The sequence below is a fragment of the Chelonia mydas genome, chromosome 2 (genome assembly GCF_015237465.2).
Source record: "Chelonia mydas isolate rCheMyd1 chromosome 2, rCheMyd1.pri.v2, whole genome shotgun sequence".
NCBI lineage: Eukaryota > Metazoa > Chordata > Testudines > Cheloniidae > Chelonia > Chelonia mydas.
In genome coordinates, this window is record NC_057850.1 from 121,609,851 (window position 1) to 121,681,939 (window position 72,089).

Sequence of the window (72,089 nt, forward strand, 5' to 3'; positions counted from 1 at the left end):
CGCGATAAATCAACCACCGAGCGCTCTCCCATTGGCTCTTGTACTCCACCAGGGTGAGAGGCGCAGGCGGAGTTGAAGGGAGAATGTCAGCCATCGACTTGCCTCAGTGAAGACACCACCGTAAGTAGATCTAAGTACATCGACTTCAGATACATTATTCACGTAGCTGAAGTTGTGTAACTTAGATTGATTCCCCCCCAGTGTAGACCAGGCCTCAGTGTGGGTATACAGACTTGCTCACAATGCTTGAGCTAGTACACTATAAAAAGTGGTATGGTTATGGTGACACGAGTGACAGCTTGTATAAACCGCCTGAATACAATGCCACCCGATCCCTGAGTAAGTCCTTGGGTGGCTAGTCTAAACCCCACCTGTGCTGCCATGGCCACGCTGATATTTTTTTTTAATGCAAAAGCTTGTGCAAAGTTAGTGCATGTTTGTCTACCCACGCTGGGAAGCACACTCCAAGCTGCTGTGTAGTCATATTCCTACTATCAGAAGAAAAGTAAATGGTATGCAATATCCTTTTGGTGTAACTTTTTTTTTTTTTTAAAAGATTAGAGGACAGAGTTCAGGTGAGAAATGTAAGGTTTAGAGCAAAAATTCATTGTAGACCAGGTCACCAAAACAACTGGTCTGAGAGATAAAGATAAGGCATTATCTACTCCTGGCAGAGGGTGCTATAGACTGAATATGCTCTCTGGCATTCTTCTACTACTGAGAAGCTGCAGAACATTTCTGCAGTAAATACTTGCTGCTGTTTAGACTCAATTTGCTCTGAATATTTGAAACATGCCTGTTTGGTTCCAAGAGGTGTCTATTGCTATTTAAATGGGGCTCAGTTTGAAAGACAAAACAGGTTTTAAATTTATGGCTATCATTTTATTGCCTTACTTAATGTGTGGGAAAATGTAGAGACATCATTGTTCACCATTCCTGTAACCATTCTAGGCACCTCTAATTTCCCTCCAGTTTACACCAAAACCTGCATCTATTGCTGTTGCCTTGTTTAGGGACTTATCCACCATTGTTGGTGTCCATACAACTCACATGAATGCCAATTAATGGGCACTGAGTGGAGAATAGTGTTTGCTAAGTGCTGTAGTGTGAAAAATGAAGGTTGTAAAGTCAATATTTTTATAAAGATATTACTAAGTTTCTGTTAAGAGTATGTTGACAAGAGAAGGCTGAGGTTCAGATCTGTCTAATTTTCTCTCTCTCTCTTTTTATTATTGAATACAGTAATATGCAATTTGTTAAGGATGGGAATATGGGGTGAAGTCAATGGGCTTCCTCATTGAGCCACAATTCAGTGAAATTGTGCTAGGTGTGAATTTGGTCCACTGCATTTGATGAAATGAAAAAGCCCCTTAAACTCTGTGGTTTTGGAATGTTCTCAGAGAAACGAGGTGGAATCTTGGCCTCACTGAAGTCAGTGGGAACTTTGAAGTCTATTGTAGTCAATAAAAAGAGAAATGGATAAGAATGATGGTTTCCTCTTGTAGATGATATCTTCCCACAATGAAAATCAGAGTCTGAATAAAGAAAGCTCCAGAAAGTATCAGCACTCAGCTAATACCATCAAACAAATGTTGCTTTCTGGCATGTTAAATTGTACATCCTGAACAGACAAGTTTAATCACCTCTCCTAATTGTGTCTGTAAAAATAATATCTCTCTCCATTTCTCAGATCAGTGGAACGTGAGGGTTAAGTTTTAAAAGACTTTCCTCCTCCAGGCCTCTGAACAAGTGGCTGGATTTATATTTGCACAAAGCTATTCTGAAATGTATTACAAGTTTCAGAACCAGAAATGGCTGTCACCGCATACTAAATAGCTGTCAGTCATGATGTATTACTCTTCTCCCCTCCCTCTGAAAATAAAACCAGATTAAAAGATTTTCAGATTCCATTTGGAGTATTTGCACAACATTTTTCTCACATCTCCAAGGTTAAACTGTACATTGACAATATACTCATCAATATAAAATACAATTAGTCATGATATGACTGAGTTAAAGGTGCTGGGAAAACAAATATTTTAACTTCCTGTCTTTGGGAATTAATATTCTCAATTTTAAAATGCCATTGGTATAGCATTTTTGTCTCCAAGGCTCTAACCTGAGCACTGAAAGCATTGGAACCAGGATTGACCCCTGATATGAATATACCTTAGAGTATAGTACAGTGAGATATGCACGTGTGTATCCCATTGTATAATAGAGTGTACAGAAAGCATGCACGTACACACAAGCTCGTCCTTTTTTCCCCCTCATGAAAATTTGACAAAGATTGAAAAAAAAAACCTGGTTTTCCTGAAATTCTCCACAGAAATCGTTGAATTTTCAGTGAAAACTCAGAAACCAAAAGATTTTGGCTAAAACCTTTTGACAAAATAACTAAATTCTGTGGAAAGAACTTTTCAGAGAAAAAAATGTCATGTAATCAAAAAGCCAAATTTTCTGTTTAAAAACATTTTCTACCGGAAATTTTCAACTAGGTCAACCATATTCAGTGTTTTTTGGATATTTTGGTGATCAAGAAGATGAGGCAAAGTACCAGTATTTTAATTACAATTCTTTGGAAAGAGTCAAAATCAGGAGTCAGTTCTAAAATTGAATTATATGGGAAAAGTGGAGAAAAAGAAAATGAGTACATTTTACTTGGTGTAGTCAAAAACAAAGGGATGGCGGCAGGGGGAATGATATCAACCATTACTAATGAGCGGCTTGAACAACACATCCAGTTTTATGGGTGGGATTTTTCTTTTTTCCTCTCCACAAAAGGCTTGTGTAAACAAGTCACGTTGTTGTTGGAGTTTCCCATCGTAGCTGACGGATGAGAGTCAGTTTGTTTCTGGTCACACAGACTCATTATTTGGCTCAAAAGCTTTGCTTAGGTAACATTACTGTGGGGAACCTGACTTACCCTATGGGTGCAGAAAAATTCAAAGATGAGCTTCTGATTCTAAGTACACCTTTCTCTAAAACTTACGTGGACATCACTGTTCTTTTTCTTCAGAGCGGAGGCTGAAAATCTAGACCGGCTTTAATTTACTCCACTCTGGGAGTGTGAGAGGAAGAATGGCACAATGCATGGGTCAATATAGAGTGTCAGCCCAGATTTTCAGCTTTTACTCAGGATTTCCATGCTTTTGTTGGTTGAAGTGAATGCGTTAGTGCTTCATACAATGCAGTTTCTGGTGGTCCAAGATCCTCTTTTAAAAATGATTGTATTTACAAAAGAAAGAAATAATTTTAGCTTTGGAAAAATAAAACAATGAAATGCAAATTATCCTTTGCAGCTATTGTGGTCTATTGTTTAAGTTGAAAACTATAGTCCTTAAAACAAAAAGAACAGGAGTACTTGTGGCACCTTAGAGACTAACACATTTATTTGAGCATAAGCTTTCATGGGCTACAGCCCACTTCTTTGGATGCATATAATGGAACATATAGTAAGAAGAGATATTTCTAAATACAGAGAACACGAAAAGGTGGAAGTAGCCATACCAACTGTAAGAGGCTAATTAATTAAGATGAGCTATTATTAGCAGGAGAAAAAAACTTTTGTAGTGATAATCAAGATGGCCCATTTAGATAGTTGATAAGAAGGTGTGAGGATACTTAACATGGGGAAATAGATTCAATATGTGTAATGACCCAGCCACTCCCAGTCTCTATTCAAACCCAAGTTAATGGTATCTAGTTTGCATATTAATTCAAGCTCAGCAGTTTCTCATTGGAGTCTGTTTTTGAAGCTTTTCTGTTGCAAAATTGCCACCTTTAAGTCTGTTATTGAGTGACCAGAGAGATTGAAGTGTTCTCCTACCGGTTTTTGAACATTAGGATTCCTGATGTCAGATTTGTGTCCATTTATTCTTTTACACAGAGACTGTCCAGTTTGGCCAATGTACATGGCAGAGGGGCATTGCTGGCGCATGATGCATATATCACATTGGTAGATGTGCAGGTGAACGAGCCCCTGATGGCGTGGCTGATGTGATTAGGCCCTATGATGGTGTCACTTGAATAAATATGTGGACAGAGTTGGCATCGGGCTTTGTTGCAAGGATAGGTTCCTGGGTTAGTGGTTCTGTTGTGTGGTGTGTGGTTGCTGGTGAGTATTTGCTTCAGGTTGAGGGGGCTGTCTGTAAGTGAGCACTGGTCTGTCTTCCAAGATCTGTGAGAGTGAGGGATGAAGACTAACACGGCTGCTACTCTGAAACCAGTCTTTAAAACAGTAATTATTTACTCCTTTTTATTCCTTTATAAACAGTTGTGCTATTAAATTATTATGGCCTTATTAAAAACTGGATGTTGTTGGCTACCAGCTTATAGTTGACAAAAAAAAAATGTGCAGTGTGTGAATTCATGCACTAATGGAGTATAATGATTCCTTTGCAAAACTACACAGAATATTTGTTTTGAATTAGTTTTAAATGTTTAAGTTCTGATTGGAATTATTGTGCATGAAAGTAAGGGACTAAAACAACACTGGCTTGAGGCACGCATAATACCTAAAATGGCCTTAGGTGAGCTTGTCTTCCTAGTTCTATCTGTGTAACTGAGTCCAAACTTTTTAGTCCCTGCTGATCCAGGCCTCTGCTACTTCTCAGTACAGACTGCCAATTGTACCAGGTGTGAACTGGGGTGAACTGTCACTCCACTGGGGTGAACTGTCGAACCAATGGAACTGTAACCGTTATATCAACTGAGAATCTGCATGAAAGACCTGTTCAGTGAATAAAAAATAAGAATGTATGAATTTATATTTAGCTTGGATTGATGTATTATCTATACATATTTCTAATTACTTACATCAGCCAGCAGGTCTTAGAACCATATTTTCACCCTCTTTGTCTTTCCTTCACTTTGATTCTTGCTAAATAACTTTTCCGTTTCTGAATTCTTATTTGTTTCAGTCATCTCCGTGTAAATATTTATTCTGGGAGATGCAGAAGTTATATTGCATTATACATGAAGGTGGTATGAAAAAAATGAATTTCATGAAAAAAAATGAATTTCTTTAAAAAAAACAATTTTAAAATAAAAGCAAAGATTAGCAATGTTGTTCCAGGCCATGTTGTAGAGCTCAAATTTTGCTTTTCATTGTTCCCCCACCCCCAATCATATTGTAAGGAAGAGGAAGGGATACTATAGTTTTCATTGAACCATAACTCATCCCCCCCTCCGAAAATAGTGTATCTTTTGATCTGAAAATTACTTTTTCTTAGAATGCAAATTTGTATTTAGAAATCCATAGTTTCTAGGTATTTGCTTTAAAATATGAGTATATTTTCACTCAAAATCAGTCTTATTTTGAGCCATACCAACAAAATGTTATGGGTTTTCATTGTAACATTTTCACAAAATCAAATGAATTACGAAAATGTCTAATTTCAAGGTTCAAAATTTCACTGCAAGCATTTGGCATGCTGATAATACTATCTCAGTTGTATTTCTGGAGCCTAACAACTTTATTTTATCCTTGTTTCAACTATTCAAGGAAGTGCATACAAGAGCCAGTTCTATCCTTCTTCCCAATTCATGCCAACTGGTAGACATTACTAGGTTGATTTTGAAATATCACAAATCATAGTTAGGGCACCTTGACTCGCACTGTTCTTTTACCACAATTTCCAGACTCTCTCACCTGCTCATATTTTTAGTACAAACCAACAGTTACAAACAACAGGAAAAAAAATCAGAAACTCTGATGTGAAATCCTGACCAAACTGAAATCAGTGCAAAGCTCTCATTACCTTCAATAGGGCCAGGATTTCACTCCTTGCATTTAATTTTCTATTTGAAAGCAAATTAAGAAGTTATTCATAATGACCCTTTTTAATAATAATCCTTATTTCACTATTACTCTATTTGGAAATATCATACAGTATTGTTACTCAAGGTGAAGAATAGGCACAGAGAAGTAATGACAGGTTTCAGAGTAGCAGCCGTGTTAGTCTGTATCCGCAAAAAGAAAAAGAGTACTTGCGGCACCTTAGCGACTAACCAATTTATTTGATTTATTTGGGGAGAAATCCGAAGTGAAGTGAGCTGTAGCTCCCCCACTGTATTTTCCACTGAAGGCATCCAATGAAGTGAGCTGTAGCTCATGAAAGCTTATGCTCAAATAAATTTGTTAGTCTCTAAGGTGCCACAAGTACTCCTTTTTTTTTTTTTTTTAAAGAGAAGTAATGGTTGGTTTCCATTATTCACCTGCGGAAGCTCTGACAGGGTGAGGTAAACAAATAAAGAATACTGGAAGCTCTCAAAAGGAAAAAAAAATACTGCTTGAATATAAAACTGAATGCTGAGGCTAAGGATCATAGAATCATAGAATATCAGGGTTGGAAGGGACCTCAGGAGGTCATCTAGTCCAACCCCCTGCTCAAAGCAGGACCAATCCCCAATTAAATCATCCCAGCCAGGGCTTTGTCAAGCCTGACCTTAAAAACTTCTAAGGAAGGAGATTCTACCACCTCACTAGGTAACGCATTCCAGTGTTTCACCACCCTCCTAGTGAAAAAGTTTTTCCTAATATCCAACCTAAACCTCCCCCACTGCAACTTGAGACCATTACTCCTTGTCCTGTTATCTTCTACCACTGAGAATAGTCTAGAACCATCCTCTTTGGAACCACCTCTCAGGTAGTTGAAAGCAGCTATCAAATCCCCCCTCATTCTTCTCTTCTGCAGACTAAACAATCCCAGTTCCCTCAGCCTCTCCTCCTAAGTCATGTGTTCCAGACCCCTAATCATTTTTGTTGCCCTTCGCTGGACTCTCTCCAATTCCTTCTTGTAGTGTGGGGCCCAAAACTGGACACACTACTCCAGATGAGGCCTCACCAATGTCGAGTAGAGGGGAATGGTCACGTCCCTCGATCTGCTGGGTATGCCCCTACTTATCCATCCCAAACTGCTGTTAGACTTCTTGGCAACAAGGGCACACTGTTGACTCATATCCAGCTTCTCGTCCACTGTCACCCCTAGGTCCCTTTCCGCAGAACTGCTGCCTAGCCATTCGGTCCCTAGTCTGTAGCGGTGCATTGGATTCTTCTGTCCTAAGTGCAGGACCCTGCAGTTATCCTTGTTGAACCTCATCAGATTTCTTTTGGCCCAATCCTCCAATTTGTCTAGGTCCCTCTGTATCCTATTCCTACCTGCCACCGTATCTACCACTCCTCCTAGTTTAGTATCATCCGCAAATTTGCTGAGAGTGCAATCCACACCATCCTCCAGATCATTTATGAAGATATTGAACAAAACCGGCCCCAGGACCGACCCTTGGGGCACTCCACTTGATACCGGCTGCCATCTAGACATGGAGCCATTGATCACTACCCGTTCAGCCTGACAATCTAGCCAACTTTCTACCCACCTTATAGTGCATTCATCCAGCCCATACTTCTTTAACTTGCTGACAAGAATACTGTGGAAGACCGTGTCAAAAGCTTTGCTAAAGTCAAGAAACAATACATCCACTGCTTTCCCTTCATCCACAGAACCAGTAATCTCATCATAGAAGGCGATTAGATTAGTCAGGCATGACCTTCCCTTGGTGAATCCATGCTGACTGTGATGATGAGCTGATGGCAATATGCAAGATAAATTTGGTGTCACCATAAGCAAGCGAATGGTTAACAAAATTGGCTAAATAAATAATAATAAAAAATAAATAAATAAAAAGCATTAGGGAAAGACCAAGCAGATATTATAAATAAGTTTACTTTCACACACTGTTCATAATTTGTTTCTTTGGCCTCTAGCCATTGACTTCTCATTTTAGATATGAAGGAAAGGAAGAGTGAGAATCAGGGCAAAAGCTGGATTGATGTCAGGGAGATGTTTCACAATATTATCTTCATGGATGAGACAACCACAGAGAGGGAAAGACACAACAAAATACACTTTTATCACTTGGATATTTGCCTATATAAGCCATGAACAAAGTACCCACTGAAGTTTTGTGTCTGGAGACCTATTAGCAGACAAAATGGATTGTGTACACGAAGATACATTTCTTCCCCTATGGATTTTTACTTTTTATACATATAAACAAAAAAAGTAACTATGATGCATTTTATTTGTTTTATTTATATTTCTAAAATTGAATTTTTTGGGGGGAAGGAGTTAGGGTTGAAGTGGTGAAGAAGGGGTTGTTAGAGTACACGAGAGAAATATAAAAAGGAGAGAGAAACCGAAAGGAAGGATATGACAAGAGGAAAAGAGATTGGTGGGGACACATCCATTTAAGGTATCTCATCCTCATTTTACAGATGGTGAAAACTGGGGCAAGGAATGTTAAGGCCAAAATTTTCAGTCCTGGAAAACTTAAGAGAAGCACCTGAATTCATGCTTAGGCCATTAAATAAAAGTAGCCTGATATTCAGGGATGCTCAGACCTTCCAGTAAAGTCAACAGGATTTGTAGGAGTATAAACAAGTATGGAAACAGAATCACAGCACTGTAGGGCTGGAAGGCCCCTGAGAGCTCACTTAGTCCATCCCCCCCCCACACACACATTGAAGCAGGACCAAGTATACTTAGACCATCCCTGACAGACGTTTGTCTAGCCTGTTCTTAAACACATCCAGTGATGATCAAAGACTTGTGACATGCTCAAAACCACAGAGGGATCCACTGCCCTCATTACTCCACCATCACCCTTCTTCTGTTTTCCCTTTAGTAGTGGTGACAACCTTGGAACAGTACAATGTTACAATAAAGGAATTTAACCCCTATTGACCACTCCATGTTTGCATACTTCTTTTAGTACCAGACACATTTTTGTCTTGCTATTGTCACTTCCTCCATTGACATATGGCTTTCAGGAAACCATGGTGAGTTTCCTTTCAACCACAGAGGTATTCAAAACAGTTAAATGAGGAAAAGCAGAAAATAGAGGAAAATGTGGATGTTTCAGGATTCAAATTAGGCATTTAAACAGCCCCCCCCCCATATTAATCTTCCTTCTGTGCAATTATAAAGAAAACCAAACCTTTAGGCATGCCCAGCTGAGGATATTAACTTTCCAAACCTTTTTCAGAGCTGACTGTTTCACTGCCTTTATAGAAAAGTGCATGGCATGCACTGCACAGTCCTGGTCTAATCAAAAATAATTTAATTAAAAAATTGCTGCATAGGTGTTTTTTTCCACTAGACTACACAAGCATTTTAAGTTATCTTTCACTTTTTCCCCTTTGGACTTTAATGCTTACAAATGGAGTTTCACGCTTCATGAAACAAAGATTAGCAGGCCACTTGGGCAAACAACTAGCAGGTAACATGATAATGCCAAACTCTGGATCTGTGGTGGGACCTGAGAGTCCAACGAAACTCATCTCAGGTGGAGAATATAGGGAAGGAGCTTCTTATGACACTCTGTAATCACTCTCGCTTTGGTCATCCCAGGTCAGTAATAACTAGCAGCTCTCACAATTTTATCACAAGTCTGATATTTGGTAATTTTTTTAAGCCACAGCTCCTAGAGTCATATTATTACACGAGAATCTCTACTTTCATTTAAAAAAATCCAGTTCTCCAGTGGAGAAAAGCTTGAACCCTAAAGACTAAAAAACCAAAAGGCAAATAAAAGTAATGCATCAATTTAAAAAAATCATGATTTTTGGAATGCTTGGACTTGGCAATACTGATAGCTCCAGAAAGCATATCCCACCCACCGTACACTGAAGAAGGTTCACTCTTTTGAGAAGGAAACAAAGAAGATGCTTAAGGATCCTATACCTAGAAACTTCCTCTTTCCTCCTCTTCCCCTTCTCCTTAAGCATTCACCACCGTGGAGTCTAGAGGCAAAGTGGCAGTGCGGACTGACACCAAAGCAAACACATTTGCGATGCCTTTGATGGAAGCTTCCCCCTGCCACACCAACCCCTTTAACTCCTTCCTCACACAGCCTCCCCCTCACACAATACACCCACCTGCTTCATTCCTTGCAGAATGACTTGTGAGTAGCAACTTGATCTTAATATTTTGTTTCCTGTGAACAAATCTCTCTACTATGTTTAGCAGAGGAGGAAAAGTCCCTCATTGTGGCTACAAAAAGTCTTTTGAATTTACATTATCCATACAATATGCAACTATGTATGTTCTACACTCACACACAGCCAGTGCTGCTGAATTGCTTAATACAGCCTTATGTGAGAGGAACACTATAGTGATACCTGAACACATGCACTTTTAAGCTCATAATGAACCACATTAGAGCAATGCTTTCAGGATAAAACAGTAATTACTTTAGTACCTGGAGTAATTAAAAATCACAGAATTGGATAATGTAAATAAGGTAACCATGCAAGTCAGAGTGAAAAACAACTACTAACCCAGATAGAAAGTACAAAGAAGAATGCATCTTGATAGGAGATATAAACAAAGATGAAGCTCACCAGGAGACACAGGTATGTGTCTGACATAACACAGGAATCACTGTATATATTAATGTGTAGGATTCCATAGAATGTATGTATCTAGTGTACCATGTTTCATAAGAATCTGTTAATTTAGTGCCTTGATACTTATAGTTCTCATCTGGACACTGTCTCTGGTATTTCTGGTTGGTGGCAATGCTGATAATGTGATGGCCCAATCACTGGCTAGTCTCTTCCCCACTGATATAACTACATTACCAGTACTTCTCTGGTTCACACGCCATCACCAGACCATTTATCTTTTCTCTCTCAAAAGGATAATTATTTATTTTTATAGCACCAACAACACGACTAGGCTAAACTATATCATTATATCTGTCCAAGCCCATGACACCAGCTTACATCCTCCCTCCCCGCACTGTCCCTTTGCTAACAAAGATTGGCCCTAGCCATTTTCCTTGGCCCGGGCAGAAAACATTTCACTGGTGGTCTCCTGCCCATGAGCACCAACAAATAGCCCCACCATGGTGTGGCGGCATCCCCTGGAAGTTGCCATGCAGTGCAACCATTTTGCCCACCCCCAGAACGAGCCCTAATGCTAACTTCTTGAAGGTCCTCTACACTGTTCTATTCAGACATGATGAAAATTGCTTTTCATCCATAGCCCTGATCAAATTCCCCTTATTTCCCATATTTCACTTAGTTCATCCAGGCAAGACATCATCTCCCTCTTCAGAGTTAATTAGTTGCCCTCAGGCTGACACAATTAAAGCTATTTATAGCTTCTCCTTTGCCCATGGAGACACATTTTCAAACTGGATGGAAGAGTCAAACCACACTCATAGTCTTGCTATTCAAGTAGTTTATTCTTCATAGCAGTGCAATCCAAGAATATCAATGTGACACAAAGACCCCTTAGCAAATGGTCCCCTGTTCTTTGCAAACAACTCGTGTCTCAGTCCTGACAATCTCACTACACCAAACACATGTCCTGAAGAGGTAACATGTAAGGTATCTTCAGAAAGCTTATAGCTTATCAAGACTCATTATCACTGTGAGATGTATGTACGGGAATATTTAAGGAATAATGTGACTATACTGAAAGTATGCATTGAGGTCCTCGAGCAAAAAAGTTAGTCACCCGGGGGAAATATATCTCAGTGATGGCCCATTGAAGTAGAAGCAAGATGTCAGCCCTTCTTGGTTAGCCAGTGATGCACTGCAAAACTCAGTTGTATAGCCATTCCAAGAATATCAATGGAAAACTATTGAAACCACGTGGAAGTAAGAAAGGAACAATAGGCAGGAGATTGTCCTGTCTATAAATAGAGACAAAAGATTGTTTCAGTATAACAGAGTGGGGAGAGGCACTCTATATCCATTCACTGAGGAAACATCTTGTGCAGCAGGAGTATTTCCATTAAAGTTTGGATCCTGTAAAACAGTCAGCTCTCCAATGGACTAAACTTTGTGGGGAAACCTACTTTATAAGATAGGAAAGGTAATTATTAATAAGTATAGGCCCTAGTTCACATGTCATGATGCTATTTGTTTCCATTGCACTTCCTCGTTTTTAGTTGAATCTCCATTCTTTCTTAAATAAATCTTCTCTTGTTCAATTACAAGTGCTATGTGATACACAGGAACAGTGATTTAAGGTAAAACTGGATACTCTGCTCCTTTGAGGGCAGAGGATATGGGATTTCTGTGAGTAGCCACTGTCAGGGGCTGGATATCACAGGGGAATATTTCAAGTGGACTTGGGGATTAGGTGCACCTCCTGTCAACCTGCAAGGCAAAGACATGCATGGCATAGCCCAGAGGAGAGTGCTTGAATGGCTAATAACAGACTTGGGGTGTTAGGAAGCTAGGCACCACAGGCAAAGCTACCTGTCGCTAGAGGCAGGAGGGGTAACAAGGTAACAATCCTTGGTATCCTGAGACCATTACAATCAGAATGCTCTGTTTCCCAGAATTCTGCAGCATTCTATCAGAGTGAGCACATTCCAGGTGTCTAGCCTGATTCTAGGTGTCAGTGCCTGATCTAAAGTCCATTGAGTCAACGAAAAGATTCCAGATGACTTGGACGGTTGTGTGGTATTCTCTGGAACAACCAAAGTATTTTCAACAGGAAACAAAACTACAGCTGGGTGAAATTTTTCTTCCAAATCTTTTTCCTGTAAAAAATGCAGATTTGGTGACATTAAAACATTTCACAACTTCATGCTGGTTTTGCCAAATTGTTTTGGTTGGGGAAAAACAAAACAAAAGAATCAGAAAATAATTGAAATGTTTCATTTTGATATTTTTGAAATGAAATGTTCTGATTTTTCAGTTTGAAAAGAATGTATATTTCAAATTTCCTTCAATTTTATTGAAAACACGAAAGGCCTAAAATACAAATAAAACCTTTCATTTCCAGTCAATGAAACATTTTATTCTATCCAAACTGATTTTTTAAAACTTTTTGATTCACTGAAAAATTCAAGAAAATTCTGTTTCTGGTCACCCCAACCTGAAATAATTCCAGCAAAACCGAGGGGAGGGGGAGGGGAGAATTGTCAACAAACTGAAAAATCCATTATTTGCACCACTCCAACCAAATCCCTTTGCATTACACCTTCAGTTCTTTTCCCAATGTATACTTCTCTCCCTCCCTCACTAAACAATGTTTTCTCCATATTCACTAGATCGTTTTGAAACAATAGAGAGGAGTCTTTGCTAATCATAAACATTAATTTTAAATCCTTAAAGACAAGTTTGCTTAAAATGACTGCTATAAAAATATAAATATTAACCTGTGCAAGAAGAGCAATTAGGAACATACTATGCATTCCAGGACATCTTTAATTGTTTTCTTAATACTCTTAGTCTGAATTTTCCTATCTTTGTTTTGTTTTCTGATATTCTCTTTGGATTTACCAAGAAGATTGCATTCATATCAAAACCCAATAAGACTGCCAATTATTAAGGGTACTACATGTATGTTCAAATACAGTAATAATAGGCAAAAAACAGTTAATACACTGTTTATGCCCCTGAAAAGAGAACTGAAAGGTACAAGGAATCCAGAAGCTGGAATGCCACATCAGCAGAGTGTTCAATTCAGTATGACAATGCCAGCAACTTAAACTGCTGAGTGTTCAGGGGAAATGTAAAACATTTATGTTCTAATATGGCAGCAGGACAGTGCAGCAAATATTTGTCATTATTTTCTTTATTCTTCCATCCAGTTCAGATTCTCCGACTCTCCCTACTCCAGTCATCATGAATACCAGGCAAAGGGCTATCATTCATCTAAATATGGTTAGGGTATGTTTTGATAGCACAAGGGGTGCAAACCTGAGTAACTCTGGATTTAGATTTTGGTCAAGGTTGAAACATTTGTCAAACTAATAGCACCTTCATCCAAGTTCCCAATTCTACCCAGGTTCTGGAGTTTGGCTTTTGCATTGCAAGGTTCTTCTTGAATAGCTGTTTTTCATGGCTTTGTCTTGACTAGAAAAGTGAATTTAGTTCAGTCTTAGCTGACACATGCTAGCTAAATCCAACCTTTTTTTTTTTTTTTTTACTGTAGATTCAGGGTAATGACTGTAGCTCAATTTCATTTGATTGAATTCGAGCCTCAGCAGGAATCTATCCAACAGAGTGACCCACTAGGTTTTACCTTGAAGTGCTAGGTTTTACCTTGAAACTACACTAGGAAAAAGGTTGAGTGGAGGTTAGGCTTAGAGAGCATATCAGGTAAACCCAACCTAAACTGTATCATTTGACCTAATCAAGACAAAGACCATGTGAACAACCACCTGTACTCAAGGATCAAGCTTCTAGAAGGCAGGGTCTTCTGAGCCACCATAGAAAGGGTCATAGAATATCAGGGTTGGAAGGGACCTCAGGAGGTCATCTAGTCCAACCCCCTGCTCAAAGCAGGACCAATCCCCAATTTTTGCCCCAGATCCCTAAATGGCCCCCTCAAGGATTGAACTCTCAACCCGGGTTTAGCGGGCCAAAGCTCAAACCACTGAGCTATGGTGTCTGTGTATGAAGATTGTTTCTTTGGGTGATGCAGGGCTCATCTAGACTTATTGCTTTTCCACACAGCTGGGCTTTCCTGCTAAATATACTTCAAGAATGAGCTCTTAGCAAATGGGCTTATCTGGGCCAATCGTAGCACATGGCGTAACACTGCTTTGTCTGTTGAAGTGGACTCACAATATAGGTATGTCTGCATTAAAGATTTAACCCTCTGTGTCTGAGCACTTGGTTAGCGTAGCCACACTGCAAAGACACTATATATCCAAGTTAGAAGCCACTCTCTTAATGCTTTCCCAGTGAATTGTGGGAGAACTTCTCTGTCCCTCTGGGCACACAGGAGGAACTGTGGGATGGTGTTGGAGGACTACTGACACTCAAGAGATTTAGCCTTCACCCTTATTGCAAATTGGGCAGGTTACCAGCCCAAGTGAAAGTAGCACTCATAGCTCCAGAGGGCCAGCTAGCTTGGATAGAAAACACCACTAAACTCAAGAGAGGGGTTTGTGTGGATGGTTGGGGCAACACCCGGATAAGTAGCTGGGCTAACTTTGCCGTGAAGATGTACCCTTAAATGGGTTTGATCAGTTATCTGGGTCATAGTGAGATGGCCTCGGAAGTTTTGGATTTCTACCTAAAACTTTCATCCAGTCTTTGTTGTAACAAAAATTAATCCTATGTAAGGAATAATGTTGAGCAGAAGAACCCACAAACATTAACAGATGGAAGCCTTCTGTCCTTTAAAAGAAATAGGAGGGGAAGAGGAGGGTGGGGATGTCTTAGATACTGGAACCAGGTAGCCAAGAAAGTTAGCTGTATGGCAGGTTAAACCCAGAGGTTTGGATAGTCTTCAGTATAGATTAGAAGCTAAGATCTGCAGTCTTTCTGGACATTGCACAGCCTTTTGTGAAATGGAAAGTGGCAGTTAATTTTCTATCACATACAGGCAGAGGAAGTAGTACTACTAAAATATTATCATGAATGTTGTGATCCAGGCACTAAGCTTTCACTTTGCAAATATTACAATAATCAAATTCAATAATGTGTTAACATTTTAACATTAGCATTGTTATCTATACAGGATTATCTCTCTATTCAACAGCAAATTTCGTAAGTCTACTACAATCTCTTTGTTCCGATGATCCTCGACACCAGAATCCTCTACATAATGAGATGAATACATTTTAATTAAAAATCTGCAGAAGATTACTGCATGCTATAATTGTTGTTGATCTGGTCGTCTTAGGCCAAGGTTGGGGAAGGATGTTGTCATATTGGGTATTATTGTTTTTCATTCAGCATGTTGTAGTTCCTACAAATTTGGACCTTTTGCGTGCATAATGAAAACTTGAACTTTGTAACTAATTAAAAAGTCTTTTATTTCTTTCTCTTCCATAAATCCTGTAAAATATGCAGCTTAATATTCTCCTTTAGTATATAGCCCCATTTATTTCTGAAATAAGCTTTCCTATATGGTTCCTTGAGGTTTAAAAACAGTGTTCTATTTTCTGTATGCCATTTTGCACCTACTAATAATTCTGGATACAATTTTGCAGTTGGAAATGATGGCAGTTAGATCTCCATGATTGTTAGCAAAGGAGGGATCTAGTAGAGCTGGTCCAAAACAAAAAATATTTAATATAAAATTTTCCCATCAGAAAATGTGGTTTTGTTGAAATTTTCGATGGTCAATGCTGACTGATTTTTTTCCTATTTTCTGTTGGGAATTGACATTTTGAATTGACATTCTGAAAAATAGTAAAAAACAAAACAAAACAAAACTTTCATTTCACTTAATGTTTCATTTCAGTTTTTGGAAAATGGAATTTTTGGTGTTCCATTTTCAGTTTTTGGATTTGAGGTTTTATTTTCCCCCTTCCCTCTTCTCCCCGCTCCCACTGTAATAAATTAGAAAACAGTAAAAACTGGAAAACCAGGCTCCCACTAGAATGTTTAAGCTTTCCTCCTTTTCTCTCCCCCAACTTTTTCAAGGTGGAAAATAGTAACTATGAAAAGTGGATTTTTCAGACTTGCCTCTCTGTCCCACATCATTCCAAGCTCCGTGGTAACAATAACCCATTACACTCAAATCATTCCAGCAGACTAGTGAAAACCAAAGTATGTCCCATGGACTGCGGCAATGTGACCACTAATTTCTTATAACAGTTTTTTAAATAATACAAGGCTTGGGGAGGAATAGCATCTATGAGAACACATCAGACCTATAGTCATGGTGAAAAGGTGCCTCAATGCTAAGAGTTAAAGTTGTGGGGCAGATCCACAGTTTTTGTAAATTATCATATACCCACTGAACTCAATTCATTTGCCTCTGAGGATTTGCCTCTTATTAGCGCTATTTGTTGTGGCAGTGCCTAAGACCCAACCATAAATGGAGCCCCATTGTGCTAGCCAGTGTACAAATAGATTAGCAGAGAGTCCTTGCCCTGAAAAGCTTACAATCTAAATAAACCTAAGAACAGCCATACTGGGTCACAACAATGGCCATCTAGCCCAGTATCCTGTCTTCTGACAATGGCCAGTGCCAGATGCTTCAGAGGGAATGTACAGAACAGAACAATTATAGAGTGATCCATTCCGTCTTCAAGACAGGAGAGTCATAGGGTGGGAGTAGGTGTAGAACACACAAACAGAGAGAACAATGGGATAGTAGGAAATGTGTAATTACCACAATTTTTTGGGTGAAAGTAGGTGTCAGCTACATGGAATGAAAAGGGAAGGGAAAGAGGATGAATGGAACAAAGCAGGTGGGAAGAAGGTTAACAGCAGCAGGTTGTAGGCAATTAGTTCATTTCATCATCCATTTATCATTGTGTTAGGTGGTGTTATCGTCAATTCATATGCTATTTCATAGATAATCAATGTATGTTAAATGGATTTAAGTTGTAGGATTATAGAAGGATAAGATTGACAAGTATTTAGGAGTGATGATTGTGTATTTAGGTAGATAAATAAAGCAGGTCTGAAACGCCAGACCTACAGGCTGAGACCTGTAAGATTTTAGCTTAGCCAGATGAGGCCATAGACTTAAGAATGCTCAACATGAGTGGGTGACTTAGGAATAATCCTTTGTCAGTATGGTCACAAAATTACTGTAAAGATGTCCCAGTAGGTGACGTTACAGAAAAGTGGATCTCAATAGACAGCAATGTATTGTCCAAGACCACTAGACATTTGATTGTAATATCTTTGAATATCTGATCCTGACTGCAGAGTACATCTTGTGCTAATGAGATTAAGTAGTAAGAAAAACTTATGAAAAATGGGGTACTTCAATATTCATGGGGTGAGGCAGTATAGATAAGGAAAAGAGGGTTGACACCTTCATGCATATGCATAAGGTGTTAGGTGTGGTCAGAATTACAGTATAAAAGAGGGTTCCATGGCTGGGTAAAAGTGGGAAGACCCAAGGATCAACCTCATGGGAAACCCCAGCAGGAACCATTCCTCTAGAAATCATCATCTATTGAGCAATCTAGCAGATCCTAGAATGTCTTTGAGGATGTATGACTACAGTTATAATTATTTGCATGGGTTTTTGCAGGATTTCTATATGCATGGTTAATTGTAACTTTACTTGTTGGTTTAACAAACCTGTAGCATAGACAAGACTTTGTACTTGTGATTGTGTCTGTGGGCACGATCCTTGGACTTTGTGTATTTCTAGGGTCTCAAAATTTGAGAAAAGCACCAGAAGCAATTTTCACTTTGTGGAGCCTAAAACTGTAGCAACCAGAGCTGAACTCTTGGTGGTGTAATACAACATCACTAAGTTCACTTTAAATAAAATAAAAGGCAACAAAGTATGGAGTGATGGTGAAATGAAGACACTGAAGGAAGCGGAAGGAGAGGCTTGGAGCAAACTGCCAATCAGTACGGGGCAGAGAAAGCCCTGTCAACACTGAATGTCTAAAGGTCCTTGCTTTGGCTGCTTCTGCAGCTGCTCCTCACAGCTAGAGTATCTGCCTGGTTCCTCTCTGCAGTTTGTCCCCAAGGTCTTGTGGGGGCGGGGGCAGAGAAGGCACCACCTGGGGCCTTGTGTCTCCCAAGTGGTGGGGAGTCTCATCTGCAAATCCTTGGTCCAGGAGAACATTGTGGGGAAGGGTGGCCCTGGTTGGGCCCCATTTTACCTATTCTCTCCAACTGCAGCTTTGCCTGCTGCTCCTACTGACTGGAGTCTCCATGTGTGCAAGGCCTATGCAGAAATATAGAAAGATAAAGTTCCTGCCCAAAATGGTTTACAGTATGAAATTTAATATATATATAAATTAGAAAAGAGGGTAGGTGAACAGGATTCAGCCGCAGACTACTGAAAGTAATGGGTGACTAGGACATCCATTGTTACCTTCCACATTATGTATACAAAATAAAATTTAAAAATAAATTTAATCTATACTTGAGCCTGGCATTTCTCCTACAGATAAACTATTCCTCATTGGGAGTTCTGTGTCTTTGGCAGTGCAGAAGCCCCGTATACAACAAGAAATTCAAAAGTTCTCTCTTGGTTCTCTCATTTTGCATTTTCTTCTCTTCAATCAGCAACAGCCCTTGCCAAGATAAGTTACCTCTGTCTCTCAGCCTTCATGTTTCTGAAAGCAGTTTAGGAAACTGACAGTATCCAAGAGTGAACTTCAGATGAGTAGCCTTCAGTAGAGAATGCAATATTGGTTTGATCTGTGCATATTCTTATTCATCTGTCCACGCAATCTCTATGAAACACAGACAAAAAAATGTATGTATATAAAACAATTACAAATCCGTGATCGCCTAGGACTTCATAGTAAATGATAATGCTGGTTGAACAGAAAAATAATGTAACTATAATTTCACAAATATAAACTCCAAGATAGAAGTAGGGGACCACAGGATTCATTATTCCCTAATTTTAGAACAAACAATTAGTTTGAAATTATCTGTGAATCCTGCAATTATCACCAGTTTAGCACCATATTATGCTAAACACATGCTAGAAGTTTGTATTTTTGTTATTTGAGCGTTTATAAAGGAGTTTCAATCAGGGAACAGAAACAATACCATGAGTCTTAAGCAACTGGTCGTACAACATAACTAATGAATATTAAGGAGTCTAGTTTGTGTACAACCCAGGAGCTGAAGATATTCACGGAATACATCTGGAGATTACGTAAGAAAATAAACACATATATTTGTAGAAAGCTAGAAAGATTTGTGAAGTTGCAACAAGTCAAAAGAGGGAGTATATTCATAACCAATCTTCTAAATTGTTCAACCAGTTATATTTACCAGTACACTGTATATTATGACCACTTTAAATGTCATTGTACTGTAGTAATGGGGCATAGAATTCATATGCTTCTGCTACAAGAACACAGCCTCTCTCTACCACTTGAGACAAAAAAGAATCTGCTGGCTACTACCAATAAAGGACGTATGACACACAGCTCAGAAGTTCTGATACTATCCAGCAGAGGGCAATGGTCCATAGTAGTTAGAGAAAAGGCTGATGCACCAAGGGTATGTCTACATAGCAAAGAAAAATCCACAGCTGTCCCGTGCCAGCTGACCTGAGCTCAGGTGCAGGGCTGTTTCATTGCTATGTAGACTTCAGACTTGGGCTGGAACCCAGGTTCTCGGACCCTGTAGGGTGGGAGGGTCCCAGCCCGGGCTCCAGCCTGAGCCTGGAAGTCTACGCAGCAATGAAACAGCCCCACAGCCTGAGTCGGCTGGCATGGGCCAGCCATGGGTTTTTCTTTGTTGTGTAGACATACCACAAGAGAATCAAGGGGTTCTAATTTAAATCGAGCCATTGACTCATTTTTTTCTTAGTTTCTTAAACTTCTGTGCCTCAGTTAGGACCTTTATTGCAAACCAAAAGCTAAATCTGAACTGTTCTACCCTCAGTGTACAGTATATTGAAAGATACACAGTAGAACGTTTTTACAGTGAAATGATTATTTTCACAGATTATCATCGCTGCAGGCTTGCCCATGCAAAGTACTGAGGCCTTCCAAGAGGAGCTGAGTACTCTTAGCTTCCATAAACTTCAGTGTCAATCAAGAGTACTCAGCATCTTGTAGGATCAATCCCTACAAGACAAGGTTCCTCCTAAATGGAACTGCACTTGCAATGCACTGAGACAAAGGGAGGCAGCTCTGCCTTAAGACCTGGCTTTTATTACTGCCACTGACACTTGTGTCTACACTGCGAAAAAGCCCGCCAAACAACAAACAACAAAAAAAAACCCTGTGGCTGCAAGTCTCAGAGTCCAGTCAGCTGACTCAGGCTTACTGGACAGGGCTAAAAATAGAAGGGTATACTTTCCCATTTGGGCTGGAGTTCGGGCTCTCCCCCCTTGCCAGTTTCCAGAGCCTGGGCTCCACCCCAAGTGAGAACAACTACACCGATATGGTCCTATTGCCTGAGCCTGAGTAAGCTGACACAGACTCTAAGAGTCGTTGCTGCAGGGTTTTTTTAATTATTGTTTTGCGGTGTAGACATGTGCCTCCTCGATAAGTCACTTAACCTTTCTAGGCTTCATTTCCCCTTTATTTAAAAGGATGATAATAATAGTTCCCAATCTTACTGAAGCACTTTAAGATCCATGGCTGAAAAATTCTGTATAAGTGCAAAACATTCATTAATTATTGTTATTAATTTGGAAGTTTTGTTCTACTTAACACAAGTGAAGTAACACTATATCTGTGTTCCACTGTATCTTTCTCTGACAGAGTAATATCCTAGAATAACTAATGGCCTTGGGAAATGCTTATTTGCCACAGCTGTGGGGTCTGCAGAGGTGCTTGAGCTGGAGCCTGAACTGGAACTCATGCCCCCACTACTGTGGTCCAAAAGAGCCCAAACACTTTGATCTTCGGAGCATGCAAAGCACATCTCTTTTCCCAGCTTTCAGGACAGGCTACTGTTTGTAACTGGGGTGAGTTACATATTTTTTCCCTGCTGGTTTTGGAGAAGCTTCTGAGTTTGTTTTTGTTAATACGAGCACAATTACATTTTTAACATATGGCAACGGACTTTGCCTCTACTGTGTAAATCTAAATTAATAAATAACTCCTCTTTGCTTTTCCTATCACTGCAGAAATCATAGTCAGTCATACCTTGTTTGGCATGTGTCACTGAAATGTTTCTGAACTGTAACTTTTATGCTTACTTGAATTTCTCTCCCGCTTGCAACTGCTGTTAACAGATTCCATAGGGGCCTCAGAATGGACCTTAAAAGCCTGGAGGTAGCAGAATCAACAGCAGAAGGTAATGAGAAGGGCTGCACCCTGAGCATTGCTCTGTGTGCGCAATGTGCAACAGATGCTTTTGTAACAGCTGGGAGGAAACAATTAGCATATCAAAGAGACATGTTGTAGTGTCACATTGCATAGTCTTCAGCAACCGAGACCTTAGGCTTGAAATATCCAAACAATGAAATATATTGAAAGGGATGCTGGCAACCTGAAATCTAATCAATTACAAAAAATGAAAAAGAAAAAAAAAAAGTAAAAGTAGTTTCAGAGACTGTACCAGCCACCAAGTCCCCAGACAATTTTGCTTTTCATTCGACTTGCCAGCTCACATACTTTTTGGGCCATAAAAGGGCATAACTGGTAGAAGAATCAAAGTGAAACACAAGACACTGAATAGACACAATTCCCTGTTTGCCTTATTTAGCTGATGATATTATGTGCTCTGTGAATCAGAGTTACAGGGAACATGAAATGAAACAGCACTAGGTAAGTGATCACTTGTATGTCATTTAGCGAGTAAACATAGACTTTCCATTGGCTTCAATCAGCTTTGGATGAGGCCTCCATTTTTGTTTTGCTTTTAGCAACTTTTCTTTTAGCCATCCATCACCTAAACAGGGTTCTCCTGCAATACTACTGTTGGACAGAAAGCAGTGGAGGTATATTTCATTTTCATAATCTTGCATTTCTTGTATTTGGTAACTTCACTTAACCAATGCTATTCTTGGTTGTCTACTATTCTCAGCAACAAGGGCTATGCTTGGAGGCTCAGCAGATGTTTTTCCAGTAGTCCAATGAGACAAATATCCTTCTTTAAATGAATGATCATTTTATTTTTCTTGTTGCACTGATCCAATTAAAATAACCAATAAATGAACAAATACAACTAGCACAATCAAAAGAGGTTTACAAACTACACCCAGTCATTTTATTCTTTGATTCTAGCTCCAGATATAACTACTACCGACAAGCAAGCTGCCTGAACTCTGCCTCACAGAATGCTGCAGAATGTGAAGCTGCAGAAACCACATGCAGAATAGCTACAGCTCTTAAAACTCCTTACTCCACAATTACCAGCTGTCAACACAAGGTATGGAAAAAATCCCAAGATTTAGAATTAAGTAAGTGATTCATGTTAGGGTGACAGTTGCAGATAAACCAAGTTATACCTTTACATTTTCAAAAGCTGAGAGCAGCAGAGCCCAGTGAAGGGTCCCCTTTTTTCCAAGGAAATAGGTTACTCCATAGGATGTAAGAATGGGGAAAGAGCTGCTTTTTCTTATTGTGAAGTCAAAACATTGATAGAGCGGGTGGAGTCACCTTTCCCAGAGATGGGAGGTAAAGACACCTCAAGAAGGACCTGCCATTGCAGGTAAGTGGCAGATCATGGGATGGAGTAAAGGCCCCATGCTTATGCAAACTTTAAAGAATCATCACAAATTGTTGCTTCAGGTTCAGTCTGAAGGACAATAAAAAGTTTGTTGGGAAATCTTATCTTAAGTGAACCACTTTGCTCATCCCTACTCTAGTTAACTCCACTTTTCTCAGTGAAATTCCCCATACTTTTGCTCTGAAATTAACAATGATCCAGAAGAGAGATCACATATATTATTAATGGAACAATGTGTACCTTGCTGACCATGATTTAAAGGCTAGCGTAGAGGAAATCCCTAAAGCCATCTGAAGCTGCAAGTAGAAAAGGCAATTGGGATAGCATACAAATCAAAACACACACATATATATTTGTTTATATTAAGCTGTATCTATGCATTGTCTAAGTTGCCATATTTGGTTTTGTTTCCATACCAAAACCATTACTCTAGTGGAGAGCGCAGAAGGCAAAACAGATGGGAGAGTTCAGGTTTTCAGAATATTTGTTATTAGAAAAAACAGTTTAAATTTATTCCCTTTGGAAAAAAAGAAGACTTTGAGGTGACCTATTTAGCTTAAGTGGTCTTTGTTACTTGACAATATATGAAATAAGATGGCAAACAGAATAAATGTGTTTAAGACTTTTTTTAAAACAAACAAAGGGGTTTAAATGACATAGTTACAAAGCAGGGAGGTGAGGTTAAAATAAATCTAAAGGACAATCTTACAGAAACGTGCCCTTTTCCTGACCAGCAATCCTTTATATCATTATGATAGTTTTATTAATTGAAATAAAAGAGAACATTTTACATGTGCTAGCTCCTGCAGAAGTGTGTAGCATACAAATGAGGTGGTAGGGCTGGAAGGGAGAAAAATTAATCCTATGCGAACAATTTGCTCAGAATTTTTGCAAATTTTGCTTGCAGGTGTACCCTAATGGTTTCCATGGATTTCTAAGGCTGCTCTGAATATCTGAGGACAGAAGTGTCCCAGACTATTTGATTCCCCCTACCCTACCCAATTCTCCATTGCATGCAAACATTTCTAGCATTTTCCCAGAAATTTTATTGTTGGAAAGAGCAGTTTTCAGAATGAAAAAAGTCAAAGAAAGCTGAGTGGAAGATTTTCAAAGACACAAGAGACAGCTAAGTGCCCAGTCCTCACTGACTACCAATGGTATCTAGGCACCTAACATTAGCTACCATTTGTACATTTCAAAATCTTCCCCTAAATCTTAAAAAAATGCATCAAAGGGAACTAATCCTTTCCTTCCTTGGTGTGAGACTGACTTGAATCTCCGGGTATATTATGTAAGCAATTCTTTCAAAATCCTTCATGTAGGAGTGCTGAGATGGGAGGAAGAGTGGAAGGAATGCTGGAGGTACAAAACTTCACTTTAGTGTTAGTGGACACTGCAGTGAAATCCTGTCCCTCTGCAGACTATAAGGTAAAATTACACTAACCTAACACCGAGGCCAGGAAGGACTTTGGGGTTCTGCCTCTGGAAATTCATGACAGAGGATGATATCTAAGAACAGATGGTAAACCCAGCAAGTCCTAGCCCTTGCTTACGATTTAAGGACATAATTTGGCTACAAGCCAGTAAGTTTCCTTACCCCTTATGTAAGCAGTGTCAGGACAAGCTCCACCCTGACATCTGGTGGTGAGGTGTGGCAAGTTGTGGAAAAGAACTTCAGGGGCCGATCTCATTTGCATAGGCACACCCATCCCGCCTAGAATGAGGCCATAGCTGCCCAAATGGTCACTTTGGCTGCTGTGGGATCCCCAATGTCTCTGTTATTGGGGCAGGAAGAATAAATTGTTATTACCCTGATTATGGGAACTGTGCTTGGAACTGTACTTGGCTTTTTGTTATGAGGGAGGGACTCACCATCAACTAAGTAGCACTCGCTAGGCAAGGGTCATGGGTTCCAAAACTCTGTGAATTGAGAGAGGTTGGGGACAAGTATTAATACTTGGTGGCATAAGCCAGTAAGTTTCCTTACCCCTTATATTCACTGAAAACTGTTACATAGAATCCTAGGGTGACCAGAGAGCAAGTGTGAAAAATCGGGCCACTTTTTTTTCCAGGGTGGGGGGGAGGCTTGACCCCTGGCATCTCTTTAATTACAAATTAAGCACTGCGTCTGGGTCACCCTATAATACCCCCACTACAGATCCTAAGAGAACATAAGAATGACCATAATGGGTAAGACCAAAGGTCCATCTAGCCCAGTATCCTGTCTTCTGACAGTGACCAATGTCATGTGCTCCAGAGGGAATGAACAGAACCGGTAATCATCAAGTGATCATAGAATCAGAAGAGACCTCAGGAGGTCATCTAGTCCAACCCCCTGTTCAAAGCAGGACCAACACCAACTAAATCATCCCAGGCAAGGCTTTGTCAAGCCAGGCCTTAAAAACCTCTAAGGATGGAGATTCCACCACCGCCCTAGGTAACCCATTCCAGTGCTTCACCACCCTCCTAGTGAAATAGTGTTTCCTAATATCCAGCCTAGACCTCCCGCACTGCAACTTGAGACCATTGCTCCTTGTTCTGTCATCTGCCACCACTAAGAACAGCTGAGCTCCATCCTCTTTGGAATCCCCCTTCAGGTAGTTGAAGGCTGCTTTCAAGTTCCCCCTCACTCTTCTCTTCTGCAGACTAAACAATCCCAGTTCCCTCAGCTGCTCCTCATAAGTCATGTGCCCCAGCCCCCTGATAATTTGTGTTGCCCTCCGCTGGACTCTCTCCAATTTGTCCACATCCTTTCTATAGTGGGGGGCCCAAAACTGGATGCAGTACTCCAGATGTGGCTTCATCACTGCCGATCCATCCCCTTTCACCCATTCCCAGCTTCTGGCAAATAGAGGGGACACCATTCCTACCCATCCTGGCAAATAGCCATTGATGGACCTGTCCTCCATGAACTTATCTAAAAAGGGTCCCAGTGAGCAGGAGTTCAGATAGGGAGGATACATTCCTGGTGGTGTTTGGAGGGGGCTAAATCTCAGAAGAGCGTAAGTCCTGGGACTCAATAGAATTTCATCCAGACCCAAATTTCCATAGAAAATGGAGTTGAAACAGCAAAATATTTTGCTTTCCTCAGAAACAACTTGAGAAGTTTTCACTTGCCATGAAAACATCTCACCAATCTACTCCAGATTATAGGTGGTGAATAGTTTGTAACAAAACCGAGTTCTTACATGTAATTATTAGTGTGTAGCAGGGAGAAGGGCTATTTCAAAACATAGTTTTTCCAATTTTGCAAGATCAAAATTGAAAATCCTCAGTGTTTTGACCTATTTTAAGTTAAATTCCATCTAATGAAAATGAATTTTTTGGATATTGGAAAAATATTTTTAGGAGAAAGTTTACATTTTTATTTTGATTTAAATCCTAGAGGTTTAACGTAGCTGTAATAAAGGATAATTATCCTGAAAAGTGATGCTGTAGATTTAGACTACAAGGATTTAAACAAGACAATCCATGGAGATGCTACAGTACTGAAATATATGCTACAGTACTGAAATATAATGTGCCTATAGAAAAATTAAATCACAAAGTTGATTTTGTATTGCTGTTTGCATCCAATCCATACCAGATTGCTTCAAACAGTCAAAAAAATCACAGGCCAAATTGCCACTGAGGAAAGCTTAATGAATAGAAGGAAATACTCTGTTGTCTTGCCACCAGGGAACAGAGAACTGGCAAATCATGACTGCTGTTTTATTGATCAACGATACAAATGACAGGAAGACTAAGGCAGCGTAATGGTCTTAATAAAGGAGAAAGAAACACATTTTAAGAGGTATAGGTAAATGTTGATTACACAAACCTTTATGATCCAAATTTCATATTATTCAGAATTTGGATACATCAACTCTTCCCCCAGCCTGAAACTCAGATAGAAATAAATTTTGTTTAATCTGAATTCCAATTATGTGAAACATGTGGATAATTGGGACCTATCTGTATGTAGCTGTGAGCTTATGAGAGTCTAAGGTATAAAACCAGTAACTTTCACTGAGAGAAGCATAATGCCACTTATCAATCAACATTGATGCTTATCTCCTAGATGCCCTGGTTTTTGGCCTATGAGGGTCCGTCTTCAAATCTCAGCTGTGTTAATATGATAGACACTTAGGGACAGATTTCTAACTAATATAAATCAATATAATTCCATTGATTTAATGGAGGTACACCAATTTAGACCAGCTACATCAGTTTACACCAGTGGAAAATCTGGCCCATATACATTAAGTACAGCCAGTAGTCTGGGGGAAGTCTCCATTATTTGGTTAAGTCCTCTCTAATGACTGATCAGCATTTGGCAGATAAAATCGGCAGGTTTTCGGACGTTTCTGAAATTGCCAATTTGTAATCTATCTACTATGATGTCAGTTAAAATCTGAACTGTTTCATTTAATTGGAATTCAAGTTAGGTATTTCTAGCATGCCATTTGTGATACATATCTTCCCTTTTAGCGTATGCACACAAGTCCCCAAGCATGATGGGATTTCTGATAAAAATGTAAAAAAAAGACAAAATGCTGAGACAGATCTTAAGACCCTTGAAGGGCAAATTTCTAGTTCAGTAGCAAAAAGCTATTGCAAGAATTGATACTGCTATGCTGAAAAACCTGACAGATATGACTCATGCTTCTCTATCTACTAAAGTATCTAAACTAAAATGTCAAGAACATATTATAATATGTGATGGTTAAATGTTTTCAACTTACACTTAGAAGTATATTCTCTAGCTTACAGTATTTATGATAAAACGTTAATTTATTGTTACCCCCAAAGCCTTCATTTACTGAGTACTAGGACTAAGATATGTCTTTGTTTGCACTGTAATGCGGGTGTGTATATAAATTATGCATGTCTATTCATAAACACACACACACACACACACACACACACACACACAGAAAAAAAATACTGTGGGGTATAAAGATTTCACTGCCCTGCATCTGGCTGCAAGTGACAAAGTGTTTTATTTGTGTTACTGAATTGGTTATTCTTATTGTCCTTCCCTCCAGACATTGTTTTAGGGTAGCAGTCCGGCTGCCACTGACTTCAGTGGTGCAAGTTCAATCATGAAATCAATACTATCAAAAAACTTGGTGTACTGTATCAGCAAAAATAGCACTCTCATGGGAATTTACTATATCCTGGCCTCACTACACCCCCATATTAATAGGAAACAGGAAGACCATTGGCTTCATATGCCATTTTAAATCGCAAGATCAGAGTAACTCTTTCTGCATGTGTGTGTGTGTGCGCACATATACATACACTTGTACATGCACCAGTTGTGGTCAATAAACTGATGATTTATGTTTTTGTGCTGTATGAATTTACAATTCAAGAAACATATGTGCAGAATGATCTATCACTAATTGTGGTCATAAATATAAGGAGAATTAATGGGATATTCCGTGATATAAATATATTTATAACATGTACCAAAGGAGAACTAATAATCCTAGTGATTTACCTATGGTACAAGGCCTGGAGCATCACTTTCCACTGCCTTTTTTAAAAAACAGGAACACAATGCTATTCAATAGAATTTAGCTTGCAGAGCAAAATTTCTCTTCTAGGACAGGAAAATGTAAGGCTCAAGTACTGTAGTAGCTGCTAATACTAACAATTCCAAAAATTACATGCAGTAAAACAGAATTTGATGATTTTTAATAGAAAATGAAAAGTGAATTGTCATCTGAAAGGGATTAATTTAAATCTTTAATTTCTACATTTAGCCATGTGGAAAATACCACCCAAATGGTTTCTTTAAAAAATGATGAGAAGCCATGGCAATATTTTCCCCCAAAGGTTTTTATTTTAGCCTGATGGTACCATTATCTTCTAATTGAAGATATTTAATCAGTATTTTTATGGTTCCGTTATCTTTTAATCCTAAATGTATTCACTTCTTTAACTCTTTTGGTATAGAGGAAAGGGACATACAAAGTCTTATTTTTGTAAGCCAAGTTTTAGAAGTGGTGGTGTTTTAGCTACATTTCCAGCACTTGCCACCATACTGAGAATAAATAAATCCCAAATGACCAGAGCCCTGCAGGCCCATCCTACAGAAAGGATTCTGAGTTGTATCCATTAATCAGATGAGTCCAATTCTGCTGCAGTTAGTCTGGCAAGTGCATGTCAGCACAGTAAAAAACATTTGGCTGAAAAGCTGCAGTTTAAATTACATGCTTTTTAAAAGCTTTTCCCTACAGTTTCACGATTTTCTGTTAAAAAAAAATCAGAATTTAATACCAGCAGCCAAAAGACATAGGTTATCCTGAACACAAATTAGTTTCATGGAACCTATCTACTCCATAGTGCAGAGGAGACCAGAACTTGGGACCAAAAAGGACAGAGGCCAAGAGCTTTTCAAATATCATCCCATAGCACTATGCAGTTGTCAGCCACATTGTGTCCCTCTACACTGACTGTGCATTAGAAAAGCTGCAGAGAGCAAAACTCTACACTAGTGGTTTCCTATGCAAAGCAACGTTAATACGACTACTAAAGTATTATTTATAACACAGTAGTGCAAAGCGGCCATAACTAAGATCTGGGACCCACTCTGCTACACACTATACAAATACATAGTGAAAGACAATCCCTGCCCCGAATTGGTTAAGGTCCAAAATTTTAGAGGAGGCAGTATAGTCCAGAGTCAGTACATTGGATTAAAAACCAGGAGAGCTAGGTTGTAATCCCGTTGTTGCCACTGAAGTGCTTTGTGACTTTGGGCAAGTAATTTCACCTCTCTGTGACTCAGTTTCTGTGAAATGGGGATACTGATACTGACTGGTATTTTGTGAAATGCTTTGAGAGCTATGGCTGAAAAAAGTTGAGTATGAGCAAATGTTTACTATTTAAAAGAAAAAAATAGTTAATCATGGAATAACAAAAATTTAGAGCTGGAAGGGACCTCAAGAAGCCATCTAGTCCTGCCCCGTGTGCTCATGAAGGACCAAGTAAACTTAGGCGATCCCTAACAGGTATTTGTCCAACCTTCCTTAAAAACCTCCAACAATGGGATTCCACAACATCCTTTAGCAGCCTATTCCAGAGTTTAATTACCCTTGTAGTTAGAATTGTTTTCCTGATATCTAACTGAATCTCCTTTGCTGCACATTAAGCCCATTTCTTCTTGGCCTAACTTCAGTGGCCAAGGAAAATAATTAATCACCATCCTCTTTATAACAGACCTTAACATATTTGAAGTCTGTTACCATCCCCTCCCTCCTCCGTCTTCTTTTCTCAAGACAAAATATGCCCATTGTTAAACTTTTCCTCATAGGTCAGGTTTTCTAAACCTCTTTATCATTTCTGTTGCTCTCCTCTAGACTCTCTCCACAGGGACCACATATTTCCTAAAGTGTGGTACCCAGAACTGGATATAGAGGCCTCATCAGTGCCAAGAAGAGCGGGATAATGACCTCCCATATCTTACATACAGTGCTCCTCTTAATACACCGGAGAATGATATTTGTGTTTTTTGCAACTGCATCATGTTGTTAACTCAGTCAATTTGTGATTCGCTATAACCCCCAGTTCCTTTTCAGCAGTACTACCACCCAGCCAGTTTCTTCCCATTCTGTACATGTGCATTTGAATTTTCCTTCCTAAGTAAAGTACTTTGCAGTTGTCTTTACTGAATTTAATCTTGCTGATTTCAAAGCAATTCTCCAATTTGTCAAAGTTGTTTTGAGTTCTAATCCTACTGTCCAAGTGCTAGCAATCCTTCCTAGCTTGTTATCTGCAAATTTTATAAGCATCCTCTGCATTCCATTAGCCATTTCATTAATTAATGAAAATATTGAACAGCATTGTACCCTGTGGGACACCAGTAGATATGCCCTCCCAGATAGATAGTGAATCATTGATAACTATTATTTGAGTAAGGTCTTTCAACCAATTGTGCACCCATCTTATAGTAATTTTATTTAGATCACATTTCCCTACTATGTTTATGAGATTGTTAGGTGGGACTATGTCAAAAGCTTTGCTAAAAATCAAGATATATCACATCCCCCCTATTTACGAGGCCAGTAATCCTGTCAAAGAAGGAAATTAGGATGGTTTAGCGACATTGGTTCTTGACAAGTCCATGCTGGCTATTCTGTAGGTACTTATAAACTCATGGTATAATAAATTGTTCCAGTAGCTTTCCAGGTATTGAAATTAGGCTGACTGGTCTATTGTGACCCCAGGCACCATTGTATTCACACCCAACACACGGCTGCAATAATATTTGTACAAAATATCCCTCATGAGGTATAATATGAAACCTAACAATATACTGGTTATTGATAGTATTGTAAAATGCATGTGTTCACATTATATATGAAGTTACAATTTTCCTCCCTATGATATTACTAGAACATGCTTAAGAACAGACAGCCTAGTTTAGGTAAAGAAGATAAACAGGTCTGTCCTAGACTACAGAATGTGGGTTTACCTCAGTTGATATATTACCGGAAAGCAAAGCTATCAAGCTCATCCACTGGGGTTAATCCTGATCCTGAGCTCAAGAGACACAGAATTAACTTGGCTCCTGCACTCCAGAGAGACACAAGAGACTGAATCCCCAGTAGGCCTTCCTGACTTGCCAGGCAAAGGCAATTTCTTTGGGGACATAAGGAACAGAGAGAGACTCCAGCTTTATTCTTCACTTTAAAGAGACAAACAAACCAAGCAATTTGATGTCTTTTATGTGTCCTGGCCAAGCTGGTAAGTACAAATCTTGGAAGGAGACTGTGGGTGAGAGAAACCATCTTGAATAAAGACTATCTTGCTAGATTAAGTTTTAGATTTTTAGATGCATGTATTCACTTTTATTTGCTTGTAACCATCTTGAAATTTATCACTTTTACTTATTTCAGTTCTGTTAATGTCACGTGCCCTTCTGTTTAATAAACTTCTTTTTTACTTGTATTATAAACCAGTTCATTGCTGTGTTTGAAGGGAAGGGTGTATTTACCCCAGTTACATTAATTAGCAGTGATGTACTTTTGTAATGTTAGTACCTCATACTACCTTATGGTCTCAAATCAGCATAAAGAAAAGGAGTACTTGTGGCACGTTAGAGACTAACATATTTACATAAGTAATTCAGGCAGAGGACGTTTGTTTTCATAATCAGTTAGAGATGGGCTTCAACCAAAAGTCTGAATCTGAATTCCCCTGAAATTTGGGATGTTTGGAATCTGGATCTGGATCTTAATTTTGCAGCTCACGCACATCTCCATAATTAATCAAACTGTCTGGTTCTACATGGAGTTAAGCATCATTCATTCAGTGCCATCTCTGTAAAGCCATTGTTTTCCCCTTTAGAGTACAATGCATACCCTTTTACAATAGCCTGCAGCTTTACATGTGGAAGCTCTCTTTGGTTTTCAAAGAATCCTACAAGAAGAGGACTAACAATATCCCATTCCTCTCAAGTGCTGCTGAATCTAGATAGCCCTGGTGATAGCTATGTCTAATCACGTTACTACCTCATCCAACAAGCTACCCTTATAAGTGCTTCATGCAGTAGCTTGGTTAATAATTGATATGTTAATTTTCCAATATTTTTCAAATTCGTAGCTAAAATTTCCTAAGCAGAAGTTTACTTGAGCAATCTTCCAATTTTAAATTCTCTAACTCTATTTATCTCACCATTTAGTATAATATCCCTCAAAGCCAGAAGGACTTGATCAAAAACCAATTGAAGTCAATGGAAAGGGTTACCTTGTCATTAACAGGCTTTGGATTAGCTCTGTAGATAAGAAATCTTCCTACTGGTCTTTATGTAGTTAGCCTGTTGAGTTTTACATTTCAATCTATATTGTCTTTCTCTGAAATTTGTCCAGAATTCCAGATTCCTAACCATCTGGTTATTTTGATACCACTACAACCCAAAGCTGTTTGGAAAAGTCAATTGATTTAAAAAAAAAATACAAAAAAGAAAATGAGAATTTTCGAAGAGCCATATTCTGCCATCCTTACAGTGACAAGTATTTGACCAGGAATGTTGTCCCACTGAAATCGGGACAATATCTTCAGTTAAAGTATTATTCAATGGGCCACATTCTGCTCTGTTACACTGCTTAAATCTAGAGTAACTCTGCTGATGTTAGGTGAGATACACTAGTTTTATACCAGTATAACACAATTTGGCCATACTTATAATCAAAGAAAAAATATACAATAAAAGGTAAGTTGCAGCTAGAGCTGTAACTCTGCTTTGTAACCTGCCTGTCTTTAGTCATTTTTTTAATCTAAATCCAAGAGCCAATCCAAGAGTTTTGGAAGCACATTGAAGGAGGCAAGGAAAACATAAATAAGAATTGAGGCATAATTATGGTGATTTGTGGTCATATGCAAAATATGAAATTTTCCAGGGCATATGGAAACTGACTTGGAGGAGAAAGTATTTCCACTTCATATAGAGTACTGAGCAGGGTTTAATTCATTAGTCTCAGGTGGTCGTATCCCATGCTATGTTCATTGTTATTGCAGGCACTGATGGATCTTCATCCCTCCCATCTTATTTTGCATGTTTCCACTGCAGCATTTTCATTATTTCATTCACAGTGTCATTTCATTATGTTAGCTGTCGGCATTTTAATGATGAACCCGATTTTTCAAGGGTTTATTATTATAACTCATCTTTAAATGTACATTGAGCTGGAATATAGTCAATGATATTTCATCCTGGAACCAATTTTTTGTACAGGTTTTAAGCGTGTCTTTCTGGCCATGTTTCATAGCAACTTATACTGTGAGTTGCAATGTGCACAAAAAAGGTCAAAGTAAAGCTTTCACTCTGAATATCGTTGTTTCAGTATGTTTTCTGCCAAAGAAAATCAGGTGTAGTTGAACTTGTTCTGCTCAATTTTGAAAGCACTTTAACAGTATGGATTCAGAATCTGAATTTGGCTATTGTTAGGCTGATGTTCCACTTACGAATAGTGGGGAGACAAGAGGGAGGAAAAGCTTGCTGAATAGAAAACAAATTCAATATGGGTAAGAGTCTGCCCTTGCTAATTTCAGTTGTGCTGGACAGTACAACAAGACCATGTTGTAGCTGGAGTTCCAGGAGGAGTTTTGGTCTCCGAGGAGACCCTGGGGTTGGACACCTATTATGCCTAATCTATAATACAGACTTAATTTTTGATGGAGAAACATTATTAATAATAATAAATCTAGAATCTTGTACTGTAGCTCAAGCAGTGCCTCATGCTTTTCAATCCAGAGATCCCAGGTTCAGTCTCTGGAGCTGACCCAACCATGAGCACTTCTGAGGTCACTTTAGAAGATCTAATCATCCCTCCTGGCCAGAAAATCTATTAATTTCTCTCAAGGGACAAACAGGGTTAAATTACAATGGGAGTGAGGTGGGATTTCCATATTTGAAATTAGTTTTGCGAACCCAAATAATCCATTGACAGGTTTAAAGCTCCCTGAACTCCTCATGGTTTGCCCATCTCTAATAAAAACACATAGCACTTTAAAAAGAAAATAAATGTGTACTTAGCTCGATATAAAACAGAAAAAAAATAGGTTACAATTTTCAGTGGATTACCACTCATCCCAAATTCAGAGGACAACAGTTTTGGCTCCTTGGAGGACTCTGCTATACTTGTGGAATTATGAAAACATTATAACTAAAAAGTAGAAGAGGCTGTGCCTCATAGGAAACTTATGGCTGGCAATTTTTCACAATAAAAAAGCCTCACATCTGAGAGATTTTGAAGCTTTGCAATTTAATATGTGAACCTGTCTCCGTCACTTCATCTACCTGTCAGAGTTGATGCTTGTTTTTCTTTTTTTAAAGCTTTTTTCTTTCCCTACATTTGTTTTTAAGTAAGTGTTTAGCAGTAAAGTGCACAGTCAACCATGGATCAATGTCACCATGCAAGGTCCTATTATACACAATATTACAAACTGTGCAGAACAGACAGTTGATAAGGAACATCATATGTATGGCTCCATCTTTACAAAACAGAAATGTGGGAACAAGGATGCTACTATACAGAAACAATTAACATTTTATGGGGAGCGGTTCTCACTGGAAAAAAATGTCACCCCCATATATGTATGGCAACTCCTGCTGCCATTACTCAGAAGGCCACTCTGCTGGACCACTGATTGCCTTACAAAGTGGCCTCTGCTGGAGTGGTAAAGCTTTCAATCTGCCATCACCATCTACACATACACATAAAGAGTCGTTTGTTGTGGTCTTCCCCCATTCTGCCCTGAGCCCTATTCCGGTGGTGGGCATGCCAGGCAACAACTCCCACCACAGTGAGATTTTAGTCCTTCACAGAGTACTTTGTAGAGGTTGGGAAATGTCACCAAAGATATTTTGAACAATGCCAGAAGCCAGAGATTTTTCTCCAAGGGGGGGAGAGGGAGCAATGGAATAGTACACTGGGGAGTTTGGAAGGGAATGGAAGTCTTCGCTAAAGCCCTCAGCTTAGTCTTTGCAAACTCTTTTTACTGCTGCTGGCACAAGGGACATACAACCAACCCTGCATGTTGCTTGACAGGACTTTGGGGGAAACACCAGACCAGAGACCAAAAGAAAAGATGCTCTTATCAGGTTAAAAGGACTGCCTGATCCTGTCCTGCTCAGAAGTGCCAGACTTCCAGTCAGGTGGAAGGAAACCATGAGTGATCTGGGTAACTTCTGGGAACAGTTTAATTTGGGTATATGCCACAGGCTACACTTTACACAGACTCCTTGGTTCCTCAGCAATTTCATAACCCTATCACTATTTTGTGAATCCCCACAAAAATTGACCCACCGTCTATAATCTGGTCAATAATCATGCATTTAAGACTGAGGGTTGTTTGGTTGGTTTTTTTAATTGAGCATGCAGCCCTAGATAACATGTAGTATGGACTTATGTATGGAATCATATTTCTTTCCATACTGTAGTTTGCCATGTTATCATTGTCATCGCTCCTTTCCTCTCACTCTGGCAAACTGTAGGCAGTGAAAGATTCTGGACTTGTTAAGCTTGTGCCTAGTGTACTAAGAAGTATTTCAGAGTAGCAGCCGTGTTAGTCTGTATTCGCAAAAAGAAAAGGAGTACTTGTGGCACCTTAGAGACTAACAAATTTATCTGAGCATAAGCTTTCATGAGATGCATCCGATGAAGTGAGCTGTAGCTCACGAAAGCTTATGCTCAAATAAATTTGTTAGTCTCTAAGGTGCCACAAGTACTCCTTTTCTTTTTAAGAAGTATTTGTCACTGCACTGATATAGCAAATATTGGGTTATTTGCTATCAGGCAGCAAGAAAACTGGCAAAGTGATCAAAATTCTACCTGCTGTTTACCCTGAGGATGTTCTTAGCAGGAGAAAAATGAAGATTTTGACCTGACCATTTGACTTACTTGCTTTGAGCAGGCTGCAATTACAAGCTACCTATCATTTCCCCATGCATGAAGATACAGAGTTGGAGCTCAAATGTAGCTAATGAGAGTTTAGAAGCAGATGTTGACTTTCCCAAGCTAATACAATGCTGGAGTAATTTTCACAGTCAGACTGCATAGCACTTGGTTTAATTTTAATGTATTTTGGAGGCATATATGCTAGGAGGGTAAAAGTAGTATTCAAAAGTTTATTTTTTATTTGAACGTATTAGTGTTGTGTCTGCCAGCCAGTGGCTAGGCACAAAGAGTGAAATTCTGAAGTCAATGGCAAAACTCGTTGACTTTAGTAGGCCCAGGATTTCACCCTAATCTGGCTTTTAAGAGGTAGTTGATTCCATTTTCCTATGTTTGTGTCCTGCATGTGTCCTTCATGTTATCATATTCGATCTTGGGAGCTGTATCAGGCTCGGGAGCCCCGCTGAAAGGGGACAGGAAGAGATTGAACTACAGCTTCCTCATGGCACTGGGGTGGCACATCCAAATAGAAATACTTCAGAGTAGCAACCGTGTTAGTCTGTATCCTCAAAAAGAAAAGGGGTACTTGTGGCACCTTAGAGACTAACAAATTTATTTGAGCATAAGCTTTCGTGAGCTCACAAAAGCTTATGGCTCAAATAGATTTGTTAGTCTCTAAGATGCCACAAGTACTCCTTTTCTTTTTCCAAATAGAAATATTTCAGCTCTTGGTTTTTTGATTAAAAATTGAAAAATTTTCCATGGAGAAAGATACTTTGTGAATATTTTAATTTAGTTTATAATTCAATTTTCCATTCAGAAAAAGGTTTCATTTGAAATTTTTTGACCAGCTGTCATGTTGAATGAGTCAGCCACTGATGGCATGCTGCTTTATTCCATATGACATTTTAAGATAAGTGAGCGAAGTCAGTCTCTGGGAATGTACACCTGATTCAGGACTCACATTCCAGTGCTTCTTAGTGAACAGATTCACAGTATGGAATTTATTTTTTTCTATTGATTTTCTTTAACAGAAGAAATTAGATTTTAAAAATCCACATTAAAAGAATATTAAGGTTGATAAGTCCTCACAAGTCAGGAAATGTCAAAATGAAGATGATGCATTCAGTCTTGATTCCTTCCATATTCCTTATGACAGCCTTTAATTACGTGATTACATGTTATTATTTCCACAGGACCCCACTGCCTCTTTCTATGAGTGAGCTGAACCAGTGGGGACAAATTACCTAGTTATGGAACACAGCTTAAAATGAATTCAGAAACATGTTACAAAGTACATCCAACATTCTTTATCGGAATAAAGAGCACAATTAGCCCCAAAGCAAGCTCAGGGGCCCATTTGAGTTACAAAAAATACATAGCTTAGTGCTGTTTACCTGGAATTCTTTTTTTTAAAACCCAAATCCCTGGTTCATTGAAGTTAATGGCAAAATTCCCACTGATATAAATGGCATCAACATTTGGCCTTCTCTATCTAAGATACAGGGATATAAAACAGCATCTGAGAAAGGACTAATTTATATTTCATACATGGCTATCGTGTATGGTAGCCAATATAGTTAGGGTACACATACACTGGAACAAGTAACGATAGCCTTACTTTGATCCTTCTGCATGGGCAGTTGCTAAACACGGCAAAAAATCAATATTCATGATCCTATTAATCCATTTTGCCCATTTGGTCTACACTTGACCTACAAAAATAATAAGCACACAAAATCATTATACCAGCAGAGAAGAAAGTATATATTAAACATAACGTCTATTAAGGGCTTCATATTTACTTAAAAATCTTTGATTGAATAAAATTCTATACCCTAGTCAAGACACAGAATGGTGTTTGTTGTAGTTTTCTATGGTAAAATTTTAACTTTATCTGGAAAAACAATGGAAATCTTTCTAAATATACCCAAATTCCATCATTACTATTCTATTTGTCTGTCTTATGGCTAGGACATGACATTATTATCTAGTCCAGAATAAAGGGCAGCATGTTATTGTGCTGTTCCTGGAGCAACCAGAGAAGGAGTCACTCCTTCCTCAGGATGAGGAGATTGCATACAGTGACAGGTCTATACGTGCCAGAGCATATGTTCCCTAATAGACCAATGTAGCTACTCTGCTAGGTGCACTAAGCTATGTATCTTGGGAAGGAAGGGTGGAAAAGTCAGGATCTGACCCTTTTTTGTCCTCACCTGTATGGGAGGAAGGCATAGCAGCTCTAGGGAACCAGTTACACCTGCATATAGTTCAGCAGACCAACCCAAGGAGTAATAGGCACCTAATATTGCCCCTTGCTCTGGTGTGCAGAATGGACTACGATCTGACTCTTAGGTATTTTAATAACAGTCACCAAATTATCAAAGTATTAAGTTCTTTCCGCTTCTCTGCCTCATTTCTAGCCCATTTACCCTCACATCTCCATCTTCTGCCTTCTTAATTTCATTTTCAAGAACTCTCTTCCTCTGGATTCCCTTTCTCAATGTGTGGATGAAAGAGTGGGGTGCACATGTAGGATTCACAGTAGGAAAACAAAGATGATCATTATTACTTCATGTCCCTGTACAAATTCATTCTTTCAAATGACAAGTCTATTGGAAATCGGTAACTTGTATTGAAAGTGAATACTTCACACAATAGGCAAAAGCTAGGGGAAACAACCACTTTAGCCATTATTAATGCAACTGAGCAAGAATGGTAGCTGATTCCATATTTACCTGGCAGTAGAGATTTATTGCATTTTCTTTTCTACAGACTTCCCTTTTCTCAATCCAACAATCACCAATGGTGTTAGGAACAAAATAAAATATACCATCTCAATCCAGGTTTTCATTTAAAAGATATTGTAAATGTACTAGATCCCTTATGTACAGAATTCATTTCCATTCCCAATCCCCTTTCCATTATGAGGTAGAATACACACAATTTATGCAGCTTCTTTGTCAACAATCACATTTCATATATTGGTCCAGAATTGTAGTATAGTAAGGTCATATAGAGTTTACAGAGATTCAGACGCCCCGGCAACTACACGTCATTATCTCCTTGTTCTAAAATGACAACTATCTCCCAATTTCAACACAAGATTGTGCCTGTTATGACCCATAAGGGACAATGCATGTGTGAAAATTCAGCATTTATGAACAATTACTCTATCAGAGTGCATAGCAAATTCAACGAACTTGGCGGTTTCCCAGATGATGAAAAATGAGCTTGGAAAGTCCAGCACAGTCATCGGAGAAGATGCAGATGCCATTACAAAACCAGAATGCTACAGATGACACCCTTGGCTATCTAATCAGACATTTCAAATAGAAATCAGTGGCCAGACAGCACCATGATGATACTGAACATAAACGTTTACAAGGTATTTTTCAGATGAGAACAAGAGTGGATCATGAAGCTTATTTTGAGAATTTGGCAAAAGAGGCAGAAGAGGGAGTAAGATCTAATAAATTACAACCTGCATTCAAAGCTATTCCATCATTTTGATCCAAAACTGGACTTTGCCTCGGGTTTATGCTGGCTAAATAAGGTGGATGGTAAAACATGCTCAATCCAAGAAGTCCTTTTAAAATGGAAAGAATATTATGAGACTACATTTAACCATCTTGAAGCAACTGCATGCCCAGATCTGGATCTTTGACCTTGAAACCTGTGTCGACTTATCTGCATTGGAAGAGGTCCATTCTACCATAAAAAAACTGAAGTGGGAATGCTGCTGAATCCAATGGCATAACACCCAAACTTCTCACATGCACCTTAGAGTGTAGCATTAAAGCAGATTTTTGTCTGGGCTTGGACTACTGGGAAGTACAAGTGGAGTAGAAAGAAGGGATCATCATCCCACTTTACAACAGTAAAAGTCCACGTAATGAATGCAACAGCTACAATAACTCTGTTTTATATTCCTGGAAAAGTTTTTACACATATCCTATTCACCCAACCCCAGCCTCTCCTCATGAAACACCTTTGCCCAGAGCAATTGGGCTTCACTGCTTGGCAATATACAATGGACACTATATTTGCTCTTCATCTTTTATCTGAGATTCATTTCAAATTCAATCATCCTGTGTCAGCAGCATATATAGACTGAAAGGGAGCCCTCATTTCTGTCAACAGAGCTGCCCTGTGGAAGGTTCTATAAGGCACTGGCATTCCCAACATCCTCCTGATTCCAATTCAAGATCTACACAATGACTCGGGAGCATGGCTGGGATGGCAGACCCATAGGGCTGACATGTTTTACACTAGATCTGGGTTGAAGGAGGGATGTGTCCTGGCCCCAGTGGATTGACTTCTTGAATGCGTTTCTGCAAATACTGGAATAACTATTGGTTCAACTTCTTTTACTTAGCTGGATTATGCAGATGTTGTCCTCTTTGGCCAGGATGCAAACCACCTTGAAGATACAATAGAGAGCTTGCAGTACTTGGCAGCTGCCCTTGGGCTAAGGATTTCTTGGGCAAAAACAAAAATCCAGAGCATCTGCACAAGAGCTGCGACTCAAGACAGCCATGCTGCTGGACAAATCGTGGAAGCAGTGGATGATTTCTAAGGACACAATGTCTAGCAGCCTCAACCATGAAGGACTTGCATAGAGTCTGGAAACCAAACAGGGTGACGTTGTATACAAAATCATGAATTTATCAAACCTGTGTACTTCTGATCTGAAACATGAGCGTTGCTTAAACAAGACATCAGGAGGCTGGAGGCCTTTCATCTGTGTTGCCAGTGGTGACTACTGGGCATAAGATGGTTTGATTTTATCAGGAATAGGGAAACATTGAGAAGTTGCCTCAAGTGGATTGGACTTATCATCAAACATTGTCAGCTGGCACTGTTTGATCATATAGCCCAGGTTGGAGATAATGTCCCCTCCCATCGAGCCCTGAAGATCAGACTTGAGATCCAGGGGGGACACTTCCTTGCCATGGACTGGTAGCAGCCACAGGTAGTCTTCAATTCACTTGGCTGCACCAGATCAGGAATCACCCTGTGGAGCATTTAGAAGCCTGGAATAAAACCGTACAATGTGGCCATGGACATTGGATGCTATGCTGTCATAGAATCATAGAATCATAGAATATCAGGGTTGGAAGGGACCCCAGAAGGTCATCTAGTCCAACCCCCTGCTCAAAGCAGGACCAAGTCCCAGTTAAATCATCCCAGCCAGGGCTTTGTCAAGCCTGACCTTAAAAACCTCTAAGGAAGGAGATTCTACCACCTCCCTAGGTAACGCATTCCAGTGTTTCACCACCCTCTTAGTGAAAAAGTTTTTCCTAATATCCAATCTAAACCTCCCCCATTGCAACTTGAGACCATTACTCCTCGTTCTGTCATCTGCTACCATTGAGAACAGTCTAGAGCCATCCTCTTTGGAACCCCCTTTCAGGTAGTTGAAAGCAGCTATCAAATCCCCCCTCATTCTTCTCTTCTGCAGACTAAACAATCCCAGCTCCCTCAGCCTCTCCTCATAAGTCATGTGCTCTAGACCCCTAATCATTTTTGTTGCCCTTCGCTGGACTCTTTCCAATTTATCCACATCCTTCTTGTAGTGTGGGGCCCAAAACTGGACACACTACTCCAGATGAGGCCTCACCAGTGTCGAATAGAGGGGAACGATCACGTCCCTCGATCTGCTCGCTATGCCCCTACTTATACATCCCAAAATGCCATTGGCCTTCTTGGCAACAAGGGCACACTGCTGACTCATATCCAGCTTCTCGTCTACTGTCACCCCTAGGTCCTTTTCCGCAGAACTGCTGCCTAGCCATTCGGTCCCTAGTCTGTAGCGGTGCATTGGATTCTTCCATCCTAAGTGCAGGACCCTGCACTTATCCTTATTGAACCTCATCAGATTTCTTTTGGCCCAATCCTCCAATTTGTCTAGGTCCTTCTGTATCCTATCCCTCCCCTCCAGCATATCTACCACTCCTCCCAGTTTAGTATCATCCGCAAATTTGCTGAGAGTGCAATCCACACCATCCTCCAGATCATTTATGAAGATATTGAACAAAACGGGCCCCAGGACCAACCCCTGGGGCACGCCACTTGACACCGGCTGCCAACTAGACATGGAGCCATTGATCACTACCCGTTGAGCCCGACAATCTAGCCAGCTTTCTACCCACCTTATAGTGCATTCGTCCAGCCCATACTTCCTTAACTTGCTGACAAGAATGCTGTGGGAGACCGTGTCAAAAGCTTTGCTAAAGTCAAGAAACAATACATCCACTGCTTTCCCTTCATCCACAGAACCAGTAATCTCATCATAAAAGGCGATTAGATTAGTCAGGCATGACCTTCCCTTGGTGAATCCATGCTGACTGTTCCTGATCACTTTCCTCTCCTCTAAGTGCTTCAGGATTGATTCTTTGAGGACCTGCTCCATGATTTTTCCAGGGACTGAGGTGAGGCTGACTGGCCTGTAGTTCCCAGGATCCTCCTTCTTCCCTTTTTTAAAGATGGGCACTACATTAGCCTTTTTCCAGTCATCCGGGACTTCCCCCGTTCGCCACGAGTTTTCAAAGATAATGGCCAAGGGCTCTGCAATCACAGCCGCCAATTCCTTCAGCACTCTCGGATGCAATTCGTCCGGCCCCATGGACTTGTGCACGTCCAGCTTTTCTAAGTAGTCCCTAACCACCTCTATCTCTACAGAGGGCTGGCCATCTCTTCCCCATTTTGTGATGCCCAGCACAGCAGTCTGGGAGCTGACCTTGTTAGTGAAAACAGAGGCAAAAAAAGCATTGAGTACATTAGCTTTTTCCACATCCTCTGTCACTAGGTTGCCTCCCTCATTCAGTAAGGGGCCCACACTTTCCTTGGCTTTCTTCTTGTTGTCAACATACCTGAAGAAACCCTTCTTGTTACTCTTGACATCTCTTGCTAGCTGCAGCTCCAGGTGCGATTTGGCCCTCCTGATATCTTTCCTACATGCCCGAGCAATATTTTTATACTCTTCCCTGGTCATATGTCCAACCTTCCACTTCTTGTAAGCTTCTTTTTTATGTTTAAGATCCGCTAGGATTTCACCATTAAGCCAAGCTGGTCGCCTGCCATATTTACTATTCTTTCGACTCATCGGGATGGTTTGTCCCTGTAACCTCAACAGGGATTCCTTGAAATACAGCCAGCTCTCCTGGACTCCCTTCCCCTTCATGTTAGTCCCCCAGGGGATCCTGGCCATCTGTTCCCTGAGGGAGTCAAAGTCTGCTTTCCTGAAGTCCAGGGTCCGTATCCTGCTGCTTACCTTTCTTCCCTGCGTAAGGATCCTGAACTCAACCAACTCATGGTCACTGCCTCCCAGATTCCCATCCACTTTTGCTTCCCCCACTAATTCTACCCGGTTTGTGAGCAGCAGGTCAAGAAAAGCGCCCCCCCTAGTTGGCTCCCCTAGCACTTGCACCAGGAAATTGTCCCCTACGCTTTCCAAAAACTTCCTGGATTGTCTATGCACCGCTGTATTGCTCTCCCAGCAGATATCAGGAAAATTAAAGTCACCCATGAGAATCAGGGCATGCGATCTAGTAGCTTCCGTGAGTTGCCGGAAGAAAGCCTCATCCACCTCATCCCCCTGGTCCGGTGGTCTATAGCAGACTCCCACCACTACATCACTCTTGTTGCACACACTTCTAAACTTAATCCAGAGACACTCAGGTTTTTCCACAGTTTCGTACCGGAGCTCTGAGCAGTCATACTGCTCCCTTACATACAGTGCTACTCCCCCACCTTTTCTGCCCTGCCTGTCCTTCCTGAACAGTTTATAACCATCCATGACTGTACTCCAGTCATGTGAGTTATCCCACCAAGTCTCTGTTATTCCAATCACGTCATAGTCAGTCTGAGTTCCTCTCATCCAAGTCATTAAAATTTATGTAGGTTCACTGAGCATTACCATCCAAATCACTATCGCAATTACATATCCCCCTGGCCATGTACCTGAGGACCTTTACATCTCTATCTTCTATAACCTTTCAGGTGACTGTTGGATACCCCCTTCCTCCATTTCTTTCCTTTTAATGACATTTCATTGGACTGCAACTCTGTTCCTTCTTCTGATGAACTCTTTCCCTGTAACTCTTCTTTCTTTGAAGGCAGGTTTGCTTCTTCCAGATGGGAGAAGAATTCGTTAAAACTCATTAACTATTTTTATTAGTTATTGTTATAGAGGTTTCTTTCCTGGAATTCCTTTTTGTACAGAACCTAAGGCTGTTCTTCAGTGTTTATTGATTACCTGGTCCACTTTCCTCCCCATTCCCTTCTTCCCCCAAGAATTTTAACAAGAAAATTAGAGATATCAAGGAATACCTTTAATAAAAATCCCACAATAGTTGCAGTTACAACTTCCATCAGCCTTCATGTGTGAGGCTGTGCACCTATGATAAGATGAACACACTATAAGAAACTATATCGAGTAGAATATCACAGTATTATCCTACACCCCGAACAGACAGTATCTGCCATATCCCAGATATCACTGCCTGGCAGCTATTGGCAAATGCTGAATTTCCAAAGGCACCCACTGTATACATTCAAGCAAACACAACTGTACCCACACAACCATTGTGTATCATTTATACTGACTGAGGATCTGGCCAATGATCTGTCTAGGACGTTTTCCTTTGAGTCAGCTAGCTTACTTCACTTTCAACATTGAAAATAATACCCAGCCATTATATGCTTTTCTTTGGCATTCAGTCTAATGTGACTAAGGATTGTGAAGTTCAAATTGGTTACTTTTCCTTGGCCTGTATTACATCTACCTACCAAATACCTTGGAGTCCTGCTCGTTGCTTGACACCACTTTATCATTCAGTAAACACATCGATTACATGTCAAATAAGATTCCAGACAAAGTTTTTCATGTCAATTTAGATTCTGTCTTGCTATTGGTCCAGCCAACACAATTGTAAGTCAAATTTATTTCCCCACATTCAGGGTGTTAGTCTGTGATATATTTTAGTTTGGTCTCCTGGACAGCACTTTAAAGCTATTCAATGTTCATTACAATCAAGCAGTCACAATTATATGACAATAAGTGTTGCCAGTATGAGTTCTAAGATTAGAACTCATCTAGAGATTGGATGCTCAGATTGTATTTCTAAATTAACATATTAGAGAGTCCATAGCAGTTGGCAACTTGCTGGTGGTAAAAATATTATTGTGTAATTGAATTTAGGGAGATAGATACATGAAGAACAACAATAAGGAAAAAAAAAACAACAACAGGTAGCTCCAATGCAAAAAGAGCAGAAGAAATCTCTTTTAAGCCACTAATTACAACAGATGTAGGAGACCTTCCGGTGAGTCTGGGAGAATCATTTTAATTGATGGGGAAATAAAGGATAAAGTGCCATTACTCTCTAAAGTTTGAAGAAATGAAGGGAGAACAGGGAAACTCAACATCAAATTGTAAAAAGACTTTTTCAGCAGATTTAGGGCCAGGGAGATTGTATTCAATTTTTCTGTCCCATTTGTTCCTTAGAGCCTCCTACTCTCTTCTTTCTGTAGCCCAGGACATTAATCATTATAGATCTAAAACAGATTTTAGCTAAGTCGTCACAAAAACTTGTTATAAAACTAAAGTAAAAATTTAAACTAACATGGTTTCAAGATTTGGGCTTACCAGCAAAACTAATGACCACTAATGTAGATGTGGCAAAGAGAAGGGGTTTGATGAAGGGTTTATCCGAACCCAAAGTGTTTCATAGCTATAGTTTTGTAACAAAATACCTGAATTCCACCCATTTCATAGCAGTAAAGATTAAATTAAGTGGTTCTATGACAGATGTGATTAAATTTGCACTGGGGGCTTGGGTTTTAAGAACACACAAAAAACTCAGAAGAAAACAGTGGCTCATAAAACCACAAAAAGCAAATCAACTGGAAAGAGTGACCAAACCAAAAATAACAGGTTTTGGCATAGTTCTAATTCTCTACAACCCGTAGAATTCTTCTAAATTACAACCAGAAACACAAGCTTCAAAGGTTTCTGACAATCCTAATTGCAATGCAGTTTTCATAATCATCTTTGTAAAATATAACTGGAACGTATTCTGGTCATCACTTGTACATAAGCACTGCTGCATCACCCCACTATTGTTTAATATGGCAGAGATAATGATAGAACAAATTAACTAAATTAACAAACAAAACTGTTTTCCCCATTCTGTGATAATAATTGAGATTTTGGAAATATTTTCTATCCCAAATCATGATAAAAAGTCAAAATCTTGAAAATTTTCATGAACTAAAAATTTGAAAATAAATTTCTGTTTGAGTCAAACCAAAACATCTTATTTTAATTCTTTTCAAAATGTTTCATTTGATCTGACCATTAAAAATAATACTACAATGATCTTAAATTCCTAAACAAAAAGTTCTTTCAAAATGGAAACATAATTTTTATTATTTAAAAAATGTCAAATCATAATATGAAAAGTTTTTCACCTTTTTTTTCCACATCAAGAAATTAACTGAACCCAATCCTTTCCCCTTAAATAGTTTTAGTTTCACAAATTTCCATTTTCCAATAACATCAAAAAATGTTTCATCAAATAATTCCTGACCAGCTCTAAAATTAACTTCCCTCACAAACAAGCGACCCCCTGTAATACCAGGCTGAGTTGTTGGAAACTATGAAGTTGTTTCCCCATATTTTCCTTTTAGGGAAACTACTTTAAGCAACAAATAATTCATAGAAATAAGATCAACTTTGGCTATATTAAAAATAAATAAAACAAAAATTAAAATAATAAATAAATAATAAATAATAATAATAATAATAATAATAATTTCTGGTAATGGAAATAGCATGTACTAAGAGGTGTGTGAAACTCACAGAAACCTGAAGGTTCGGTTAAGTATTAAAAAAAAGACGACCAAATTGAAAGTTCAAACTTGTTAAATTGGAAAGACAGGACCGCCTTTTGTGATGTGGTCATAAATTTATCCTGTAGGTGCATTCTTTCCTTTCCTTTTCCCAGAAGGATAGTAAGCTTTGCCCTCTACTGCTGGGAGTGCATAAACAATGACAATATTACAGTGCCTTCCATGCCAGTATGTCAAAGTACTTTACAAATATGAATGAACTGAGTCTCCCAATATACTTGCTAAGTAACATAGTGAGCTTGTTAGTACGTATGTGTACAACTTCCTCTACTATATTCCTCACCAACATGTCATAGACCCTAGTCTTCTAACAGTATACAAAAATTCTCCTTTTGCTCAAGTGGTACTGGTCTATAACTTTGAAGCAAAAGAATCTGAATCTGTTATGTTCTAAGTGTCCACCGGAACATGCAGTCCTATTGCACGTAGCCCTAGAGATGTCACAGTATAGTTCACATTTGAAGGATGAGAGATAAATACGTGCAGAAGTGGTCAAAAATAGAACACTGTTTGTGGAAAAGAAAATGAATTTATAATGAACAGAAATGTTGAATTTTCAAAAAAAAAAAAAAAACAAACCCAAAAACAAAAACAAAAAACCCCCCACCAACATACTTTGGTTCTATGATTTGCCAAAGGTCACCTATGACATATGTGGAAACGCTAAGACTAGAATAATTTTCTCCTGATTTCCATTTCTGTGATTTAGCCACAGCAAGAGGGCTACTATTCATGAAGTCTAAAACATGGATACTGTTCTTTCTGAACCACAAGGGATTGTTTTTCCAGTAGCTTTCATCATCACTCAAATGAGTTTTAATTCAGTTCTTTATCTGTCTTTGGATAGTTAATGGGATGAACTGTGGGAATCCTAACTTGTTATGGTGAGAGCAGGGAGCTTAAAAAAAGTATCAATATTTGAGTGTGTCATCTGGCTAGTATGATAGAAAACCAACTGTGACAGTGAAAGAGTAGAAAACAAGCCCCCACAAACCATGCAGTCCGAATATACTTTATTATAAATTAAGCATGGTAAATAATGAATTTACCAATTCACTAGCAATTTGAGCAAAAAAATACCAACCTTTTTGGGTTAAACCAAAACTAAATTTTCTCAAAAGGTTTAGTGTATTGAAAAGTTGACAAAATTTAATTTCAGGTCTAAATGAAACATTTTGTTTGAATTGCAAGCATTTTAAAAACATTTTTAATAGAAAATGAAAGGAAATTTAAAAATGAAAAGTCGTTTCAAATCAAAAAGAGCAAAACATTCATTTCCGAAGAGGAAAAATAAAATGTTTCAGTCTTTTCTAATTTTTTTTCCAGTTTTTTCCCACTCAACACAATTCAGTGAATTCTACATGAAATCACTAAGTGTTTCTGATTACTCAAATCTGCATTTTTCAATGAAAAAAGTTTCAGCTGTTCACCCCACTGTAAATAAATACTCTCAGAAGAAAAAATGATTGTATAAAGAAAGGGAGCCTAAAGAATTCAGAAAAGGAACAAGCAAAAGAGACCTGAATACTCAATACTGTCATTCCCAAAGATGTAATTACTTATATCATAGATTTTTACAAATGTTTACTGTGTATGAATCTTGAATTTCTAATACTTCTGCATCTAAAACTTTGAAAAATCCAGAAGTTGTGTTAATATTTTTCAATGTTTCATGTGCTGCTTTATATGGGTTACCTTTGTAATTTCATTTTCATGTGGATATTTGCTATCTTTATTAATCCAGCAAACAACCCTACCTGGAATATAGTGTCTCTTTGAACTGCAGGTTTGCATCAACCAAATTGAGCTACTCTGTAGACAGATCTTAAATAAATACCTTAATGTGTTAAAAAAATAATGATTATTCTAATACAGCAAATTGACTTCATCTATCTGAATTGCAAACCAATTGTAAACCTTGTGTCAACTAATGCTTCCAATGGAAAAAAAAGAGTGAAACTACAATGGGTGATAATCCATTAGAATAATCTACCCTTAGAAACACTCTAGTTTACATCTTTGTGCAATTCTGGTATTTAAGAGTTCCCTTATTGACATTCTTACAGTTACACTTTTTTCCTCAGACACTGCAACCCTTTGTATATTTTCCAGGCTGATCTAACATTAAGTAAATTCAATGTCAATTACATCAAAGTGCTCTGCTCTAACTGCTAATGTTTTTGACATATATGCCCAAAGATTTAAAAAAAAAAACATTTAAAGGAACAGCAACAATGCTTTGTTTTGGCTTTGAAAGCATTTTAGATTTCATCCTGTTCCATCAACAATAATTTCCTGTGGTCACAGAGTATGGACATGGTGGCTTTAATATTGAGCTAGGACACGAGCATTACACACTAATAGCTTTACTGTTTTTTTTTTTTTAACCTGGACAGTATTAACTCTTCAGTGGAAGGTAGTAAGTCATGATTGACTAGTTCTTCTATATGTTCTGCTTTGGATGGAGCAACAGACACAATCAAAGGGTCATATTGTTCCACTGACATCAATGGAAGTTCCAATTGACTAAGGGTAACAAAATTTTGGCTCAAACATTGTAAATTTTGGAAAGCATATGAAATGGTAGCGTTTGCTGCTAACAAAAGCAGGAATACGGCATATCTCTTGTGAATACAGGAAGTGTCTTAGCTTTCCCCCAAATATTCTTTATTTCTGCAGCAGAGTCAAAGTGGGCAGAGGGCCAGGGCAGCCCAGAACACAAGAGCCTGAGAAATCCTGGGTTAGCCCAGATGCCGCTAACTCAGTAAATTATCCAGAGCACAGGGGAGATAATGTGTGTACTTTACAGACCATGTCACTGGTGGGTGGGTAGAAAGGTGTAAAAAAATGGAACTCTTAGCACCTTACCAGCTGCCTGGTTCTCATGATCAGGACTGTCTTGGCTGTCTGCCCACAGTTTGGGATCTGAAAACTTTCCCTAAGCAGAAGAATGATCTATGTATGTAGTCTAAAGTCTCCAACTTTAATCTATACTAGCTGCTTCAGAGGAAGCTTGAGTTTAAGAGAATAGTTACTGTTCCCCTATCATGTCCATCACGGTGTGACAGATTTATGTTACCAATTTGCCTGAGGCGTTAGGCTGAGGCCACAGAATTGTAGGGGAGGAGATGAAGGAGCACACCAAGTGACTAAGTTTTAAACCTTTATTAAGCAAATAACAGTGGTAAGCGCTGGGAACTCCTCTATGTTACTTGGAGGAAGAAAGAAAGCATTAGTGCCCCAGCCCTAACCCACTTTTATACTTATACAAGCATGACCCAAGGCTGGCCAAGCCTGGCTGTAACATAAGAAGAAGAGGGGGAAGGGTAGATGAGAGTTTTGTTTTGTGCACAGGCTGTTTAGGGTTTGCTGTTGATTTTTGACTTGCTTTATCTTTTGGGAGGGTTTTAAGTTTTGGGGGGCATTTTGTTTAGGGACCTTTTTTTGTGCTTTTTGTACGAGTTTAAACCGGCCTTTTGAGGCTTTTTTGCCTTTTTAAAAACACATTGGCTTTAGGGTTATGTTTTTATTTGCTGACATTTACATTTTTACTAGTTTTTGCACTTTTTTGCCATTTTGTTTGTTTTACTTTTTTTCCCCCACTCACATTTCTAGAGCCCTAATACATTTGTGGTTTGAAACCACACATTCTCCATATGTGTTGCTCTGCCAAGCAGAGATGGTCTTCATTTTGTGTCTTGGTCAGTGCCCAAACACACTGTTAGCCCTTAAATAACAATAATCCTGGCCCATAGCTAAAGAACCGAGGCCCCTGATGGAACAAAGCGCCATAGGAATTTCCCAAAGGGATCCTCAGAGATTTATTTTCCTCTTAACCCTTTCCCATGTCTGATACTTTGTGAGGGAGTAATCTGGTCTAGTAATAATAACCATCCTCTACCCAGCTGCAATCTACTTATGCTCTGAAACACAAGGATTAATAACTCCCGTTATTTACTGTTTTACCTAGGTTAACTGCAGATGCTATTCTTATGTATACAAGTATTAAATCCAAGGATATTCATTTCAACAGCACCCAGCAGCAGTGCATATCCCTTGCTTTTTCATAATTAAGTAAACTGCCAATAGGGAGTTGTATTCCAAACCCTGTTCATTACAGTGCTTTTTCACTTATGACTGGTTAACTTGCTTTATTTGGCTAAGTTTTCAAGGTAATTCATTTGCCTTCGGACCATTTATAATTCAAATTCAAATAGTTAAAGCGGCACCCTCTCTTCTTTTTTTTTTTTTGGTATTTGACTTGAATAGGCTACTTATGGAGCTCCAGTTGCAGATGAAATAAGGAGGGCTGTACCCACAGATGTATGTATTCACCACCTAGTATGAGTTCATCTGCTGAGTCTCCTACCTGCAAGTTATACATTGATTGACGGCATTTTTCTGTATGGTTGCATGTGCAAAGCTATAACAGGCATAGTTTTGAAGTCCTTTCTCAAGTCAATGTCCCTTTGAAATCAAAAAGCCAATAGGAGTTTTACAGTAAGATCTCCAGGATAGGGTCTGATGTGTGTTATTGAAGATCTCAGTATGAATACCTATTAGTTTCTCATGATTAGGTTATATTTAAAATGTTTCCTGTGGTCTCGATCCAACAAACAAGTCAACAAGTCGCTCCACTGAGGTCAATGGAACTACTATTCACAGCTGGATCAGGGTCGGGATGTGCAAAATGGACATTATCTGGTGCCTTTTCCCTCCCACCTCCCAAATGACACCCTTATGGTAGGAAGCTATAACATAATTAAAGGAAACCAAAACAAAATTACAATGAATAAAGGGCACAAAATTGAGGACAAACTGAAGGAAAAATAAAGTGAAGTAATCAGCATTCACATATTCAATTAAGGACACTGAAAAAAGGCTAGCAGAAGAATAAAATGCATAAAATATTAGCAACGGTAAAGGTTCAGGACAACACTGGAAGAACAAAATCAAAGGGACGAATAGACGCTAGCTGTACACAATAAGAATGGTCTAAATGCTAGCAAATGTCTGAAGGGAAAACATATTAATCATATGCAACCAGACATTGGGACCAAATACCCACTTTGAATATGTTCAGCTTGATGTAATTTCACATTTTATATTGGCAGGAACTTTGCAGGATTGGAGTATTTCTCTAAGTTTGGAACTTTGCCACTGTTAAAGCCCCATGAATCAGAACTATTTTACATTAAAGAAGAATCTGTTTCTGAAATTCATAGCCCTGCTGGATATCCACTCATATCTCTGGTTCATAGGCAATTTTGTTCTCTTCTATGTATTTTATTCTTTGCAAGGTCAAGGTTTCAAGGGCTAGACTGCTATTGACATTTCAGGAGTAGAACGTGAACAATCCTCCTGTGAATGTAAGTCTCCTCTCTCCAGTATATTAATGTTAGCAATCGTGAAAGTATAACACACAAGAGTAGCAAGAACCAGGTATTGCCCCCAAGAACTCTGCTAATGAACTTCAGTGCGGACCTCCAATATTCCTTCTTTAGCTTTAATAATGGGCTTCTCCAGAGTAATGCCTGTTATGGTGCTAATTACGTGTTGGTTTTTTTCTGAACAAAGACACTAGCTTCAATCCACTAATCTTATTTCATAAAAGAACTAAGTACAGTTTGAGCCTAGTTGGCCCTTGGAAACGGAAGGCTAATGCATTAAACACTATGGCATCTCAATGTGCAGAGTATCAGTGTCATGGTCATTACTTTTGCAACTATAGAGTTAGAGTACTATGTGCAATGTCTGAAGTGTGTACTTTCCTCTCAGTTATTTAATGTTAATTAATGGTCCTGGCAGTCACACCACATACATGACAAAATCTCTAAGTAATCTGTGATCCCCCATAGTAAATACACTCAAATTATAGCTAGTAGAGTGAATAATTCACAACCAGGAACTTACATGATGGATTTAGTCTATTTTCCTGGTTGCAAAAGCCACAGTGAAAAATTCAGAATTGTCTGTTATTTGAAGTTATTCACACATTTCTTCAGTGGTCAACAGGTTCTTTGCAGTTAGTTGAAAATATTTCCAATTTGCCATTGAGACTGTTTATTTAAATAAATCATGCCCCCAAATTCCACTTTTTGTAAAACAATCGTCTTCATGTGGCAAACAGGAGAAACCAAAAAGTCTTACATCCAGTGATGCCAATTCAATATTTCTTGCAGGGGAGGGGGCCAAATTCTGGTCCCTGCCTCCCTTCCTCCTGAGAGGGACCCCATTCCTGTCCCTGCTCATTCCCCCTCCTCCCTCAAAAGGGAGGCCTCAGAGTCTCCCCTTTCTTACCCACACAGTGAATAAGCCAGTGTCACCAGGCATCAAGTTCTCGACGGACTCCCCAGCATTCTGCTGTACAGGAAACTACTCTCAATGCACGAGGTCACAACACCATTTGGTGTGGCCACTCTTCCCTCTGGACGAAAGAGTGGCCAGGCCAAATTTCAGTGGATCCCTATGCCAGATCACACCACCACTGAAATTTGGCTCAACTGCCCTTCCCTACAGATGGATGGGTGAACAGGTCAAATTTTAGAGGCATTGGGTATGTCTACAAAGGGATAAATAAAATGGCTGACCTGGGTTAGCTGACTTGGGCTCATGGGCTCAGGCTCCAGGGGTGAAAAAAGCTCTTATATGGCACTTTTTATCAGTAGATGTCAAAGCACTTTACTAAGGGGGTAAGATGGGGAAACTGAGGCACAGAGCAGTGACATGGCTTACCCAAGGTCACGCAGCAGGTCACAAGTGTAGCCACCAAGTTTTCTGAGGCCCATTCCTGTGTTCTATCCACTTGGCAACACTGCCTCCACCTCAAAACAAAATGTTTCATTTAGTTTTTCCAAATGGAAAATTCCATCTTTCCCACAGACCATTTGGATTTTTGTGAAACATCATGAAATTGTTGTTTGCAATTTTTCAAGCAGCCCTAATTTGTATAAATGGGTGGACTTTCTGATATTTGCATACCACTAAAGAAGTGTGATTTCTGAAATTATATTCAATGAAAATTAAATTTTATTTAGAATTTTTAGGTGCACGTACATTATTTATAGCAGTGGCATAAAATGTCTCATGTTTCATAGGAATTTACCCAAATTATACTTTCTGCTTTGTACAGAATGCTGTCAGATTGCCCTTGGTAGATATTAGAGATCATCAGGGACTAATCTGGGAATTCATACATGGTGTCAGCTCACCAGCTGATGTAATGAGCATTGTCTAGTCATTTTGATTCCCTTATTCTGATTTCAGAATGCGTCAAAGTCACCAGAAATGCACACTGGTAAAACCACCTGCACTGCTTTGTATATGAGTTACACGTATTGGTTAGAAAAACTGCATCATTTGCTTATAGTGAAAAATAAGAATGGTCAGATGGTCCAGATGAAATCTGTACATTTTCTCTTAGCTTAGTATGTGGGAGTGTGAACATTGTGTGTTGGCTTGTCCTTAAAAATGGTACCTCATGCTCAAGACTATCCTAGAAATCTCTTCAGTCTAGCAATAGGCAATTGAGATTGCAGATATTCAGGTTATATGCCTGCATGCATTTTTAAAAGGAATTTAACACCGATGAAAGGTGTCAGATGGCGGAACCTAGTGAAAGAAACCTTCTCTTTATCCACAGAAAAGCTATGGTAGGGACATGACAGAGCAAGCTTCTCGGCACTGGCAATATGTTTTTGTGACATAGATGCTTCTTCACTAGGAATTGTTCCTGAATTGTTCACCAACCAATCCTGCACAAATATGTTCACCTTCCAATTTGGAGATACATTTTCAACGTCTGGGCTATATAGCAACTGTTAATTCAGATATTTGCTACTCATTATAAATATTGTGCAGTTGGTCACCTGGTATTGTTGGCGCTCCATGACTGTATGAGCGAAATCTTCTAAATGGAAGAATAACGAAGAGCAAATACTCTTGTTGATGCATGAGTACCTTGGTTTGCATGTAGATACAGGAATTTGTGTAATATAACAACCATGCAGAAAACATTAGCAACCCATCTCCATTCTTTGAACCAAACCCTGACACAAAGAATCCCACCCACTCCTTCCAGAATAGCATTGATTTGTTGATATGGAAATATTGGCATACAGGTTTGTTCTATTTTGGGAGGCCACAGGTATTCATTTGTGGAGGTTTGCAAGCTTGTACGCTGGATAATACAGATATCAGAACTGTATTATTTTAATGCTTAGAAAAAAAATCAGACAAATATGCAGTTTACTAGCAATGTCTGATACTTCTTTAAGGATCATGCATTATCTTTAGATAATGTTTAACAGGTTGATTTCAGAAACTTCTGAGTCTACACACAGCATGCAACATTCCTGTGTGACAAAATAGAATTTTAAATGATACCTTCTCTATTATTCATCCACCCAACCTTGTATTTTAGTTTTGCACACACACGCACTATATGTATACACACGTACATAATCATGCATCACACATAAGCATGCATCTGTGTGCATCTGAGTGCATAGATAAATATATTACAAGTTAATGGTTTGCTGAATAAAGATGGACAAACATTCTTAATGTTAAAGTTATATTTACAGATCTCAAATTCACACACACACATTATGTATTAATAAATCAAGAGTTCTTTTAGGTTGTTGGAAGACTTTATATTTCACCTTTTCAATATTCATCAATTTTTCACCTTTTAAAACAGAGCACTTATGCTTGTTTAAGTCCATCACTATTCAGCAAATCCTTAAAACACACATTTAACTTCAAGCATGTTGTTAAGCGCTTTGCTGAAGTAAAAACAAAAGAATAAAGGTACAGTTTAAATTTCTTTATTCCTGTGAAAAAAGGTTAAAGGGGAGGTAATTATTAACACAATTATGCTTTTTGAGCTTCTGCGGGTTTTAACTTTTCCCTGATACAGTATTGAATTGATTCTCATAAAAACAATAGAAGAAAAAAATCTCTAATTTTATTGTCACATACATATTATAGACTTAAAATGAGTGAATCATTTTCCCTTCTCTGATTTTCTGTCATGGCTTCTGTTTGCAAAAAGCTTAGCAAGTAAGATGTGAACATCTTATCCTTTTGCTTCCCTTTCCCCCAAAAGTTGCATGCAAGGCAATTGCTTTGTGACTCTGTAAAGGAATTTAAATTAAATTACCATCTTTGGAAAAAAGGGAGTGATGATTAATCAATTTATTGATTATGCGTCAGAGTGCTTTAATTATCTCACTAAGATGTCTAGAGCAGAGCCATTAGTAATTGAATAATCTATTATCCTTGGGGAATTGATAAATTGCAAATATATACAAATATATTGAATTTTCTTTATTTTGGCAAGCCATCTTACGTTAGTGGGAGTCAGAAAGGAGGCACTGGCTTTCATTTTTCTAAATGACAAGACAGATACCAAGAGACATAATTTGCAAGAAAGAAATACTGAAACAATATTAGAGAGTAGGAGACAAATTCTGAAAATCTGAAATAATGCTTTTTTAAAGCAATAGATTTACTCCAGATTTACAGTGTTGTAAGTTGGGGACAAGCTTTGGCACCATATTTTCTGCACCCTATTTGGCAGAGTAGGTAAGCCTAATCCAGATATTTGCTGTGATGAAAATCAATCCCCTAGAAATCACGTGAAAAAGCAAAACAGACTAGCAAGTTCCAGGCTACAAACTCTTCATGCTGCCCCTTACCTGGAACAGCCACCTCTTTTCTTTAAATCAAAGGCTTGATCCTTTGAAGTTGTTGGAAAGACTCCAGCTGACTTCAGCTCTGGATCAGGGCCTGAGGAGTTTCACTTTCTTCCCTTAAGTCCCTCCTTAAAGCATACATCTTTTTAAAATGCTCCTACCACCATAGGGTGACCAGAGAGTAACTGTGAAAAATAGGGACTGGGGGTGGGAGGTAATTGGCACCTATATAAGAAAAAGCCCCAAATATCGGTACTGTCCCTATAAAATCAGGACATCTGGTCACCCGCTACCACCGCTCTACTTCAACACTACCATTAACTCCTACACCCATGTCTATGTTTTACTGCTAAAACACAACTCACCAAAACTAAACTAAATCTGAAATTAGCAATACGTAAGATCTCAATAAACATATCACACATAACATTGCCCCATTGAATTCCTGCACCAATTGTCTTTGACTATTGCCATTGCTTTCTGTGTTATGTCTCATTTGTTTGGAAGTTCTTTGGCCCAGGAACAAACTTCCTCAATGACAGTAATGCACTATGTACGCCTTTGGTGCTGCAGCAGTAATAAACTATTAATAGTAAACTCACTCCATGTTCCCTGGGAGGAATGTGAAAACTGGTGTGAATAAAGAAAGAACTGACCTGAATAAATCTTCTTCTAAAAGTTGACAAAGTTTGTGATAAAAACATTTTCCTTATTCTTTTTCTTTAGCTATCCCTGGATTCATTCAAAAATGGAACTACTGAAAAGGAGAGGCTGCTACTACAACAGATTCAAACCTACCATAATACACACAATTAGCCTGAAAGATTTTATCTAGGTAAATTACTCTGTACCCATCCAGCTATGGTCTGTATGAGAAGCCAGAGATTAAGACTAGGATGCTGGAAATGCTTACTAAATGCTTATCTACACTGAACATATCAGAAAAGCGGAGGTGTGTTTAAAAATGTATTCACTGTTCTTAATTCTCCCAAGGGTGATCATAGGGATCATCGTGGCCAGCTAACAAGTTTTTAAACACAATTTGTCCCTCTGTACACTACTGTTCACATTCCTGTTTAACATCATGTTATTAACACATTTTCCCAACATGGTACATTTTCCTGACTGTAGACAGAGGATACAATTTTCAAGAGGACCTATGCAACTTAGAAGCCTAAGTCCCATTGACTTTCAGTGCAATCTAGGAGCCTAAGGGCCAGATTTTAAAAAGGTACTGATGCTCCTAACTGTTACTGAAATCAATAAATACCTTTAAAATCTGTCTCTAAGTCACTTAGGCATTAAAAAATTACCCAGAACCTAAATGAAACATGTAAGCTTTGCCATTTAATTTCTTCTTTCTGTTTCTAAATGGTTAAAGGGTATTTGCCTGTATGTTTGGATGGACTTGTGTTATCTACAAATGGCATTGATTTCAGTAGGGTGGCTGGAAGGTCTGGGGGTATTCAAGCTGTATGTATTGTGTCTGATACCCAATCTTCAATATATAGGTGGTAATGTTTGGTGAAATGTGCAAGTGCTACTAACCTGATTTCTTTGCTATCCTGTAGAAAACCTGTGTTGGATTCTGCTCTATTCTCACTGTCAAATAGTTCCAAAACTGTGAGTCGAGGGATCAGAACAAGCACAGTACATGTATCGGGGATAGCACTAGATCAAGAAGATGAATCTGAATAGGAAATTAATTCTAATAGCCCCCACTCTGCAAAGTATGCCAGGGGCAGAATGGATCATTTGTTTAAATCATTTTTATTTGCTCAAATATAGTAGCCTGAGGTACTTTTTGTAACATTTTCCCTAGAGGATGTTCATATTCAGCTGCATTTTTATTCTTCCTAGATATCAGAGTCCCTCTTGACTCACTTTACAAGACTCAAGATTGCAGATTCTTGAGAGTGATTCACCATCGTGGCTTCTTTCTAACGGGATTATTATGTATCTAGAGATTATGCTAAATGTATATAATACTTTTAAAGCCGTGGGCATTAAGGAGGTGGATTTTGTGAGATGCAATAGACTGAATATAGAAAAAAAAATTCTCTACTCCTATTCATTGTATTGGTGAGCTATTGCTTATCATACTAGCCAGTACTTCAGTGGCTAATGTGAAGAGTAGAGGAGAAAGTCAATTCTTTTGCTTAGAGCTCAAAAGTTTGTGAATTTAAGTCATTCTGTTCATTCTTAAATCTATCAAATTTGGTCATCCCAGCATGTTGTTCAGTAAATAGTGCTTGATCCCAGTCCTGCCAGACATCAGACTACTCAGCCGGTTGCTTTTAACTGCCCTTGGAATGTACCAAGGGAACAAATAAGTACTCGGTGTACTGTGGGATAGGTTTTCAAAGAAATGCATGTGGAGTTACTGTATGTGCACAGCTTGTTATTGTCAGTGGGTCTTGTGTGCGTAAGTCCCCCTTTACTGCTTTGTAAATGTAACCCAGTGCAGAGAATGGTTACATAGAAGCAGCATGGACTGCACTGGAAGGTGACCTTCTACTTCAGGCAATAGATAATCATGAGTTTCTACTTCTTTCCTTAATTTCTTTTTTTAAACTAACAATAACCTTTATTTAAAACAAAAACAAAAGCAAAACCCTAAGGAAACCGATTCCCAGTGAAAAATATTTTACGAAGGGAAAATGAGGAACCAAAAACTAGTAGGAAAACCTGAAAGTCAAAACATTAAGATTTAAATTTTGATTTTCAAGGGAAGGGAAATTATTTTCATATGAGGTCACCGAATATTTTTAAAGATATGAATTCTAATTTTTAAAATCTGTTCCTCAATTGGACCAGCATCTACTAAACAAACATTCTGATGTTTCTATTTCAGAGCTTTGTGGTACTTGCCAGGACCTGAACTAGCCCACCTGAGCTGATTAATACTTATGTGTTGAGAGTGAATTTATTTTCATGGATTTAACAGCTTCAGCTGTCTGCCACTGGCGATAGATATGGATGACCCTCATTCAACTAATTAACCAAATGCAAACTTGTTTCTGTGTCATTAATGAATCTTCCACTCTGAGATGAAAGTAAAATTAATCTTCTTGGATTAACTGATTGGATGCTTAGTTTAAGGAGTCTAACCAGTAGATGGTAAGACATTGTAATTACATCATGATTTACTGCAAAATCTCACTTGGAGAGCTGTAAAAAACATTTATATCTCTTATTGCAGTACAGCATGTGTTAAGAAATGAAAAGGAAAGGGGGAAAAATCAATTTGATTATGGAAGAGAGGAACACAGAGACACATATTTCAGCTGCATGGCAAAAGAGTTCAATGGTGTCAGAAGTTAAATTAGTTCAGAGCCTCCTATTCTTTCCTAAGTCTCCAATTTAGCAAAGCACTTAAGTATACACTTAATTTTTAACAAATGATTATATACTCATGGACTGAAGCACATGCTTAAGTGCTTTGCCGATTAGGGGTAGACGTAAGCATATGATCACGTGCTTTGCTGAATGGGGGCCTAACCCAGTACATGACAGGGAAGATGTTAACAGTTTTTCAGACAATCTTGATTTATCCTTAGAATTTCTGTCCTTAGCATCTGTGGCTTGGAACTAAACAGACGACTAGTAAGTAGGATGTGTGTGAGGGTACCCAATACAGCAACATAAAGCTAAAGATGAAGAAAGAGACAAAAAAACAGGAATTCTCTCTCTCTCCTCCCTCCCCCGCCCCCAAAATGATCATGCTTAAAATGAGCAATGAATGAAAACAACAGTTTGGATAATACAAGTTCCCGTGCTCATGCACACAAACTCATCACCAAAAGGTCAAACTGAATCCCCTGAAAAACAGACCCCTAATTTATGCAAGTTCTGATAAGTGTGTGGCATATTTATTTAATATTAAAGACCACCACCTAGCTCTTACATACAGCTTTTCACCAAAAGATCTCAAAGTGCTTTACAGAATCTATTTGGATTTGTTTTTCTTTAGTCATTTTTTTTTAAATATATAAAAAATATTTCATAGTTACAATATTTTATAGCAGAGACTACACTATGCAGTTTGCATGGATGTAAGGAACCAGCTGGCTTCAGGCTGCCAACACCTTTGTGTATGGATATTATACAATAACACAAGCTCTGTCTTACTTCTTAAATCATCATATAGTGTTACTTGTGCCTATTATTTCCTCAAGTGAGTCCTGTGATATTGCAGAGATATTATGCCTTCTGCTGCTCTGTGAAAGCTGACTACTTTCACAATAAGAAAAACCAGCAGTGGACAGTACCGCCGTTAAAGTAGAAATGGCAATACAGCCTTTTCTCTGAGCAGCATCACAATTGGGTTCATTTTTCAAGGTACATGCTAATTCAAGGCAAATCCATGGACATTTAATATGAAAGATGGTTCTTGGAGAATAAACAATCGCTTTACAGCAAAGAGTGATTATTATGTTTCTTCAGCTCTGGAGAACATTCTTAATGTTGCCAGTGAGTCATAGGTCTTTCCTACATGTGGAAAAAAGATAATGGCTACAATAATCCTTCTAGTAATGCCACCAGCTGAATTTCAACTTTCAACCCCCTCTTCAAAGTTAAAAGTGAGCTTCCAAAGCTTTTAGGAGGCTGCTGCCCTTTTCAAACTGCATTTCAGGTGCATCGTTCTTCCTGATTTATTCGTGCTAAAATGTTATGCACTATTCTCCTTACGTGTAAAGCTAGAGAGGGCTGTATAGCTTTACTCTGCATCCTGGCAACCTGCTCAGATGAAGCTTGGATGCACTGTGAATGTGTCTTTTGGCTAGTTAGGAGAATATTAGTTATGGCCTTAACTGAGCCCATCCACCGACATGTAAAATAAATGCAAACACTTTTTTCTCCCCTGCACAGTAGGAAAGTTCCACTGCCCCATAGTCCAAAACCATGGTGACATAACTTAAGTTACTTTTCCTGAGCAGAAGGGAGCTGCAGGGGCAAGATGTGGAGGGGGCAGTGAGCAAAATCTGAAGAAATTCAATACAGTGACATGTAACAGTTTGGAGATATGGAGGGTGGACAAAACCTCTGCCCAAGATTGCGCAGGTGAGTGGATTAGGATTGCTTGGGGGTAGAGGTACCCCTGAATGATTCCCATGACATAACAGAGAAAATTAAATGGAGCTTCATTGAGAGGAGCCATGCTGCTTTGTTACACAAGCACACTGCAGCTCAGGATCACATCTAACCAGAAAAAGAAGTCACCTGCACCAAAATGAGAGCCTCAACAACATCTGCCTCTTAGGGTATATCTACACTGCGCACTAAGACCTGGCTTTTACTCAGGTTTGAACCCAAGCCCCTCTTCCATCCACACACAAATCAGTGTAGCTTGGGTCTGTAAATACCCAGGACATGGGTCCTAGGACCTTGTGTGGGAGAGGTCAGAACCCTTGGCTTGGGGCTAAGCCCTGTCATTTTGCAGTGTGGACACAGGTCAAGCAGTCAGCATGTCTGTGTTGTGCAGTATGGGCACATTAGGAGTGCTGTGAGACCCGGGTCCAGCAATTGTAAACCCCAGCTTCTAATGCAGTGTGAACACTCAAGTGTGGGCTTGGTCCCAGAGGCCTGTGTTTACAATGCAATGAGACATACCTTTAGAGATACAGGTATCTATTAGTATTTTTAAAAGGTGGTTTTATCAAGCAATGTATGTGAAATGAGTTTGGTTGTTGAAGTCCAGTTCCCAGTGGACTCACATCCATAAGACAGAATCTACTATCACAGTCGACAATCTTGTTGCAGATGCAGGAGAGAGGCCAATTAAGGACTGAACAGGGAAGAAAATACCCCTAGAGCCAGTTCTTCCTGGTCACTGTTGAGACATATTAGTGAGACAATATTGAGCATCATGCTCTGGTGCCATCTATCCTGTACATGGTACTGGGAGGTGGGTGGGTGGGGAGAAAACGTAGATATAAGTTTCCAGATATAAGTACATCCCACACACTTCACCAGCAGTAAAATTAACTAGAAATAAATAAATAAAAACTCTAAGAAAATCTGTCCTTTTAGAAAGTGCCCACCATTCCAATGAATTCCAGTTTCAGACTTACTGGGTTAATAGTCCTGCCATCAGGATGTTCTGAAATCACATACTGAACCAATACCACATATGGGTTGTGGTTTATTGTGAACTGTAGTAAAATTGTAAACTATCACTTAAATGCTGAGGGGGGTTTCCTGGTCCTGCTTGCAGGTTAAGGGTACATCTGCATTGCAATGAAAGACCAGGTCGACTGACTTGGGCTTGCAGGGCTAAAAATTACAGTGTGGACACTGGGGCTTGGGCTAGAGCCTTACATGGGAAGGTGTGGGGGGCTGGGGAGCTCAGAGCCCATGCTCCAACCTGAGCCCAAATTTCTATACTGCAATGTTTAGCCCTGCAGCCTGGATCAATTGATCTGAGCTCTTAGACTCAGTGCTTCAGGTTTTTTATTGTAGTGTAGGTGTAGCCTAAGAGGCTCTGTATGGAAGCATGTAATCAGAGTTAATTCTGCTCAGAGCCAGGTGGGGTGAGTTGTCCCTCTCTGTTGTAGGGAGCAACCTGCTTTCTCCCCACTCCCCACCCCCAACCTCTTCCAGCAAGAGTATTTTATGTTTTTATCAGTTTCTCCATGTGTACGCTGTGGACGTAACATCCCACAAGGCTGCTTCCATCCCTTATATCATCTCATACTACATTCCAGCAAGTAAAACAAGAGGATGGAAGGACATGGACAGTTGCTACAATTACTTTTACTCAAAAACGTTATGGCTCGGCAATATGGTCTAATGACTAGGCCACTGACTGCAGTCAGAAGTCCTGGATTCCATTCCCAGTGCTGCCACTGACCTGCTGTCCCATGTACTAACTTGGACAAGTTACTTCACTTCTCTGTGCCTCTTTCCCCTCTCACCTATTGTCTTTCTTGTCTATGTTAATTGTAAACTCCTTAGGGTAGGAACTGTCTCTTACTATGTGTTTGTACAATCTTGCTTGGGGCTGCTAATATAATACCAGAAATCAATAAAATTGATAATTAAGACAACATTGGTATAATTGGTCAAATTCATGTCTAGTGGAACATCATTAAGAAATTCCATGGAGGATGAATTTGATCTTTTAGGAGCCTGATATAAACACTTGTTGCTCCCATGGTCTTCACTGGGAGGAGAGGGGCACAACACCTTACAGGATTGGCCCTATTTTGGCAGGAAGTTAATCCTTCTGATCTTGAGTGAACAATTGTGCTACCAAAAAAAGAATTAAGGAAAGTGTTTAGAAGAACAAACTTGACTGTTTGGCCAAACCTAAATCCATGTTAACGCTCAGAAACCAGCTTGACTTTCCAGATACAACCTCTCATTCTGCAAAGTGGCTGAGGTTGGAGTATTATAGTAGTGACCTGCATAACAAGCAAGGAATTTATGTACAAAGCAAATCTTACTGGGCATTGTACTTAGTGGCATTGATTGTCTCTGAAAGGAGCATCAATTCTATCTTGTCCAGCTTTTTTGTAAATCAGAGTCTGTAATTCAGAGACTGTGGGTGGGAGAGACTGGGAGAGGTTACTAAGAGGGATCATTGTTAGGGCTCCTAGCACTCCATTTTGAACAGGAGACAGCCAACTTTATCTCAGCACTAAAACTGGCTGATATTTGAGAATGTCCAGGACAGATGGGAGTTATAGTAATCTCTTTCTCAAGTATCAGTTGAGGCCAATGAGATCCTGGTCTAAAGCAAAGCAGGTTTAGCAAATACAACACCTCGGGAAGCAGAGTTAGTGAGCCCTTTCCTATCCCTAGCCTCCAACTTTGACTCATTTTAGCATCTTGAGAACTGATCCAAACCCCATTTAAGTCAATAGAAGGTTTTTTTCTGCCTCTAGTGATTGCAGGGCTGTCAGGGCAGGAATTGCTTTTTTTCTGGGTTTGTACAGCACCCAGCACAAAGAGGTCCTGATCCCCATTGGGGTCTTTGGGTGCTATCATAGATTAATATTTACTGATACTATTCTTCCTAATCTCTGAACCAGGTCCTTGGTTACACAAGAACAGCTGAGATCTTTGGTAGCCCTGACTTAAAGTAGGACCTGAGTGAGAGTGAAGGACCCCTTCCCCCCAACACTAGCCCTCCATAGTTTTCTTTCATGTGTAAGTTAATACCCATATTGCATAAAGCACAAAATAGCTAATCTGTAATTGGTTAAAATAGCAGCCAAAAACTGAACCGGGGGAGGGGAACTTGAGGGTGGGTGTTGTCTTTTAAGCCCTTTTAGCACATTTTAGGACAAAGCCCAAGTCAAAAGAAATAGCAATTTTTGGATAAACTAGCACATTCATTCCCATAACCTCAAATGGAAAATCCCAATCATCCGTGAAATCAAAGAGAAAACAAGTTCCTCCTACAAGAATGCTTTAGTAATTATACTGCTTGGGATCAGGATTCTCTCTTTTACCCTCCCACAGACATTCTTTCTTGTGATCTTTTACCAGATTCCCTATTAGAGGGAGAAAATCAGATGGGGGGGGGGAGAGATAAACACACACAAAATGCAACACTTATCTCAATGATGCTGACCTACAAAATGAACATTATTCTAGTTGCACAGACAGAAATCTCCTCTACGCTAACTGGGAAAGTAACGAAATAGCAGTTCAGATCAAAGAACTGCCAAACACCACATACTCTCAGCACCAATTAATAAAATGACACAGTCAGCAACCCTCCAACCTGACACTCTCCTTAGGCCCCATATTCTCTTGTCAGTTATGGACTGTACGTTCTGGCTTTTGTTACAATTTAAGTAGAGAGCTAATGCAACCCTTTTTCAACCACAAATACAGTGATGTCTTGAGAAATATGTAGTGATGAAATATGGAATATCTTGAAATAGGGTCTTTTCTTCTTTTGGAATATTTTATTTACTGAGTGTACGAAAGTCAATTGAATACTGCACACATAATTAATGTATGTTATCAATAAACAGGCTTAAAAGGCAATCAGCTCTAAACAGTAACCTCAAACACAGAGTAGGGATAGTTACATGCCAAAAAGGTATGCAATGAGACAGCATTACATCAGTAAGTAAAGACCGCACTGTATCTCAAACTGGTGCCCGCACTACTTTACAAAGACATGGACTCAAACCAGAGCAACCAAAGCCAAACCAAAAGATTGCAGACCATTCTCTATTCAGCTGATGAATTAACATTATTTTTATTATTTGTCTCACCCAGCACCGAGAGGCCCCAACAGATGTAAGAGCCTCACTGTGATAGGTGCTATACAAACACACAGTAAAAGACAGTCCCTGCCCAAAGCTATTGCAATCTAAAAAGGCAAGATAGTTAAAGGGTGGGAGAAAAGAAGGAATATCAACTCCATTTCACAGAGGAAGAACCGAGGCACAGAGAGAGATTAAGAGACTTGAACCGAGGTCTCCCACTTTGGCTAGTGGCCCCATCTTTCCTCCAATGGGGTCAGGCTTAGACTCATGATGAAGGTGATGGGAGACCATATTTTGTTATTTTCTAGTATATGGGAAAATTTTGCTCTGTTATATTGATACAAATCTGGACTAACTCCACCAAGGTCAGTGGCAATACTCTGAACTTTCACTAGCATTACTGAGGGCAGAATTTTTATCACTTGACCAAACTATAAAATGATTGTATTCCTTTTACAAGTCAGAGAAGAGCTGGAATGCAAAAATTAAAGACCAGATACTTAACCTATCAGTGTCTAATGATAGTTAATAAAAAGCAAAACCCCCAAGAATGTTATTGTTTGTCTGTTCTTACAGATATTTACATCAACTACACACACGTTTCCTTAATTCCTGCTGCTGCTTAATATAATTTAACCCATTAAACAAACAAACAGGGCTGATATCTGAAAGTTGGCAGCCTGATTACAGGATCTCTGTAATGTGCTTTCAAGCAACACTTGCTATCAGGTACAGCCCTCTGTAGAAGGGTTATGCATGGTTGTATTGCTGCAGGAGCACCATAGGGCAGAAATTAACTTAGGGATACACTGTACGATCCTTCTTTTTGAGGTACCTAGGACTTGTCTATACAAACATTTACTTTGTGGCAAGATGGGGTGTAAATCTATCCCTCACTAGCCTGCCATGTACTGAGTCCACGTGGACCCTGCTGACATGCACTGATAGTTCCTTAGCTTTGAGCTACTCCTGTTTCAAAGGAGGGTAAATCAAAGCTTCTAGGGAACTGTTAGTGTGCATCAGCAGGGTTCACATGGACAGTTATGTGTCAGGCTAGTGTAGGGTAGATTGCCACAAACTAGCTGTTCACAAGGCCTAATTCACAAGAGCAATCCCATTGGTTTCAGATGAACTACTTCCAAATGTTGTGCAATCTAGCCAGAGAGTCATAACTCCTTCCCTAACTCCTCCTTTGCTCCAAAAGGGAAATAATCTCAGACAGCCACTTAAAAAGTGCATATTAATTACCCCCTGTACACCAGCTCAGCTCCACAGGCTGGCACATAAGAAATGTAGGGGGAAATCAAGACTCCATTCATTTTCCAAACCCTCTCAGCCACCTCTGTGCCCAGTTGGGGAGAGCAGCAGCAGCCCAGTAGAGGTGAGTGTTCCCTTATATCCAATAGCCCATTAGTTAGGGCACTCACATAGATGTGGGAGACCTAGCTTCAAATCTGCCCTCTGGAACAGGGACTGGAACCCAGGTGTTCATCCTCGCAGGTAAGTGCCCTAACCACCAGACTAATCACATTCTCTCTCTCTCAATTACTATTTTGTTTTATTTATACCAAGTGGAACAGCTTCAAGATGAGAGAACAGGTGAATCTGCAATTGTCAAGGGCTGACTTTTTAAATCTCATCAAGGATGCCTCCAGCCTTGGGGTTGGTTCTTTTTTGAATCTCATACAAATAAAAATAAATAAACACAAACTTCCAAGATGTTGGAAAACAACAGTGAGAAAAAATATATAAATAAATGATTACCTCAGTGTTGTTTCCATGCACTTTTTTCCTGTGTTCTGCACTTTTGACTAGTGCTCTGAACATTATACTGCATCCTACAGTCTTCCAACCTATTGACACAGTCATGTCTGAATGTCCAGGAAACTATTCAGAGGACCTAATCCTGCACCTGGGAATTCTGCCACTGATTTCGTGATCAGACCCAAAACCAAAGTGTTTGTTACAGAAAAAAACACAGAGCCCTTTTTTTTTACATATTCTGTTTCTCTGGCTTGCTTTTATGGATTTGGAAACAGATTGTTGGCCCTTGATCTTGCAGTCTTTAATCTCTCATAAGCATGTTCCAGCACCATATTATATCTGGAAATTCAGACTATGGTCTGGTAGGTTGGCTCAGTAATATCTGCTACTTGTAGATAACCTGACCTGCTGATTTTCCTGTGGAAAAGGTTAGGTCCCATTGTATTGTCACTTCAAAATGAATAAAGAAAATAATGTGGAATAGACAAGGGGGGTTTGGTTGGCTGGTTGGTTTTCCTTAAAATTGCAGGTATTTTAGGCTATATTTCATGGTGGTTGTGTTTAAGGCAGAGTCAGATTTTGAAGGATAAAGCCGGACACGAGGACACAGCAAGAATTCAGAAGAACAAACTCTGCTCTCCATTTCACTGTTGTAAATCTGGAATAAATTTACCCTGGGTATGACAGAGCAGAATTTGGCCTAGAAATGTCCAGGAAGTCAAGACTTAAGAAAAAAAAAGTGGATTCAGTTCCCCTTTCATTTTCATTTGCCCCTTTTACTTTCTTCTTACCCTCAAGGGCTTATTATACTACTCCTTCCTCAATGGGCTGCGTGTAGAAATTATTGTGTGAAATTCTCTGGGCTGTGTTATGCAGAAACAAGATCATCACAATGGTCCCTTCCAGCCTTCAAAAAATCTATGATTCCTTCCAGAGATGACCAGATTTGATTTATCAAGAACACCGATACTGTATTTGAGTTGGGGCAGGGATAGTTAGATAATTCCCTCTTCACTATATCCTGCTGGTCTAGGAATAGGAGAAGGAACTTGTGACCTACAATAGTTTTCAAGAAAAATCTTTTGCAAAAGCAGACCATCAGGGCACCATGCTTTAAACAAACAACGAAGACTAATTAAAATATGGAAAAAAGAAATAGACCCACTTGTGGCAGGCAAGCAACATATTGACCTTGAGAGATAAAAGTTACCTTGATTGTGGAATAATGCCAGCAGCCAAAGTAATCACAACTATGGAAATGTCTAACACTTTGTGCCATATTTAATAGTTTCTGTCATCTCAATTGCATCACACTGTGAAGAAAAAAAAACTATTGGACTGGCTCGCGGAAGACAACTTATCACATGGCCAAACCACCACATCACTGCATTCCATCTTGATAACAGGAATGCTAAGTGCTGAAAGTGACATTCTGCAGCAACGTTGTGTGACATGACTCCACTCTGACCTATCTCAGAGTGAAGCTGGATCTCAGGCTAACCTTCCATGACCATCTGAAGAAGGTAGCTGCCAAGACAAAGACAAGGGTCAACCTGGTCAGCGTCAGTATCAGTGTTATGGACATCAGCGATGGCCCTTGTGTACTCCGTAGAAGAGTACTGGGCACTGGTATGGACCAGAAGTAGTCCTATTTGACTTGTTGATGTCCAACTAAACATTACTATGCAGTGCATCATTGGAACTCTCAAGTCAAGACCTTGGTTGCCAGCGTTGTTGCACATTGCTCACCCATCCATTCCCCTGCGATGCCGCAACCCTTTGGGAATTCCAGAGGATCATGTAAAATGAACATCTTCCCATCCATCAGGACCTTAACAAGTCCGTCACCACCACTTGAAGTCACGTAAGCCCTTTTGGACCCACACATTTAACCTACAACAATGCAACTTCAACTCTGATGAAGCTTGGAAAGCTGAATGTAGTTCACAAGAAGTCACAAATAAACACTTGGTGAAAGACCTGATGCAGAAAATCCCTGGCTTTGATCTCCCACAAAGCTCATGGGCAACCCTAACCATATCCGCACAAACCATGACAGATGTGAATACTTGCTGTGCAAATGGAAAATTAAAGACTCTCCAGTGTGCGACTGTGATCACCCAGAACAGACCATGGAACGTATAACAACTCAGTGCCCAATTCACAAATATGAAGGAGGCATCACAGCAATATACTCTGCTATTCCAGATGCAATTATTTGGCTTAACTGTCTAAATATAAAATTATAGCTGTTGCTCTACATTTACATCAGCGAAAGAAGAAGTCAACCCCGTGCCCAATACTTAGTCCAAGTACTCGGGCCAGGTGCTGGGCAAGTGCCCAGGGTGGCAGAATTCTCCTCACTTCAGGCAGCAGAGAATCTTCAGAACTCTTCTACAAAGGCAATTTCAGCCCAACAGCTGAAGCCATCTACAAAAAGCACTTATCCAAGGTCCCAGTGGGTGGGGCAAAGGGTGCCATGCAAAGTGTCCAGTCATGCCCTGCCCCTACCTTCTGCCACATAAGGAACTCACATGGATTGGGGCTCTATACAAGTCAAGGTCACACATCCTTTGCATGATCCCCTCCTGCTCTAGCTGTACCATACCAGTTCTGGTGCAAAGGGGTCTCTGTGGCTGTGGAGAAGGGCACTGGTTTTGTCCCAGATTGAGACCTAGTATAAGTTGCTACTCTTTTTGCTTGAATGAAGTTACATGAGGGCTGAATTTGGCTCATGACAAGCATTGCTAGTATAAAACAAACTAATTGTAGAGCTGTTTTAATACATTCAGGGGCAATTCAACTAACCTAAGTTCCTTAGAACTCGTGACCCTAAGTTAAGATACTTTCCTAAGTTTCTTTCCTCAGTTTGTTTTGAGTGAAAATGGCTACCCTGATTCAGGAAAGCAGTTAAGGATGTGCTTTATTTTAAGCATGCGTTTAAATTCAGTTGACTGACGCAAAGTTTACCACATGCTTAAGAGCTTTCCTGAATTGGGATCAAAGAGCCTGAAACATCTTTCAAGTCAACAGACATTTGACAGTGGGGAAGACCATACATAATTGTAGCTGAGGAAGATGCTAGTGTCTTTCTGTATACAGAGCTGTCATTTTCCTCTGAGTGGAGGATATTTTTAGTGTTTTAAAATCCATACAATCAAGAAAAAAAGAAAAGCAGGTTTTGAAATGGTTGTTTTATGCATTCTTAGTGTTGATTTTATCACTTCAGAAATGCCAGGCAGCTAATGCATGGCTATCCTATTTGCAATGAGGGATCAAACTCCTGGTATGGTTGAAGCCTTTCTGGTTTGGAATTTTTACTGACTGGAAAAACAGACAGTGCTTAAACCTCTATGCTCTTCAGAACAACAACGAAACACTCTCTCTAAACCCAATCGCATCACACCGCCTCAGCCGTCATCTGTATAAATGGTAACAGGTTCTTTTTTAAGTTCTCTGTACATCTCTAAAAGTGCAGTGCCAGATGTTTGAAATGTCAACAATACCAGGTGGTTGCAATGGGGATGTGAAGATAGGACAATAATAAGCAATGAACTCTTGACTCCGTGGTTTCCCATTCAGTAGAAGTGGCTGGTGATGTAAATATAATTATGGTGCATTCCACTAAAAATGGGCATAATTATAATATAGCAAATAAAAGCGTTTACAAAGCTAAATACATTAATAACTTTTTTTTTCATTATAATAGACTCTCTCTGGGTATTATTAGTGCCTCTAAAAAAGCAAACTGTTAAGGTGATGAGAATGAGTATGTCTGAGATGGAAGACCAACAGTAGTTACACTCCGTTTGCATTCATTTCCTCACAAGCTGAGTAAAAAAATATACTAAAAAAAAAATGTTCTTTTTTCACTAAGCCAGGAGTTCTCAAACTTCATTGCACCGCGACCCCCTTCTGACAACAAAAAATGATTACGTGACCCCAGGAGGGGGGGAATGAAGCCTGAGTCCACTTGAGCCCTGCCGCTCTGAGTTGAGGGGGCCAAAGTTAAAGCACGAGGGTCTTCAGCCCC

The 72,089-nt window shown here is 39.3% G+C and overlaps 1 long non-coding RNA gene across 1 annotated transcript; it reads left to right on the plus strand.

The window, feature by feature from the left end:
* Positions 1 to 21,582: 21,582 nt before the first annotated feature.
* Positions 21,583 to 57,846, plus strand: LOC119565507. The gene is made up of 3 exons (XR_005224179.1): positions 21,583 to 21,682; positions 22,615 to 22,759; positions 57,789 to 57,846. It is a non-coding gene; the product is annotated as an uncharacterized LOC119565507 (long non-coding RNA).
* The last annotated feature ends 14,243 nt before the right edge of the window (positions 57,847 to 72,089 follow it).